The 72,089-nt window shown below is 44.7% G+C and overlaps 1 protein-coding gene across 1 annotated transcript; it reads left to right on the top strand.

The window, feature by feature from the left end:
• The first annotated feature begins 22,137 nt into the window (after positions 1–22,137).
• On the top strand, positions 22,138–69,132 carry LOC147683845 (uncharacterized). The gene is made up of 8 exons (XM_086942579.1): positions 22,138–22,182; positions 22,706–22,789; positions 53,955–54,050; positions 56,472–56,564; positions 58,994–59,086; positions 61,736–61,831; positions 65,668–65,751; positions 68,989–69,132. The coding sequence occupies exons 1-8, from the start codon at positions 22,138–22,140 to the stop codon at positions 69,130–69,132; spliced, it is 735 nt and encodes a 244-aa protein (XP_086798705.1).
• Positions 69,133–72,089: the final 2,957 nt, after the last annotated feature.

The following is a 72,089-nucleotide window of genomic DNA, read 5'->3' as shown; positions in this document are numbered from 1 at the left end:
ACCCCAAATATTCAGATCATGTTTTAAAAGATCGCCATCGCTATGCTGGTGGGAGGGGGGGCACGCACAGTGCCTCCATGCTCATGACGAGCTCAGCACGTCATGAGGCACAGTGCTTGTGTGATTATGACGAGCTGAGCTCGTCGCGGCCACACCCGTTTGTGTGGAACGCTCAGCACAACAGGGGAATTATCCCCCCGTGTGAGCGTTCCACGGCTCATGACTAGCTGAGCTCGTCATGAGCACACGAGCACCGTACCCCATGACGAGCTGAGCTCGTCATGAGCATCGAAGGAGTTAACGAGGGAGCGGACCTTAATGACCGGTATAACAGAGCTACTGCGGGCTATAAGACTATTAGAACATTGTGCCCCATGAGGGCAGAATGTTCTAATAAAAAACGCAAAGGCCTGTCGGAGCCCAAGGGAGTTGAAATCCCCCTAGGCTCCAAAGCCTATGTTTCACAGCTCTAGTTTTGAACGTTCTACAGCTAACAGCGCGCATGACTGCTGCTGTTAGCTGAAGAACATTCATAGCAAGAGCTGTGAAAGGGGGCTGAAGTCCATGGTTTTCCCTGACTTGTCTGAAGTATTTTTTGTAGTTCCACCAAGCCAAGAGACCCAGGAGCTGAGCAGCATTCACCCCTCACTCCTTCTGAGGCCCTAGTGACAATGAGCTACAGGAGGAGGGAAAGGGTGAAGCCTGCGTGTGACCTGCTGCACGGCTTCTGCCCTTTGCTTTCTTCTGTCTAAATAATATATTTCCAAGAAGCAGGGGAAAGAGAAAGGGAGAGACTATGTATTAGGACTTTGAAATGTTGAGAGCAACAGGCCTATACTAGTTCATATAGTCCACTTCTGCTTCATTGTCTTTAATGGAGCTCTCAATATTTCACTGTTCAAATCCTACATAGAGAGTACATGGGACTGCCTCAGAACTACAGGTCGTGGGAATTACTCAGGACCAGAGCCAAAGAATAATATGACAACACTGGGCCTGTGATCAGCAAATATATCATGGGGTATTCATAGAGAATACATATTCTGTGATCTTTCTAGAGAATGTAGGACCAGGGGTTTCCATAGAGAATGTGAGACCAGAGCTTTCCATAGAGACTACACTGACTGTCATCTGTGTATAGAATACAGGAGCTGTATTCTTTATCCAGAATTCATGGCTGGGATCTCCATAAAATTCATAGTGTGGGGTTTCCACATGGCCAGGAACCTCATTCCTGAGATCTGTCCATACGTTGTAAGTGGGGCACATAATAAGGAATTAGCTCTGGAATCTGCATAGGGCTCTCACAGGGGAGATAGAGGGACTGAGATTCACTTTTGTGGGTATTGCACACAGAATGGGATATCTAAAAACGAATAAAAGACTTTGGTTCTCTTTGAAAATGCAGCTGCGGGGTTCACTACAACATTACTGTGGAACAGAAGAGGAAACCGAAGGCCTAGACTATAAGGAATGCAAATCCTCAGTCACTGATGTAGTAGACCGGGCCTGGCATCTTCAAACGAATGCAGCACATGGGCTGTACAAACATTTTAGTAGGGCAGGAAGTGTAAATGAACTATGGCTGGAGGATCATTTTTTTGCCTCGCGCACCATTTGTTTGACATCCGTGACAGCAGGGCCACATGTTTCCATTCCTTGGCTTTTCCTTCAAAATCATCATCGCAGGGTCTTTTATTTCAATTGGGTGCCCTGCAAGAAAGGAAGACTACATCTCCTAGGTTCCACTGACGTTTTAAAGGAAATCTTTGAGCTTGAGCAGTGGTGTCATGCTGATATTGAGTCTTTTGACAACTCACTTTAGGCTCCCCCATGAGTTGCACCTCCAAGAGCCCAACAGGTTGTCAACCCTCAACAAGGGCTCAATTCACACTTTTTGCCTTACCTGAGTATAACTTAAGTATGGAAGAAAGCCATTTGTACTTCAAAATTTCACAACTTAGTCAGTTGCCAGCCTGTTGGATTTCAGCTTTTTTAAGTTCAGACTCTGGGGCGGCAAAGGAAATTGCATATAGGTTGCTCTGCAAAGTGTAGGTGACACCCACAAATATGAATTTAAAAATATTCTGTATGTGGTTTTGCACCTTGGGAACACATGTGTAACTTCTTAGTTAAAAGGAGGAACTATCTTTCCAGGTTAAGAATGACAAGGGCAAAAACCCTATAAAGGAAATTCCACAGAAGTAAATTCTGTGTTGTAGATGTACTTCTGGAAACCTAAAAATTAAAAGCTCATGGAAAACCCTTGGGATTTGTGAAAATTCACAAAAAGTTGGAAATCCATTCCAAAGATAAGAAGAAATATACTAGATTTAAAAGAAAAACTAGTAGGCGATTGGAAATTAGGTCCCTATATGAATGGATTTGCCCGCTACTTAATATCACATTCCTGATCATTACCTTCTGTTTAATATTTCAGATGCCAAGGAAGACTTCATTTGCAAACTTCAAAACGAAATCAAGGTACGTGAGGCAATTTCTAACAACCTAATGTGAATGATGCCCTAAAGAACAAGCGTAAATGTACTTTTGGTAGCAATATCATTCTATATCGAGTTCACAAACCGTTGCAGCCTTTCCTCTTTGCAAGGTTGAGATGTTCTAGTTGGCTATATTTATAAACTTTGTTACACAGTGTTACTGCATATTTATAACCTATTTTACAGAGTTTACTCTTTAGTTGTACTGATGTTTCGATTGCAAGTATTGGACAGTACAAAAAAGTTGTTTTTCCTCGTATTCTAGATTTAATAACAGTTGTTTATATTTATTATGTAATTCTTATAATAATATTTAGTGGCACAACTCCTAAAGCCATCTACTTTGGTGTTACTTATCACAAACAATTAAAGTGATAGGTTATCACTTTTAGGAGCTCGAAGGTCTTGGACCATCCCCCAAAAATGTTTTAATATGAAGAGAAAACCTTTTTACTCAATTTCTTTAAGCTTATGAGCATGTTGACATTTACTTCTTTTTTAACTAATTAAAGTTTCTATGGAGGTTACTTCACTTGGTTGTATTCAACATACATATATCTTACCATGGTGCCTCATTGATTGCGATCAATACATTTTGGAGGTTTTTCAGTGAAGGACCAAAATAGTGTGGCACAAAACTTGTAGCACAAGAATATTGTGTCAAGATATCCTAAAGTAAAACATAAAGGGTCACAGAATATATAAGGGAAGAACATTGTTTTTTTAGGTCTATAATGTTGTTTATTTAACATAATTGTAATAATGAATGTTTTTAAAATTAATTCAATCTATATTATTTTTAGGAATTATTATAATAATGTTTTATTCATTTCTTTTGAATAGTTGAATAGTTTCAATGCGTAGTTTTTTTTACATTTAATGAATATTTTATTTAGTAGCAGTTGGTGGGTTTATAGCTGATTAGAGTGGAAATAAATTAAAATATATATATTTTATTTGTATGTGTTAATTAACGAATTGGGAATAATTATGTAAAGTTTTTAATTTATTAAATGCTATTTTGAACTATTTTAATTATTTTAGAATAGTTTCAAATTTTTAAAGTGCAATTTGAATTTCTTTAACATTAATTAGTCATTTTTAATTTAGCAGTCAGTTTTTGGGTTTGTCTGGTATTAGTGCAGGGAATATAAATATAAATTATTGGTTTTAGTTTGTTTTATGTTCATTTTAGTTGTTAAACAATTATGTTAATTATTTAATTGATTCATTGTTATTGGTGTGTAAATAGTAAATGTAACCTCTTCAAAGTCCAACACTATCCTTGTTTTGCTTACACTGGAACATGATTATTGAATTTCACCCCTTCAAAGTCCAATATTGTCCCTACTGTTACTAGGATGGAATGGGGATAGTAAACCTAACCCCTCTATAGCCCAACACTTTCTCAGCTTTTTTTATATGACTAGGGTTTAATATTTTCATTTCTTAATGTATTTAAATGTTCTTTTAAAAAAAGGTTTACCTCTACCCAACAAATAACTCCCAATTCATCTTCACTTCCCTTTACCGATTCTGTCAGACTCACCTCCCTTTACCCATATCCACTGCTGAACCCTAAGTCACCCTCCCCTCCCTCTCCTCTACCCTCCCCAAAACCCTCAAGTCACCCTTACCTTCCTGTAACTCTACCCACCAAACCCTAAAGTCACCCTCACCTCACCTCCCTTTACCTCTACCCATCCCTGAACCCACAAGTCCCCCTCACCAGTCACCCTCTGTTCGCTTTACCTCTACCCATGCCTGAACCCTCAAGTCACCGTCACCCCCATACCTCCATCCACGAGGCCTCAAGTCACCCTCTCCTTCCATTACCTCTACCCACACCATAACCCTCAAGTCACCTTCAACTCCTTTACCTATGCTCACCCCATAACCCACAAGTCACCCTCACATACCTTTACCAGCCCTGAGCACTCGAGTCACCCATAACCCTTAAGTCACCCTCACATCCCTTTACCTTTAACCACTCATTATCATCACGTCATCCTCTCTTCCCTTTACCCCTACCTAAACATCAAGTCACCCTCATTTCCTTTATCTCTTCCCAGCCATATGCCCTCGAGTCCCCTTAACCTCCATTTAGGTCTACCTACCCCATACTCCTCAATTCACCCTAACCTCCCTTTACCTCTACTCAACCATAAACTCTCAAGTCATCCTCTACTCCATTTACCTTTACCTACCTATGAGAACTCAAGTTACCCTCATCTAATAATCTTACCTTTACCAATATGTGCCCACTAGGCAGCCCCACCTTCCTTTACCTCTACTCACCCCTGGGCACCCAAGACACCCTCCCATTACCCCTACCACCCCTGAACCCTCAAGACACCTTTATCTCCATTTACCTTTATCCACCCATGAGCCCTCAAGTCACCTTCTCCTTGCTTTACCTCTATGCACCCCTGAGCACTGCATTCACCTCATTTCCATGTACCTCTTCCCACCACAAAGCCATCAAGTCACCCTAACCACCCTTTACCTCTACCCACTCCTGAGCACTCAAGCCACCCTCACCTCCCTTTATCTCTACCCACCCCATAATCCTCAGGTTACCATTATCTCCGTTTACCTTTTCCACCAAACCCTAAAGTCACCATCACCTCCCTTTCCTCTACCTATTCTATCAACTCTTAAGCCCTCAAGTCACCCTCACCAGTCACCCTCACCTCCCTTTACCTCTGCCCACTCCTGAGCCCTCAACTCAAGCTCATATTCCTTTACCTCGACCCAGCCCTGAACCCTTAACTCACATTTACCTCCCTTAACCTATATCCCTTGCTGAGGACTCCAGCCACCCTTACCTCCCTTTACCTTTACCCACCCATGAGCCCTTGTCACCCTCACCTCACTTTACCTCTATCCACACCTGAGCACTCCAGTCATCTCACCTCCCTTTACCTCTATCCACGTCCCATAACCCTCAAATTACACTCGCTTTTTTCTTACCTCTACCCCAAACCCTAAAGGTACCCTCACCTCAGTTTTCCTCTACCCACTCCTGAAATTTCAAATCACCCTCACCAGTCACCCTCACCTCCCTTTACCTCTGCCCACTCCCGAGCCCTCAACTCCAGCTTATATTCCTTTACCTCGACCCAGCCCAGAACCCTTAACTCACATTTACCTCCCTTAACCTATATCCCTTGCTGAGCACTCCAGCCACCCTCACCTCCTTTTACCTTTACCCACCCATGAGCCCTCGTCACTCTCACCTCACTTTACCTCTATCCACACCTGAGCACTCCAGTCATCTCATCTCCCTTTACCTCTATCCACGTCCCATAACCCTCAAGTTACACTCGCCTTTTTCTTACCTCTACCCCAAACCCTAAAGGTACCCTCACCTCAGTTTTCCTCTACCCACTCCTGAACTTTCAAATCACTCTCACCAGTCACCCTCACCTCCCTTTTCCTCTCCTGAACCCGCCAGTCACTCTCAAATCCCTTTTTCTTCTACCTTGCCCTGCGCCCTCAGCTCACCTTCATCTCCCTTTACCTTTATTCACTCGTGAGCACTCCTATTACCTCTACCCACACCATGCCCCTCAAGTCACCCTCACCACCCTTTACCTCTACATTGTTTTTTTTTTTATGCCCTTCAGTATGACAGTTTGCTGACACTATACTTTAGGTCTCACCTGAAACAGCATGTGTGCTATCACTTGCGAAACATTTTGTTTACTTACAGGGGTCTTGGACCCTGTCCATTTTTACCATTAGCTAGCTTAATCATCACTCTTATTTCCTTGGTTTTGCTTGGTCAGTGAGTGCTGGCTTCACTTCCTCTTCATGTGCTTGTCCCTGCCCTGGAGCAAGGCCCAGTGCTGCTTCCTTTGTTCAGTGTCCTTCCTCTGCTCACCGCTTTCAGAGGAACTTTTTTTACCCTTTTACTAGCACTCCCTCCCGCACTGTGAATTGCCCTTCCCTCCACCTGTCTCCTGCTTTGTTGCTTGTCCATCCCTACCCCCTTCATTGTTTGACGCCTCCTGTCCCACCACAAAAAAGCACTCAAAAGTCACACCAACATGTCAAGATGCTACAAAGATACAGACGCCGCTGTGCTCCCTTCTCTGTCTAGCCTTTTTGGCGCTGTCCTTATGTGTGGCCAACATGGCGAACTTCAGCTCAGATATAAGATATTTGAACACTTTTTTTGTGAAGGCAGAGAATAATCCCGTACTAGGAAAATTAAATCACTGCCCTCGCGGTCAGCACCGGGCAAATCATAGCATTTTTTTTTTGTTTTTTTATGTTCAGCTATGCAACACAGCAGCCATACTACAGAATAACATGGCTAAAAAAAATTGACAAAGTCAAAAAGTGACACCTATTGACTTTGCCAATGCTTGTTGGTGGTATTCTGTTCCACAATATTTTGATATTTCAGATACAAAGTATGCAAACTACTTGTTTGTAGACAAATTTGAAGCTGAGGGTGAATTTAAATAATTCCAAAGAGTTTATCTTTTTTAGAATTGGTTTTTTTTAACGATATTTAAATAACTAACACCTTGTTGAAAATACCACAAGCAGGTAACAACATGTAGTAGAACAGTGCATGTGACACTAGGTCTCTGTGGTGGAAAGTTGTGTTGCAGTTTTCTGTTTATCAATGTATTGGGCCAATTATGTAAGATATTTATAGGAAAAAAAGATATCTGTACAAATTATACAGTTTTCAGTATCCTAAGGGGTGTTGAGAAACAATAAGAAAAAGGTAAGACTGAAAGAGGCATCAGATGAAAATATAAACCTAGTGCATACAGTTAGGAGCACCGGGGAATCAAACCTTGGTAAGAGTGGGTGATAATCCCGCTTTTTAATTCCCAGCGTAATATGACCAGGAGGCAGATAGAGAACCTATTAGAGCTGCTCAGTTGTAGTATAAATATAAGGATTAACAGTTGTTTTGGATCAGTTGTCATACAATAGGAACATTTTTCATGCTCTTCTTGCCACATAGTGGCTGCCATTAAGTACGGGGTTAGGGGGAGGGCGATCAGCTGGGAGGCGGGAGCGATACACTGGGGGTAGAAGGGCCGGGGGGCAGCGGCGGCAGGGGTGCGAAGCAGAGGCAACAATAGAAACAGGAAAAGGAAAAGAGAAAAGAGGCAAAGGAAAAGAGAAAGAGAAAAGAGGCAAAGGAAAAGAGAAAAGTGGCAAAAGAGAACAAAGCGGGAATAGCAGCAGGGCAGGATGTTCTTCCACTAGACCTCCAGGATTGAGGCACAGGCAATTTGCGATTCCCTAAATACAATCACAATTTAAGTAATCGCTATGTTAGCGATTACTTAAATTGTCATTTTTGCATTTGGGATGTGCAAAAATACCGGTAGCAAAGAGGCAGATTCTGCGAATCTGCCCGTTTGCCACAGTTTTTTCGGTTGATGCATGGGGCCCTTAGTCCGTGGCGCACCCAGAGATGACAAACTGACACCAATAATTTATTCTGAGTATAGCTAGAAAACTGCTTAAAGGTTCTTTCTCAGACTTTGTACCTGAGCCCCTGAGGACAGAGGTTCAAGATATGGAGAAGAGCTCTACCTCAGCAGCTTACTTACCTACACTTCACAGATTATCGGTCCTAGCACTTAATATCAAACCTTAAAGAGCTCTTTACAGGCCTCAGACTGACATCAGACAATAGACTATCAGGAAGGTAAGGGTGACTTGAGGGTTTTGGGGAGGGTAGAGGAGAGGGAGGAGAGGGTCGCTTGAGGGTTCAGTGGTGGGTTAAGGTAGAGGGAGACGAGGGTGACTTAGGGTTCAGCAGTGGGTATGGGTAAATGGAGGTGAGTCTGACTGACCCCTAAATGCCCCTCATCCCCTGAAATATTTACTAATGCCTGAACCCAAAAAACCCTTACTAATTTAAAAAAAAAGAGGGCGGCTTTCTCCTTTGTAGAAAAGCCCTTCTTGGGTGGAATAGGGGAACCTTAATAAAGAAAATAGTGCTCACAGACTAGATGAAATAGACCATGTAAGAACACAAGTAAAAAGTCCAGTCCTCTTGGAAGGTTACAAATTCAGACAAGGCGGTACCAAGGAGGGACTACTAAGCTATTCATGAATCAAAAGCAATAATTTAGAAAGGACAGTAACAGGAGCCAATTAAAAACATGGGCGGGAAATGGGCAGAGCTTCAAGTCCAAACCTGAATACAGCATGCCTTGCATAGCAGCGCATGCGCTGCCCAGGCTCGACCTAAAAAGGGTGAAACCGAAATACTCAGAAGGAGTGACAAACACATCAAATCAGTAGGAGGGTACTTAAATAGACAAAGCCATCCAATCCAGAGTGCACATACAGCCCACTCTAAGAAACATATATTTCTATATAATTTGATTGCTATGATGTCTGCAACAGACATCTAATCTGTCTGTATCAAGACTATAAAAAGTGTATTCTTTGCTTTTACATTTCATTAATATGGTAGCTTATGTTTCCCAAATTGTCCAGAGAACATGACCTTATCACTCATATTGTAATTAATACACTCCAAAAATAAATCTTTGGCGGAGGTCTAGCAGCATCTAGGAATCTGGTACTAACTCAAACATGGACATGTGGAAATCCTTTACATATGTGTTACTATCTCTTTATATGTTATGTACTCTGTCTGCCGTTGCTCGCCTAAGCCTGTTGTCTACACATGAAGGAATGGAGCCTGGTTTCTACCTGCTTGTGACTGTTCATTCCTTCCTCTATCTCCACAGGACGAGCAGGAGAAAATGGCTGAAAAGCTTAAAGAAAAGGAAAAAGAGCAAAAAGCTGTTCAATGCAAACGGATCACACTGGAAAAAACATTGTGAGTCACAGGACATTATGTATTATTTAATTCAGTGACCCCATGGTTTACTTGCTATCCTCTGTACCTCTTCACCAATCCTTCACTGTCCAACTGTCCATCACTCATTCCTCTTCCCCATCCTTCTCCACCCATGTGCCAGTGTGTGCACCCTACTCAGTATGCCACATTGTCCAGTCCTTGTAACCTTTTACACTGTGCTGTATTTATACCATTTCATGGGATATGTATCAGTTCCTTAGTCAATACACCTATCCAGCTCCACTTTTTAATATTGGATGTCCCTTTCTGTGCACATGTGCCCTTTTCACATGCATTTAAGCACACAATACATCCTGCCCATGTAGCCAACCCTGTCTTCTTTTTTCCTTTACTGCCCTGCTGTCAAGTAAATCTTTCCATCTTTCACTGCCTATGTCACTGTCTATATGTCCATTTTTCCTCTTGTATACTCCATTTGACATTTATTGTCACCTTTATATATCTCCTGTTGCCCAAATGCAATTCAGGCAAGTAATTTGTTCACTACACAGGTGATGTTGCCCTTTTCTGTTTCCCATGTGCTAGCCTTTTCTTTATTTAAACTGGTCAAAATCTTCAATGACTATGTCAACCCCTGGACCCTCCTCCCATTTGTCACTGCCTACCTTTCAGCTGCAATCTCCTTTCCCTATTCTTCACTGCCAGTGTGCCAGGTACTGCACTCTACACCCATCTCCCAGGTGCCACTTGTACCCTTTCAATAGGAATGACAATGGTGCCAGTTTCCATCACATTAATCTATCGAGAATCATCTGCATGGCAGTCCCTATCCCCTTTCCGCATTCTTGTCACCTTTATCCATTCTTTACCACCAAGACACCAGAGCCTCTTTTATCCACAAACAGGACCTGCCTCCAAGCAGAGTACGCAAAGTGCGTTGAAAATTATGCTCTCACTGAGAAGAACATGACCCTGAGAAACTTAAAGATGGAATCAACCATTCTCAACCTCCGGGAGGATCTGGCCAAAACTGCCAAGGAACGAGATGACCAGCTATACAAGAAGGAAACTCTTGTTCAAGAGGTAGGATCAGCTGAAGCAGGTGTGAGAGAATATGTGTGTGTGTGTGCATAAGTGTCTGTGTGTGAGTGTGTGTTTGTGTGAGTGTAGAATCAACTATTTACCCCCAACCCTGGTAGACACACGGGCCATACGCCAGGAATTAAATCAGGTCCAGTGGCATAACATAATCCCCGCAGTCCTCGATGTGTGAAGGGGGACAAGCTCCAGGGGGCCCCCTATGCAAACGTGGAAAGTGGTGGGCAGGGTTTTAAGTGGGGAGGGTCTGTGGGGGTCTGAGCACCCCCAGTTTTTTTGGGGGGGCCTCGAAGGGGGTCTCTATTTTCAGGCCTCAAAGGTCAAAGGTGCTAGGGGGCTCTATTTTCAGGCCTCAAAGGTCAAAGGTCGGGTGACCAAACATTGCGTTTTTTGTTGGTGTTTCGGGTGAGCATGCGAGCGCACTGCTTAAGGCATGACGTCATTGTAGCAGGAAGGGAAATCCTTCGAAGAGAGACACTTTCTCTCAGGATTTCCCTTCTCTTTGAACACGCAGCGCCACCTACGTCATTGTGCCAGCCATCGGCACAACAGCTGGTTAGAACCGGCACAACCCTGCTTTTACGGCCTGAAGCAAGATTTCTCCAGCAACCAGTGTGCCTTAAAGAAAGCTAGGGATGATGGTCTACAACAGAATCCAACAGCAGTGAAAAGGAAACTTACCTTTGTGACCCCTCCCCAGCCCTACCAGCACCGTCGGGAACCCTGCCTCTGCATCAGAGCTGCCTTGTTTTTTTATTCTCCTTCCCCGCAGCTATCTCATACCGCCGCAAAGCGCCATTCATAAATGCCCCACCCTAGTCCAATAACAGGTAGTGAGGGTCCTAGTACCCTGCAGAGAGAAGGGTAGCCAGAGCAGGCAGCTTCTTCTAGTGTATCACTCTCATGCATGGGGCTCTGTTCCTCTCTGTAACATGTTAAATAGCCTTGCCCTGTTTTTACGTCTTCTGTTAGTCTTATTAACCTGTTTGTCTGGCACGTTACCCTGTTTGTAGTTTGTAGCGTGTACTTTTGAAACTTCCCTTTAACGGGTCTTGTTCCATATTCATAATGTCATACTACTGTTGCTGATCTGTTCTTTATCTTTCTGGGGTAGTCATATGTTTGGCTGAGAAGTTTTGTATTCATTTTAGAACATTTATCTTCAACTTCCTTTGTTGGCTTTGATGTTTTTTTACCATCCCTTTCATTGGCCTTGTTACTCTGTCTTTCTGATATAGTCTGGTATATATATCTTTTTATCAATGCATGGGCTTCTTGCTTTTGCCTTTTGCCCTTACTGGAAATGCTGACTTGCATTTCTGGGTTATTGTTCTAATTGATCTTGTTTCCCTGCCTTGCTGGTGCATCTCCCTCGAAGTGTCTTGTTGTTTGCACGTGTACTTTGCTGATCTACTGGGACTGTGTCTGTGGTCTTCTGAGAATTATACCTGCTGCTTTTGCCTTTCACAGCAAATCAAAATCCTGAAAGCGCTGGAAGCAGACAGGGAAGACATGAAAGCCGAACTTGAGCTCTACCAGGTATGGAGGCTCATTAATGCTGCTGCTAAGAACAGGATATTCCGATCCCAGTAAATATGTGTCGCGTTGAACAAGGGTTACATCTTTCTCACACATCTAGCTAGCCAAAAGCAAAGATACATAAGATCAAGGTCATGGCACCACTTTCCATGACCTGCAGAGGGAAAAAACCTTTATCATTTCCTCGTGCAGCTTCTTATTCCCCTTCCTAAAGGAACAACCATTCTCTGGTAGACGCATTGGTTTTGCCACTTACCTGCACAAGGGAGAGAATAAACACTGGCTACCTATGACCGGCAGGTAATTATGTGTCACTGTTTGTATGGGTCTTCCAAGCTTCCAGTAACATATACTATGGGCTAGATGTAGGTGGGCTAATACCGGTCGGTAACGGCCGAAAATCGGTACATTTGCCGTTACCAACCGGTATTTAGCCCTTTGAGATGTAGGAGGCTGGATTTAAGCATTCGGTTATTTACTGATTCCTTAATTTAAAGAATCGGTAAATTACCGAATCCTTAAATCTTATGTAGGGAGCACTCAAGTGAGTGCATTTTTGGTTTAAGGATTCGTTATTTACCACCAACTTGTAGTTGGTGGTAAATAACGAATACCTTTTAAAAAGCAAATTTGTGCGTTTTTAAAAGTGCCATGTGGCAGATATACATGCCCTTAGGGCATGTATGTGCGCCACATCTGCACACATGCACCATTCAGGGGTGCAACAAGGTGTCAATGTGACACCCTGGCAACCTTGAATATGTTCCCCCTATTACCGATTCGGTATTTACCGAATCGGTAATAGTGAATGAATGGGAAGGTGATTCCTTATTACCGAATCGGTATTACCGATTCGGTAATAAGGAATCTTACTGAATCGGTAACATTTACCGAATTATTTCCTGCATCACAATTACCGATTCTTAAATACCGAATCGGTAAAATTCTGTATTTAAGAATCTGTAATTTGTGATGACCTACATCTAGCCCATAATTTCCTCCATCTGGTTTGATGGTGCCAGAAAGCCACCCTATTGGTTAATATGATAATAAAGGCCTCCCCATGGCTGCTTATATGCCATACTCTCATCCCAAATCTAGCCTCTGAAACAAATGTGTCCCCAGTGCAACATCATATTGTCTACACGCGTCACCAGTATATGTAAAATGATGTGGATGGCTTGATTTTGGCAATACATACATCCCTCACTTGACATAAACAATGAAGTCCCCTTTCAGTGTGACTGTAGTGGCACTTCAGCTTTCGGGAATCAGGCTCCGTACAGGGTTGATTCGTACTTTGGTCCATGACTTCCAGATTCACAAGGGTGTCTCCACCTAGTCTGGTGAGTAGACTAGAAACAAAATGAGGGAAGCATGATCATGTGAGTCAAAAGAGGGTGCAATATCCTCACAGGTCTGTTAGTATCCAAGTGTTTCTCTGTTCCCTGAGGAGGAGCCACAAAGTATATCTTACCTTTGCATCAGATTTCAAGGAACCTCATCCCAGGAACCCTGCCTAACCTACCCTCAGCCACTCAGGTTAACAACCCTACACTGGTGACATCCCCTCTCTTCACCCGGTTACTGTCTTGCTATTGACGAGTCCTCTCCATCTCCAGCAAACATAGAAGTTGTTGAGATGAACATGAATTAGGTGGGCCCTTCCAGAGGCACAAGGTTGCCTACTACTGATCCATCCAGCTCTTGAGCCTCCAAGGGTCCAGTCAATCTCTAGAGAATCATTCCCTTACTGAATTAATGATGTCACTTTTTGCCAGGAGGATGCCAACTGATGATAAATAATGTTATCACCTGCTACCACCATCCAGTTTCTGGGGTGCAGGGCTGAAGTATTGCACTGTGGGCACAGTGCTTGACTTCTCACACTCTTACAAATCTGAAACGTGATCTTCCTCTCCTCTGCATGCATCCACCAATCACATTAGGCCATGCACATGCTGTGGATACACCATCTCTCACGCAAGGCCTCTATGTCTTTTTCCTTGGACATCCCATCACCGCTGTGGCCCGAAAAATAGTACACTACACTTGCAGAAAGAAACCTGGCATCCAAACAACTAATATTTGCTAGGTGCAAGGCCCCTAGTTACCAGTTGATTGGCTGGCATTTTATAAGCAATACTGCTTACTTAGCATCATTGAACGTTGCTTCCTCTTCCCTTTTTCTGCACCACTCTTCCCATGAAGACATTGATCCTAATGGTAACTCTGTATAGCTGCGTACATCCCTTGCACAATACTATCAACTTGGTGAAAGGTTCTGTGTTCCGCTGCCTTTTCAGTGCGCCATCCAGTTGTGCCAGTCATTTAAACATGGCACACCTAGAGGTGAAAAGCACTAATGCCTTTCCCCGGAGCTACTCAACTCTACAGTTTAAAGGGTTCGGAGTTCTAAAGGAGAAGGCCCTTCATTCTTGTGGCAGGCAATTGTGCCATGCAATGCTAAAGGAAAGCAATATTGAGTCTTATCAATGAAATTCTCCAGACTGCTTCACATTGAGTTATCCTGTCCTAGAGGGAGTGGGTTGTGTGCCATTGTCATTCTTAACATCCTTCCAGTGCTAGAAGTGAAGGGTCATTCTTCTTGTGAGTTACTAGAGTTAGGCATTCATAGACCTTGTTAGGCACACCAATGTAGTCTGCAGTCAGAGGCAGAGGCTATAAACAGCATCTAAAGGATGAACTGGTATTAATGAAACAGCATGAAGTGCAGTGCTGCTATTCCATGTGCCATGCATCAAGGGGCATTGTAAAACCATCAGATGAAAGAAAGCAATACTTGTTCTTGTTCTTCATAGTTCAGAAAGAGAGGGTACAAGTCTTGTTTTCCCTTGAGAAGTAGACCTGGGTAGTTGATGAGAAGCCATTCTCCTCACAGATCCACTAAGAAGGAGAGGTGCCACTCGGATTCATCCTGGTGACACACCAAAAACAAAAAGGAAATCATCGTCCAAGTACCAGTCCAGGTTAAGCCTGGAAAAGCTCTGGTTGTAGGAATTTTTGAAGGCACCCAAGTAGTCCTTTTTCATGTTGAATGATGCTGTGCCATTTCTAGAGAACATGGAGGTTCGGTTTCTACTTTATCTCTCTACTAGTAATGCTCAGTATACTAGTAATGCTCAGTATGAAGACTTATGTCTATTTGCGCTTCAGATGTTGAAAGAAGCCAGCCTACAGCAGCTGAAGCTGAACCTGCCCCCGCTCATGGCTCCGGCGTACTCTCTTGTAGATGCATCCTCTGCCTTTATCGTGGTACTCAGCTTTGCCTCCATTCCGGGTTGTTGTTTTCGGAACTTTTGCCCTTTGCAGTACTCCTGTGCCTTAAAATGCTCTCTTGCATTCACTCGCCATTGTCGACTCTACTTCTTGCTAAAATAAAGAATCCACCAGCCGACTGGTGACCGAGCCACTGCTGATGTATGCACATGATCTGGGGCCCTCTAGCTTGCAAACCTCTGGTTTCCTGCTTGCCTGTAGGATGCATCCTGGACAGCCTGCTGACACAATGTTGTGTAACAGAGGTCTGCTGGGTTTTTCAAAATGGCGGACCAGGACTCCAGGTTGTCGGAGTGCTGCACAGAAAAAGTCAAAGACAATGTATGATTCTTGAACTTGATAGAAGAAAGTAAGACTAACAACAAAACGTTTAACAGTGAAAAACAACTAATTGAGAGGGGTGCTCTCCGTATTGATGCATTCGCATTCCCAGCAAAATATCGATGCCATGATAAAAAGAGTCTTCCGAAATATAGACAAGAACTAGGTACAAAATGTGAGTGGCCCTCCAAAAAAACAGTGGGGTAAGGGAGGCTGACCTAAAAAGTCAATCCTTTTATTATATCGGCTTTATCACTTATTCCCTCCCTCACAGTGGTCACTTGAGTGACAAGTACACGGCAGGGTCTATTAAAATATGCAAGATTTCATATGCAGCAACTAACCGCTTATCCGGAAACCTCCATGCCTAGGACCTGTGAACTTCTTTCTGCGATAGCCCATTTTAAGACCTCCTTAAGCTATTCCATCTATGTTCGCAGATACCTTTCCAGGTAGTTTACAATAAATATCTTTCTAATGCATTATTTATTTAGCCATCAGCATGCCCAATGACATGAAATGATACATTTTACACATACCCTATTTCTGGTCAGCCCAGTTCCCAGTGGATACTATTTGGGCTCCTTCTGGAGCTTCTAGATGAGAATTTCTCTAAAACTTCCCTACTCTGATATCCTGAAAGGTCAAACGTCAAGGAGTGGCCAGATAGCATAGAATTATCCCACTTCAATGAGGAAAATGTTGGAAATCTACCAGTTTTGCTCTCATCCATCTTATGGCGTGTTGTACATCACACAACCTCTGCATGCATATACAGATAAGTGGTCGCGGGCTTCATGCATGTGGCATGGCACTGCCCAGAAGTATTCTCCTTCTGGAGGAAGGTCACACTAGAACTTGGGAATATAATAGGTATGACATTGGAGATGGACCCATTCCTGGCGATACTAGGCTATAGTAAAATGATTAGAAAAGCTAAGACCGCAAATTGCGATCTATCAGTATGCTACTGGCAAAAAGCCGTGTGGCAATGAGATGGGAAAGAGGCCCAACCCTGACCCTAAATGCTTGGCACAGCGAAATGTTATACTGTAATACTCACTCAGAGGCATATAATGAAATACTCCCGCTTCGGAATAGGCAAAAGAACATCTGAGAAACCTATCAGACATATTTATTTGGCAAACAAACAGAAGAACTGGAGGACCTAGAGAAACCTCCGCTCCACCGCCTTCGCCCTCGCTGGAACCCCGTGCATATGCAGAGCCAGAATGGATGGAAGAGCCAGCTCCTACATTGCAGAAAAGACCGGGAATGAACTTGCGTGCAACATCAGACGTTCCCGCACTCTGCACGCTTTCAGGAAGAACCTCAAGAACCTTTGGGTGAATCGAGTTGCCCAACCTCCACCTAACGCCTTGACACCCTCACGGTTGAGTAGCACACTTCACAAGTCCCTGATTGTTTGCGGTAGAAGCCTCCCCCCATGAAGGCTGCACAGGGCATAGTGAAGCAGCTGAATCATTAGAGTATTCACACTAGAAGGACATGAGATGAGACATTAATGTGATAATTATAATTGTATAAATAGAATCTGCAGTCAGACAGGAGAAGATCTGTGTAGAATGTTACATGTATGTTATGTATTGGAAGACAGAACTGTTAAACGTTGAGGCAACTGCATGAAAATGAATGTAACTGGAAGACTCAATATGCTGGTCATATGTCTTAACTATTGTGACTGACATGACTTGTATACGTAAAGTTGTAATGTAATCCAGTCAACAGATGTAGCTACTACATTTCACTAATCAATTTCTTTTTTTAAAACATGTATAAATGGTCCCTTACCTGTTACGTCTTTACTGTGGGATCATGCTGAGCTCCTTGGTAGCAGGTGAAGTTCAGAATTTCACTTGTAATCTCCCCTGACACCCGTTGTTCTAACTCCATTCAAAACTATTCCAGCTTTCTGTAGCTCAGAAATCATCTTGCTCACTTGCCTGGATAAAGTTGTCCTCAGCTCATTGTACTCTGGCTGGTGTGGAAAGGTACACCATTTCTTACGAACAGTCGCTTTCTATACTTACAACACTAAAAAAAGCATACCATCTCGTAGAGCCTAAAAACCCTTCACCTTTGTAGACTCCCTCAACCTCTTTTCTCCCCTTGTTCTCTACAATCTGCCAGGGGGATGTGCTGTGTTGTCCTGTATGACCCGCTAGATGTTCCCATATGTGTAAGTCCCATGCCCTTTTTCCATCATTCTTATTTCCAAATTGGGTTCAACATGCAAAAAAGATGGTGAAGCCTCCCTTTTTCTTTGCTTCGAGACATCAAATGTTCTGCACTCTTGTGTTTGTCCTCTGAGCAACCAGGTGCTAATGCGGGGTGCATGGAATCAGTCTTGCACCATCCTAGGTTCATGCAATATGCAAACGTGCAGTTCCTACTGATTAGTGGAATCTACACAGCGGTGTCACAGCTGCAAACTCCTCAACACTAAAGATGAAGTCTCTCTAGTGCTGCTGGTAAGGCCCAGATTATCAAGGGGACAAGCTCTTTCCTGGTTCCTATTGATGTGAACTTGCAGACCTTGAGGCAAATTATCAGATTTATCCTAAAGGTGAAAAGGTTTGCAATCTCTTGCCAAACCTGGTAGGCTTACAGTGCACGTGGTGTAAAACCATTCTCTAGGGTGGTGGGAGACCCTGAGGACATATGTCAAACTGTTCTTTCTAATACTGTCTGATGTGTTGCGTCTGCTTTGCAGGTTGATCTGAATGTCATGAAGTGCGCTCTTAAGGCAGAGACGGAGAGGAACAGAATTCTTGAGAATCAGCTCGCAACACTGAAACAAGAGCAGGTACATTGGCTGGCCCGGTAGTGATTTTACTGGTACTGCAAATAAGTTGGATAGGTTTTTCATTAACCTCATTAGTGGGTTGTTCTGCAACACTACCATAAGGGCAGAAGGAGCTTGAAAACTTTTGGCAAGCATAACAACCATGTTTATACAGTCAACAAATGATTCTTACCACCTTGTAGGATAGGATAGTAGAGCAGCTGTTGCCTAGGTGAGGAGAAAGTTTGTTCTAAGTGTTTTCCAAAATATATAGAATCTTCAGTTTTTCTTACCATATTTAATTTCAGTAATGTTCAGAGATTTACTTCCCCTGAGCAAATGTTTCATTTGGTTGTTCACCATTCCAAGACCGCTTGTTGTACGGTTCATACTCTCTCAGTAAGACTGTGCATGTTTGGACAACATAAATGTTAAAACTACGCTAGACTAAGTCCACACACACAATTAGGATATGCTGGCCTGAGTTCTGGCTAGCTCACAGTGCACCATCTGTACCCCGAAAGTAGCGAGGTGACAGGTGGTATGTGCAACCTCAGAACATGACAACCCTGACTCCCCAAGGAATTCTTTGAAACAGACCTAAAGCTCTTTCATTTGGTAACTTGCGCTTGCCCAAAGGGAGACACAAGAAATACAGAAATTAGCATTTCAATTATTTATTGAAGCATTATGATTCTTGTGTAAAATACGTGTGTTCTGTTACCCCTGAACATTCTGTACTATGTAAGAATGTTAATTTTGGAGACCTTAGTATGTCCCAAGCCAGTACCTCAGCTAAGCGAGCGAGAACCCCACCCTCGAACCGGTCAAGGACCAAGTACGACCAGTTTGTCTGTATGAAACTGTCTTCATCTGATTGACATCGGAGGCATATTGGGGAAGCAATCAACTCCACGGTCCATAGTCTGTGTCAGGTGTAGTAAGCTCTGTGAAGGTATTTAAATTGGATGAGACATAGTCGAGAGGAAATTGCAGCACTGTGCGGTGATCGTAGGGCTTCGGTCCAATCGTCTTCGTCCAGTGGTCTAATATCGGTATCCCAGGCGACCCTGAGAGCATCTAAGGTTGTTGGGCTATTAGTAACTAGAGTTTGATATATCTTGGATATTGTATGTTCCTCGAGATCCCCCATGAGTAGTTTGCCTTCAAGACGGCTGAATTTTGGGAGGGTAGGAAATTTCTTAATGTATTGGTGAAGGGCGTGTCGCAGTCCAGAAACTGACATAATTGCGTATTGGGCATATGGAATTTTTTGGGGAGGTCTCTAAATGATTTAAGGACCTTTCCTTTCATAACACCCCCTAATGTGGTCCCAACTGCAGAGCCCCTGTAAATCAGCTAATTGCGGAAGCAGGCGATTTTGCCAAAGAGGGTTCATTTGTGTTAGACATCCCCCCATCCGATTCTACATAGGGTTTGTCGCCATTTTAGTATTACCACACGTGTAGCGGGTGGAAGATCTTTGGGGTCAGTCTTATTGTATAGGAGCCTGCTGACACCATGTTATGTAACAAAGGTCTGCAGAGTTTTTCTAAATGGCGGGCCAGGCCTCCAGGTTGTCGGTGTGCTGCACAGAAAAAGTCAAAGACAATGTATGATTCTTGAACTTGATAGAAGAAAGTAAGACTAACCACAAAACGTTTAACGGTGAAAAACAACTAATTGAGAGGGGTCCTCTCCGTATTGATGCGTTCGCATGCCCAACAAAATATTGATGTCATGATTAAGAGTCTTTCGAACTATAGACAAAAATAAGGTAAAAAATGTGAATGGCACTCCAAGAAACAGTGGGTAAAGGAGGCTGACCTAAAAAGGCAATCCTTTCATTATATAGGCTTTTTCACGTATTCCCTCAGTCACAGTGGTCACTTGAGTGACAAGTACACAACAGAGTCTACTAAAATATGCAAGAGTTCATATGCAGCAACTAACCGCTTGTCCGGAAACCTCCATGCCCAGAACCTGTAAACCTCTTTCTGCGATAGCCGATTTTAAAACCTCCTTAAGCTATTCCCTCTATGTTCACCCTTACCTAACCAGGTAGCTTACAATAGATATCCTTTTAATGCATTAAAATCGTTTATTTAGCCATCAGCAAACCCAATGGTATGAAATGATACATTTTACACATTTTTGGTCGGCACAGTTCCCAGTGGATACTATTTCGTCTTCTTCTGGAGCTTCTAGATGATAATTTCTCTCAACTTCCTGACTCTGATCTCCTGAAAGCTCAAAGGTCAAGGAGTGGCCAGATAACAGAGTTCTCCCACTTATATGATGAAAATGTTGGAAATCTACCAGTTTTGCTCTCATACATCTTATAACGCGTTGCACATCACACAAGCTCTGCATACATATACAGATTCAACTAGCATAAGTGGTCGCGGGCTTCATGCATTTGGCATGGCACTGTCCGGAAGTATTCTCCTTCTGGGGGAAGGTCACACTAGAACTTTGAAATATAGTGGGTATGTCATTGAAGATGGAGCCATTCCCTGCGCTGCTAAGTTATAGAAAAATGATAAAAAAGGCAAAGACTGCAAATTGAGATCTATCAGTATGCTACTGGCAAAACGCCGTTTGGCAATGAGATGGGCAAGAGGCCCTACCCTGACCCTAAATGCTTGGCACAGCAACATGTTATACTGTAATACTCACTGAGAGGGTTAGAACGAACTACTCCCGCTTCAGAATAGACAAAAGAACATCTGGGAAACTTATCAGGCATGTTTAGTGGGCAAACCAATAGGAGAGCAGGAGGACCTACAGAAACCTCTGCTCCGCCGACCACACCCTTGCCGAAACCCCGTGCATATACAGAGCCAGAACGGATGGAAAAGCCAGCTCATACATCACACCAAAGACTTGGAACTAACTCCCGCCCAACATCAGACGTTCCCCCACTCTGCACACTTTCAGGAAGAACCTCAAGACCTGGCTCTTCGGGTGAATCGGAGCTGCCCCCCCCCCGCTTCCCAACGCATTGAGACCCTCACGGTTGAGTAGCACACTTCACAAATCGCTGATGGATTGAGGTAGAAGTCTCCCCCCGAGAAGGGTGCACAGGGCATAGTGAAGCAGCGGACTCATTAGAGCATACACACTAGAGGGACATGAGATGAGACGTTAATGTGATAATTATAATTGTATAAAGATCTGTGTAGAATGTTACATTTATGTAATGTATTGGAAGACAGAATTGTTAAACGTTGAGGTAACTGCATGAAAATAAATGTAACTAGCAGACTTAAGATGCTGGTCATATGTCTTAATTACTGTGAATGTACATGACATGTGTTATGCAAAGTTGTAATGTAATCCAGACAACAGATGTAGCTTCTACATTTCACTAATAAAATAAAAATTAAAAAAACTAGCATAAATGGTGCCTTACCTGTTACGTCTTTAGTGTAGGGTCATGCTGAGCTCCTTGCTAGCAGGTGAAGTTCAGTATTTCACATCCAACCTCCCTGACACCCGTTGTTGTGACTCCATCTAAAACTATTCCTGCTTTCTGTAGCTCAGAAATCATCTTGCTCACTTGCCTGGGTAAAGTTGTCCTCAGTTCATTGTACTCTGGCTGGTGTGGAAAGGTACACCATTTCTTACGAACAGTCGCTTTTCATACTTACAACACTAAAAAAGCAAACCATCTCGGAGAGCCTAAAAACTCTTCGGCTTTATAGTGCCCTCAGCCTCTCTTTTCTCCTTGTTATTTACAATCTGCCAGGGAGATGTGCTGTGTTGTCCTGTATGACCTTCTAGATGTTCCCATATGTGTAAGTCTCATGCCCCTTTTTCATCATTCTTATTTCGAAAGTGTGTTCAACATGCAAAAAAGACGCTGAAGCCTCCCTCTTTCTTTGCTTCGAGACATCAAATGTTCTGCACTCTTGTGTTTGTCCTCTGAGCAACCAGGTGCTAGCGCGGGTGCATGGAATCAGTCTGGCACCATCCTAAGTTCATGCAATTTGCAAACGTGCAGTTCCTACTGATTAGTGGAACCTACACAGTGGTGTCACAGCTGAAAACTCCTCAGCTCTAAAAATGAAGACTCTAGTGCTACTGAAAAGGCCCAGAGTATCCAGGGGACAAGCTATTTACTAGTTCCTATTGACTTGCCTTTGCAGACCTTGAGGCGAGTGATCGGATTTAAGTCCTAAAGGTGAAAAAGTTTGCCAAACCTGGTAGGCTTACAGTGCACGTGGTGTAAAACCATTCTCTAGGGTGGTGGGAGACCCTGAGGACATATGTCAAACTGTTCTTTCTAATACTGTCTGATGTGTTGCGTCTGCTTTGCAGGTTGATCTGAAGGTGGATCTGGAGGCAGAGAAGGAGAGGAACTGTTACCTGGAGAATCAGGTTGCATCACAGAAACAAGATAAGGTACATTGGCTGGCCCGGTAATAATTTTACTGGTACTGCAAACAAGTTGGATAGGATTTTTATTAACCTCATTAGTTAGTTGTTCTGCAACACTAACAGCTATCAGAGTGGAAGCTGTTTGAGAACTTTTGTAAAAGCAAACAAACAACTTTGGCAAGCATAACAATAATGTTTATACTGTCAACAAATGATTTTTACCACCTTTTTGGATAGGATAGTAGAGCAGCCGTTGCCTAGGTGTGGAGAAAGTTTGTTCCAAGTGTTTTTCCAAAATATATAGAATCTTCAGTCTTTCTTACCATATTTATTTCAGAAAATGTTCAGAGATTTACTTCCCCTGAGGAAATGTTTCATGTGGCTGATCACCATTCAAATACCTCTTGTTGTTTGGTTCCTACTCTCTCAGTAAGACAGTGCATGTTTGGACACTATAAATTTAAAACTACGTGAGACTGACTCCATACACACAATCAGGATATGTTGGCCTGAGTCCTGGGTAGCTCACAGTGCTCCATCTGTACCCCCAAAGTAGCAAGATAACAGGTGGTATGTGCAACCTCAGAACATGACAACCCTGACTCCCCAAGGAAATCTTGGAAGCAGATCTAAAGCCCTTTTATTTGGTAAGCTGTGCATGCCCAACAAGAGACACAAGAAATACAGAAATTAGCATTTCAATTATTTATTGAAGCATTACGATTCTTGGGTAAAATATGTGTGCTGCCTTTATCAATCGAAGGAAACAGGGGGGGGGGGGGGGGGGGGGGGTTCAGCCTTCCACAGCCTGGCTATATCTCGCTTAGCAACAGTAAGACCATAGAACAGTAATTATCTTTTGTTTCTGTTACCCCCTGAACATTCTGTACTATGTAAGAATGTTAATTTTGGAGACCTTAGTATGTCCCAAGCCAGTACCTCAGCTAAGCAAGCGAGAACCCCACCCTCGAACCGGTCAATGACCAAATACGACCAGTTTGTCTGTATGAAACTGTCTTCATCCGATTGACATCGGAGGCATATTGGGGAAGCAATCAACTCCACAGGCCATAGTCTGTGTCAGGTGTAGTAAGCTCTGTGAAGGTATTTAAATTGTATGAGACATAGTCGAGAGGAAATTGCAGCACTGTGTGGTGATCGTAGGGCTTCGGTCCAATCGTCTTCGTCCAGTGGTCTAATATCGGTATCCCAGGCGACCCTGAGAGCATCTAAGGTTGTTGGGCTATTAGTAACTAGAGTTTGATATATCTTGGATATTGTATGTTCCTCGAGATCCCCCATGAGTAGTTTGCCTTCAAGACGGCTAAATTTTGGGAGGGTAGTAAATTTGTTAATGTATTGGTGAAGGGCGTGTCGCAGTTCCAGAAACTGACAAAATTGGGTATTGGGCAAATGGAATTTTTTTGGGAGGTCTCTTAATGATTTAAGGACCTTTCCTTTCATAACACCCCCTAAAGTGGGTACAACTGCAGAGGCCCTGTAAATCAGCTAATTAAGGAAGCAGGCAATTTTGCCAAAAAGGGTTCATTTTTGTTAGACATCCCCCCCATCCGATTCTACATACGGTTTGTCGCCATTTTAGGATTACCACACGAGTAGCGGGTGGAAGATCTTTGGGGTCAGTCTTATTGTATAGGAGCCTGCTGACACCATGTTGTGTAACAAAGGTCTGCAGGGTTTTTCTAAATGGCGGGCCAGGCCTCCAGGTTGTCGGAGTGCTGCACAGAAAAAGTCAAAGACAATGTATGATTCTTGAACTTGATAGAAGAAAGTAAGACTAACAACAAAACGTTTAACAGTGAAAAACAACTAATTGAGAGGGGTGCTCTCCGTATTGATGCGTTCGCATGCCCAAAAAAATATTGATGTCATGATTAAGAGTCTTTCGAACTATAGACAAAAATTAGGTAAAAAATGTGAATGGCACTCCAAGAAACAGTGGGTAAAGGAGGCTGACCTAAAAAGGCAATCCTTTCATTATATAGGCTTTTTCACTTATTCCCTCAGTCACAATGGTCACTTGAGTGACAAGTACACAAAAGAGTCTACTAAAATATGCAAGAGTTCATATGCAGCAACTAACCGCTTGTCCGGAAACCTCCATACCCAGAACCTGTAAACTTCTTTCTGCGATAGCCCATTTTAAAACCTCCTTAAGCTATTCCCTCTATGTTCACCCCTACCTATCCAAGTAGCTTACAATAGATATCCTTTTAATGCATTAAAATCGTTTATTTAGCCATCAGCAAACCCAATGGTATGAAATGATACATTTTACACATTTTTGGTCGGCACAGTTCCCAGTGGATACTATTTCGTCTTCTTCTGGAGCTTCTAGATGATAATTTCTCTCAACTTCCTGACTCTGATCTCCTGAAAGCTCAAAGGTCAAGGAGTGGCCAGATAACAGAGTTCTCCCACTTATATGATGAAAATGTTGGAAATCTACCAGTTTTGCTCTCATACATCTTATAACGCGTTGCACATCACACAAGCTCTGCATACATATACTGATTGAACTAGCATAAGTGGTCACGGGCTTCATGCATTTGGCATGGCACTGTCCGGAAGTATTCTCCTTCTGGGGGAAGGTCACACTAGAACTTTGAAATATAGTGGGTATGTCATTGAAGATGGAGCCATTCCCTGCGCTGCTAAGTTATAGAAAAATGATAAGAAAGGCAAAGACTGCAAATTGAGATCTATCAGTATGCTACTGGCAAAACACCGTTTGCAATGAGATGGGCAAGAGGCCCAACCCTGACCCTAAATGCTTGGCACAGCAACATGTTATACTGTAATACTCACTGAGAGGGTTAGAACGAACTACTCCCGCTTCTGAATAGACAAAAGAACATCTGGGAAACTTATCAGGCATGTTTAGTGGGCAAACCACCAGGAGAACTGGAGGACCTACAGAAACCTCTGCTCCGGCGACCACAACCTTGACGAAACCCCGTGGATATACAGAGCCAGAACGGATGGAAAAGCCAGTTCCTACATCACAGCAAAGACTTGGAACTAACTCCCGCTCAACATCAGACGTTCCCCCACTCTGTACACCTTCAGGAAGAACGTCAAGACCTGGCTCTTCGGGTGAATCGGAGCTGCCCAACCTCCAACACCCCCCCTTCCCAGCGCCTTGAGACTCTCACGGTTGAGTAGCACACTTCACAAATCGCTGATGGATTGAGGTAGAAGTCTCCCCCCGAGAAGGGTGCACAGGGCATAGTGAAGCAGCGGACTCATTAGAGCAAACACACTAGAGGGACATGAGATGAGACGTTAATGTGATAAATATAATTGTATAAATAGAATCAGCAGTCGGACAGAAAAAGATCTGTGTAGAATGTTACATTTATGTAATGTATTGGAAGACAGAATTGTTAAACGTTGAGGTAACTGCATGAAAATAAATGTAACTAGCAGACTTAAGATGCTGGTCATATTTCTTAATTACTGTGAATGTACATGACATGTGTTATGCAAAGTTGTAATGTAATCCAGTCAACAGATGTAGCTTCTACATTTCACTAATAAAAAAATAAATAAATAAACTAGCATAAATGGTGCTTTACCTGCTACCTCTTTAGTGTAGGGTCATGCTGAGCTCCTTGCTAGCAGGTGAAGTTCAGTATTTCACATCCAACCTCCCTGACACCAAATGTTGTGACTACATGCAAAACTATTCCTGCTTTCTGTAGCTCAGAAATCATCTTGCTCACTTGCCTGGGTAAAGGTGTCCTCAGTTCATTGTACTCTGGCTGGTGTGAAAAGGTACACCATTTCTTACGAACAGTCGCTTTTCATACTTACAACACTAAAAAAGCATACCATCTTGTAGAGCCTAAAAACTCTTCGGCTTTATAGAGCCCTAAACCTCTCTTTTCTCCTTGTTATCTACAATCTGCCAGGGGGATGTGCTCTGTTGTCCTGTATGACCTTCTAAATGTTCCCATATGAGTAAGTCCCATGCTCCTTTTCCATCATTCTTATTTCCAAAGTGTGTTCAACATGCAAAAAAGACGCTGAAGCCTCCCTTTTTCTTTGCTTCGAGACATCAAATGTTCTGCTCCCTTGTGTTTGTCCTCTGAGCAACCAGGTACTAGCGCGGGTGCATGGAATCAGTCTGGCACCATCCTAAGTTCATGCAATTTGCAAACGTGCAGTTCCTACTGATTAGTGGAACCTACACAGCGGTGTCACAGCTGCAAACTCCTCAACTCTAAAAATGAAGACTCTCTAGTGCTACTGAAAAGGCCCAGAGTATCCAGGGACAAGCTCTTTCCTAGTTCCTATTGACTTGCCCTTGCAGACCTTGAGGCGGGTGATCGGATTTAAGTCCTAAAGGTGAAAAAGTTTGCAATCTCTTGCCAAACCTGGTAGGCTTACAGTGCACGTGGTGTAAAACCATTCTCTAGGGTGGTGGGAGACCCTGAGGACATATGTCAAACTGTTCTTTCTAATACTGTCTGTGTTGCTTCTGCTTTGCAGGTTGATCTGAAGGCCGATCTGGAGGCAGAGAAGGAGAGGAACTGTTACCTGGAGGGACAGCTTGCATCTCAGAAACAAGATAAGGTACATTGGCTGGCCCGGTAATAATTTTACTGGTACTGCAAACAAGTTGGATAGGATTTTTATTAACCTCATTAGTTAGTTGTTCTGCAACACTAACAGCTATCAGAGTGGAAGCCGTTTGAGAACTTTTGTAAAAGCAAACAAACAACTTTGGCAAGCATAACAATAATGTTTATACTGTCAACAAATGATTTTTACCACCTTTTTGGATAGGATAGTAGAGCAGCCGTTGCCTAGGTGTGGAGAAAGTTTGTTCCAAGTGTTTTTCCAAAATATATAGAATCTTCAGTCTTTCTTACCATATTTATTTCAGAAAATGTTCAGAGATTTACTTCCCCTGAGGAAATGTTTCATGTGGCTGATCACCATTCAAAGACCTCTTGTTGTTTGGTTCATACTCTCTCAGTAAGACAGTGCATGTTTGGAAACTATAAATTTAAAACTACGTGAGACTGAGTCCATACACACAATCAGGATATGTTGGCCTGAGTCCTGGGTAGCTCACAGTGCTCCATCTGTACCCCCAAAGTGGCAAGGTAACAGGTGGTATGTGCAACCTCAGAACATGACAACCCCGACTCCCCAAGGACATCTTGGAAGCAGATCTAAAGCCCTTTCATTTGGTAACTTGTGCATGCCCAACGGGAGACACAAGAAATACAGAAATTAGCATTTCAATTATTTATTGAAGCATTACGATTCTTGGGTAAAATATGTGTGCTGCCTTTATCAATCGAAGGAAACAGGGGTGGGGGGGGGGGGGTTCAGCCTTCCACAGCCTGGCTATATCTCGCTTAGCAACAGTAAGACCATAGAACAGTAATTATCTTTTGTTTCTGTTACCCCCTGAACATTCTGTACTATGTAAGAATGTTAATTTTGGAGACCTTAGTATGTCCCAAGCCAGTATCTCAGCTAAGCAAGCGAGAACCCCACCCTCGAACCGGTCAATGACCAAATACGACCAGTTTGTCTGTATGAAACTGTCTTCATCTGATTGACATCGGAGGCATATTGGGGAAGCAATCAACTCCACGGTCCATAGTCTGTGTCAGGTGTAGTAAGCTCTGTGAAGGTATTTAAATTGTATGAGACATAGTTGAGAGGAAATTGCAGCACTGTGTGGTGATCGTAGGGCTTCGGTCCAATCGTCTTCATCCAGTGGTCTAATATCGGTATCCCAGGCGACCCTGAGAGCATCTAAGGTTGTTGGGCTATTAGTAACTAGAGTTTGATATATCTTGGATATTGTATGTTCCTCGAGATCCCCCATGAGTAGTTTGCCTTCAAGACGGCTAAATTTTGGGAGGGTAGTAAATTTGTTAATGTATTGGTGAAGGGCGTGTCGCAGTTCCAGAAACTGACAAAATTGGGTATTGGGCAAATGGAATTTTTTTTGGAGGTCTCTTAATGATTTAAGGACCTTTCCTTTCATAACACCCCCTAAAGTGGGTACAACTGCAGAGGCCCTGTAAATCAGCTAATTAAGGAAGCAGGCGATTTTGCCAAAAAGGGTTCATTTGTGTTAGACATCCCCCCCATCCGATTCTACATACGGTTTGTCGCCATTTTAGGATTACCACACGAGTAGCGGGTGGAAGATCTTTGGGGTCAGTCTTATTGTATAGGAGCCTGCTGACACCATGTTGTGTAACAAAGGTCTGCAGGGTTTTTCTAAATGGCGGGCCAGGCCTCCAGGTTGTCGGAGTGCTGCACAGAAAAAGTCAAAGACAATGTATGATTCTTGAACTTGATAGAAGAAAGTAAGACTAACAACAAAACTTTTAACAGTGAAAAACAACTAATTGAGAGGGGTGCTCTCCGTATTGATGCGTTCGCATGCCCAACAAAATATTGATGTCATGATTAAGAGTCTTTCGAACTATAGACAAAAATTTGGTAAAAAATGTGAATGGCACTCCAAGAAACAGTGGGTAAAGGAGGCTGACCTAAAAAGGCAATCCTTTCATTATATAGGCTTTTTCACTTATTCCCTCAGTCACAATGGTCACTTGAGTGACAAGTACACAAAAGAGTCTACTAAAATATGCAAGAGTTCATATGCAGCAACTGACCGCTTGTCCGGAAACCTCCATACCCAGAACCTGTAAACTTCTTTCTGCGATAGCCCATTTTAAAACCTCCTTAAGCTATTCCCTCTATGTTCACCCCTACCTATCCAGGTAGCTTACAATAGATATCCTTTTAATGCATTAAAATCGTTTGTTTAGCCATCAGCAAACCCAATGGTATGAAATGATACATTTTACACATTTTTGGTCGGCACAGTTCCCAGTGGATACTATTTCGTCTTCTTCTGGAGCTTCTAGATGATAATTTCTCTCAACTTCCTGACTCTGATCTCCTGAAAGCTCAAAGGTCAAGGAGTGGCCAGATAACAGAGTTCTCCCACTTATATGATGAAAATGTTGGAAATCTACCAGTTTTGCTCTCATACATCTTATAACGCGTTGCACATCACACAAGCTCTGCATACATATACTGATTGAACTAGCATAAGTGGTCGCAGGCTTCATGCATTTGGCATGGCACTGTCCGGAAGTATTCTCCTTCTGGGGGAAAGTCACACTAGAACTTGGAAATATAGTGGGTATGTCATTGAAGATGGAGCCATTCCTTGCGCTACTAAGTTATAGAAAAATTATAAGAAATGCAAAGACTGCAAATTGAGATCTATCAGTATGCTACTGGCAAAACGCCGTTTGGCAATGAGATGGGCAAGAGGCCCAACCCTGACCCTAAATGCTTGGCACAGCAACATGTTATACTGTAATACTCACTGAGAGGGTTAGAACGAACTACTCCCGCTTCTGAATAGACAAAAGAACATCTGGGAAACTTATCAGGCATGTTTAGTGGGCAAACCAACAGGAGAACTGGAGGATCTACAGAAACCTCTGCTCCGGCGACCACAACCTTGACGAAACCCCGTGGATATACAGAGCCAGAACGGATGGAAAAGCCAGTTCCTACATCACAGCAAAGACTTGGAACTAACTCCCGCTCAACATCAGACGTTCCCCCACTCTGTGCACCTTCAGGAAGAAAGTCAAGACCTGGCTCTTCGGGTGAATCGGAGCTGCCCAACCTCCGACACCCCCCCCCCCCCCCCCGCCCCCCCTTCCCAGCGCCTTGAGACCCTCACGGTTGAGTAGCACACTTCACAAATCGCTGATGGATTGAGGTAGAAGTCTCCCCCCGAGAAGGGTGCACAGGGCATAGTGAAGCAGCGGACTCATTAGAGCAAACACACTAGAGGGACATGAGATGAGACGTTAATGTGATAATTATAATTGTATAAATAGAATCAGCAGTCGGACAGAAAAAGATCTGTGTAGAATGTTACATGTATGTAATGTATTGGAAGACAGAGTTGTTAAACGTTGAGGTAACTGCATGAAAATAAATGTAACTAGCAGACTTAAGATGCTGGTCATATGTCTTAATTACTGTGAATGTACATGACATGTGTTATGCAAAGTTGTAATGTAATCCAGTCAACAGATGTAGCTTCTACATTTCACTAATAAAAAAATAAATAAATAAACTAGTATAAATGGTGCCTGTCTTTAGTGTAGGGTCATGCTGAGCTCCTTGCTAGAGCAGTTGAAGGTCAGTATTTCACATCCAACCTCCCTGACACCAGTTGTTGTGACTACATGCAAAACTATTCCTGCTTTCTGTAGCTCAGAAATAATCTTGCTCACTTGCCTGGGTAAAGTTTTCCTCAGTTCATTGTAATCTGGCTGGTGTGAAAAGGTACAACATTTCTTACGAACAGTCGCTTTTCATACTTACAACACTAAAAAAGCATACCATCTCGTAGAGCCTAAAAACTCTTCGGCTTTATGGAGCCCTAAACCTCTCTTTTCTCCTTGTTATCTACAATCTGCCAGGGGGATGTGCTGTGTTGTCCTGTATGACCTTCTAGATGTTCCCATATGTGCATGTCTCATGCCATTTTTCCATCATTCTTCGTTCCAAAGTGTGTTCAACATGCAAAAAAGACGCTGAAGCCTCCCTTTTTCTTTGCTTCGAGACATCAAATGTTCTGCACTCTTGTGTTTGTCCTCTGAGCAACCAGGTGCTAATGCGCGGGTGCATGGAATCAGTCTGGCACCATCCTAAGTTCATGCAATTTGCAAACGTGCAGTTCCTATTGATTAGTGGAACCTACACATCGGTGTCACAGCTGCAAACTCCTCAGCTCTAAAAATGAAGACTAGTGCTACTGAAAAGGCCCAGAGTATCCAGGGGACAAGCTATTTCCTAGTTCCTATTGACTTGCCTTTGCAGACCTTGAGGCGAGTGATCGGATTTAAGTCCTAAAGGTGAAAAAGTTTGCAATCTCTTGCCAAACCTGGTAGGCTTAGAGTGCACATGGTGTAAAACCATTCTCTAGGGTGGTGGGAGACCCTGAGGACATATGTCAAACTGTTCTTTCTAATACTGTCTGATGTGTTGCGTCTGCTTTGCAGGTTGATCTGAAGGCCGATCTGGAGGCAGAGAAGGAGAGGAACTGTTACCTGGAGGGACAGCTTGCATTACAGAAACAAGATAAGGTACATTGGCTGGCCCGGTAATAATTTTACTGGTACTGCAAACAAGTTGGATAGGATTTTTATTAACCTCATTAGTTAGTTGTTCTGCAACACTAACAGCTATCAGAGTGGAAGCCGTTTGAGAACTTTTGTAAAAGCAAACAAACAACTTTGGCAAGCATAACAATAATGTTCATACTGTCAACAAATGATTTTGACCACCTTTTTGGATAGGATAGTAGAGCAGCCGTTGCCTAGGTGTGGAGAAAGTTTGTTCCAAGTATTTTTCCAAAATATATAGAATCTTCAGTCTTTCTTACCATATTTATTTCAGAAAATGTTCAGAGATTTACTTCCCCTGAGGAAATGTTTCATGTGGCTGATCACCATTCAAAGACCTCTTGTTGTTTGGATCATACTCTCTCAGTAAGACAGTGCATGTTTGGAAACTATAAATTTAAAACTACGTGAGACTGAGTCCATACACACAATCAGGATATGTTGGCCTGAGTCCTGGGTAGCTCACAGTGCTCCATCTGTACCCCCAAAGTAGCAAGGTAACAGGTGGTATGTGCAACCTCAGAACATGACAACCCTGACTCCCCAAGGAAATCTTGGAAGCAGATCTAAAGCCCTTTCATTTGGTAACTTGTGCATGCCCAACGGGAGACACAAGAAATACAGAAATTAGCATTTCAATTATTTATTGAAGCATTACGATTCTTGGGTAAAATATGTGTGCTGCCTTTATCAATCGAAGGAAACAGGGGGGGGGGGGGTTCAGCCTTCCACAGCCTGGCTATATCTCGCTTAGCAACAGTAAGACCATAGAACAGTAATTATCTTTTGTTTGTTACCCCTGAACATTCTGTACTATGTAAGAATGTTAATTTTGGAGACCTTAGTATGTCCCAAGTCAGTACCTCAGCTAAGCAAGCGAGAACCCCACCCTCGAACCGGTCAATGACCAAATACAACCAGTTTGTCTGTATGAAACTGTCTTCATCTGATTGACATCGGAGGCATATTGGGGAAGTAATCAACTCCACGGTCCATAGTCTGTGTCAGGTGTAGTAAGCTCTGTGAAGGTATTTAAATTGTATGAGACATAGTCGAGAGGATATTGCAGCACTGTGTGGTGATCGTAGGGCTTCGGTCCAATCGTCTTCGTCCAGTGGTCTAATATCGGTATCCCAGGCGACCCTGAGAGCATCTAAGGTTGTTGGGCTATTAGTAACTAGAGTTTGATATATCTTGGATATTGTATGTTCCTCGAGATCCCCCATGAGTAGTTTGCCTTCAAGACGGCTAAATTTTGGGAGGGTAGTAAATTTGTTAATGTATTGGTGAAGGGCGTGTCGCAGTTCCAGAAACTGACAAAATTGGGTATTGGGCAAATGGAATTTTTTTTGGAGGTCTCTTAATGATTTAAGGACCTTTCCTTTCATAACAACCCCTAATGTGGTCCCAACTGCAGAGAAACTGTAAATCAGCTAATTGCGGAAGCAGGCGATTTTGCCAAAAAGGGTTCATTTGTGTTAGACATCCCCCCCATCCGATTCTACATACGGTTTGTCGCCATTTTAGGATTACCACAAGAGTAGCGGGTGGAAGATCTTTGGGGTCAGTCTTATTGTATAGGAGCCTGCTGACACCATGTTGTGTAACAAAGGTCTGCAGGGTTTTTCTAAATGGCGGGCCAGGCCTCCAGGTTGTCGGAGTGCTGCACAGAAAAAGTCAAAGACAATGTATGATTCTTGAACTTGATAGAAGAAAGTAAGACTAACAACAAAACGTTTAACAGTGAAAAACAACTAATTGAGAGGGGTGCTCTCCGTATTGATGCGTTCGCATGCCCAACAAAATATTGATGCCATGATTAAGAGTCTTTCGAACTATAGACAAAAATTAGGTAAAAAATGTGAATGGAACTCCAAGAAACAGTGGGTAAAGGAGGCTGACCTAAAAAGGCAATCCTTTCATTATATAGGCTTTTTCACTTATTCCCTCAGTCACATTGGTCACTTGAGTGACAAGTACACAAAAGAGTCTACTAAAATATGCAAGAGTTCATATGCAGCAACTAACCGCTTGTCCGGAAACCTCCATGCCCAGAACCTGTAAACTTCTTTCTGCGTTAGCCCATTTTAAAACCTCCTTAAGCTATTCCCTCTATGTTCACCCCTACCTATCCAGGTAGCTTACAATAGATATCCTTTTAATGCATTAAAATCGTTTATTTAGACATCAGCAAACCCAATGGTATGAAATGATACATTTTACACATTTTTGGTCGGCACAGTTCCCAGTGGATACTATTTCGTCTTCTTCTGGAGCTTCTAGATGATAATTTCTCTCAACTTCCTGACTCTGATCTCCTGAAAGCTCAAAGGTCAAGGAGTGGCCAGATAACAGAGTTCTCCCACTTCTATGATGAAAATGTTGGAAATCTACCAGTTTTGCTCTCATACATCTTATAACGCGTTGCACATCACACAAGCTCTGCATACATATACTGATTGAACTAGCATAAGTGGTCGCAGGCTTCATGCATTTGGCATGGCACTGTCCGGAAGTATTCTCCTTCTGGGGGAAAGTCACACTAGAACTTGGAAATATAGTGGGTATGTCATTGAAGATGGAGCCATTCCTTGCGCTACTAAGTTATAGAAAAATCACAAGAAATGCAAAGACTGCAAATTGAGATCTATCAGTATGCTACTGGCAAAACGCCGTTTGGCAATGAGATGGGCAAGAGGCCCAACCCTGACCCTAAATGCTTGGCACAGCAACATGTTATACTGTAATACTCACTGAGAGGGTTAGAACAAACTACTCCCGCTTCTGAATAGACAAAAGAACATCTGGGAAACTTATCAGGCATGTTTAGTGGGCAAACCAACAGGAGAACTGGAGGACCTACAGAAACCTCTGCTCCGGCGACCACAACCTTGACGAAACCCCGTGGATATACAGAGCCAGAACGGATGGAAAAGCCAGTTCCTACATCACAGCAAAGACTTGGAACTAACTCCCGCTCAACATCAGACGTTCCCCCACTCTGTACACCTTCAGGAAGAACGTCAAGACCTGGCTCTTCGGGTGAATCGGAGCTGCCCAAACTCCGACACCCCCCCCCCCACCCCCCCCCCCCCTTCCCAGCGCCTTGAGACCCTCACGGTTGAGTAGCACACTTCACAAATCGCTGATGGATTGAGGTAGAAGTCTCCCCCCGAGGAGGGTGCACAGGGCATAGTGAAGCAGCGGACTCATTAGAGCAAACACACTAGAGGGACATGAGATGAGACGTTAATGTGATAATTATAATTGTATAAATAGAATCAGCAGTCGGACAGAAAAAGATCTGTGTAGAATGTTACATTTATGTAATGTATTGGAAGACAGAATTGTTAAACGTTGAGGTGACTGCATGAAAATAAATGTAACTAGCAGACTTAAGATGCTGTTCATATGTCTTAATTACTGTGAATGTACATGACATGTGTTATGCAAAGTTGTAATGTAATCCAGTCAACAGATGTAGCTTCTACATTTCACTAATAAAAAAATAAACTAGCATAAATGGTGCCTTACCTGTTACGTCTTTAGTGTAGGGTCATGCTGAGCTCCTTGCTAGCAGGTGAGGTTCAGTATTTCACATCCAACCTCCCTGACACCAAATGTTGTGACTACATGCAAAAGTATTCCAGCTTTCTGTAGCTCAGAAATCATCTTGCTCACTTGCCTGGGTAAAGTTGACCTCAGTTCATTGTACTCAGGCTGGTGTGAAAAGGTACACCATTTCTTACGAACAGTCGCTTTTCATACTTACAACACTAAAAAAGCATACCATCTCGTAGAGCCTAAAAACTCTTCGGCTTTATGGAGCCCTAAACCTCTCTTTTCTCCTTGTTATCTACAATCTGCCAGGGGGATGTGCTCTGTTGTCCTGTATGACTTTCTAAATGTTCCCATATGTGTACGTCCCATGCTCCTTTTCAATCATTCTTATTTCCAAAGTGTGTTCAACATGCAAAAAAGACGCTGAAGCCTCCCTTTTTCTTTGCTTCGAGACATCAAATGTTCTGCCCTCTTGTGTTTGTCCTCTGAGCAACCAGGTGCTAATGCGCGGGTGCATGGAATCAGTCTGGCACCATCCTAAGTTCATGCAATTTGCAATCACGCAGTTCCTATTGATTAGTGGAACCTACACATCGGTGTCACAGCTGCAAACTCCTCAGCTCTAAAAATGAAGACTCTCTAGTGCTGCTGAAAAGGCCCAGAGTATCCAGGGGACAAGCTATTTCCTAGTTCCTATTGACTTGCCCTTGCAGACCTTGAGGCGAGTGATCGGATTTAAGTCCTAAAGGTGAAAAAGTTTGCAATCTCTTGCCAAACCTGGTAGGCTTACAGTGCACGTGGTGTAAAACCATTCTCTAGGGTGGTGGGAGACCCTAAGGACATATGTCAAACTGTTCTTTCTAATACTGTCTGATGTGTTGCGTCTGCTTTGCAGGTTGATCTGAAGGCGGATCTGGAGGCAGAGAAGGAGAGGAACTGTTACCTGGAGGTTGATCTGAAGGCGGATCTGGAGGCAGAGAAGGAGAGGAACTGTTACCTAGAGGGACAGCTTGCAGCACAGAAACAAGATAAGGTACATTGGCTGGCCCGGTAATAATTTTACTGGTACTGCAAACAAGTTGGATAGGATTTTTATTAACCTCATTAGTTAGTTGTTCTGCAACACTAACAGCTATCAGAGTGGAAGCCGTTTGAGAACTTTTGTAAAAGCAAACAAACAACTTTGGCAAGCATAACAATAATGTTTATACTGTCAACAAATGATTTTTACCACCTTTTTGGATAGGATAGTAGAGCAGCCGTTGCCTAGGTGTGGAGAAAGTTTGTTCCAAGTGTTTTTCCAAAATATATAGAATCTTCAGTCTTTCTTACCATATTTATTTCAGAAAATGTTCAGAGATTTACTTCCCCTGAGGAAATGTTTCATGTGGCTGATCACCATTCAAATACCTCTTGTTGTTTGGTTCCTACTCTCTCAGTAAGACAGTGCATGTTTGGAAACTATAAATTTAAAACTACGTGAGACTGAGTCCATACACACAATCAGGATATGTTGGCCTTAGTCCTGGGTAGCTCACAGTGCTCCATCTGTACCCCCAAAGTAGCAAGGTAACAGGTGGTATGTGCAACCTCAGAACATGACAACCCTGACTCCCCAAGGAAATCTTGGAAGCAGATCTAAAGCCCTTTTATTTGGTAACTTGTGCATGCCCAACGGGAGACACAAGAAATACAGAAATTAGCATTTCAATTATTTATTGAAGCATTACGATTCTTGGGTAAAATATGTGTGCTGCCTTTATCAATCGAAGGAAACAGGGGTGGGGGGGGGGGTTCAGCCTTCCACAGCCTGGCTATATCTCGCTTAGCAACAGTAAGACCATAGAACAGTAATTATCTTTTGTTTCTGTTACCCCCTGAACATTCTGTACTATGTAAGAATGTTAATTTTGGAGACCTTAGTATGTCCCAAGCCAGTACCTCAGCTAAGCAAGCGAGAACCCCACCCTCGAACCTGTCAAGGACCAAATACGACCAGTTTGTCTGTATGAAACTGTCTTCATCTGATTGACATCGGAGGCATATTGGGGAAGCAATCAACTCCACGGTCCATAGTCTGTGTCAGGTGTAGTAAGCTCCGTGAAGGTATTTAAATTGTATGAGACATAGTCGAGAGGAAATTGCAGCACTGTGTGGTGATCGTAGGGCTTCGGTCCAATCATTTTTGTCCAGTGGTCTAATATCGGTATCCCAGGCGACCCTGAGAGCATCTAAGGTTGTTGGGCTATTAGTAACTAGAGTTTGATATATCTTGGATATTGTATGTTCCTCGAGATCCCCCATGAGTAGTTTGCCTTCAAGATGGCTAAATTTTGGGAGGGTAGTAAATTTGTTAATGTATTGGTGAAGGGCGTGTCGCAGTTCCAGAAACTGACAAAATTGGGTATTGGGCAAATGGAATTTTTTTTGGAGGTCTCTTAATAATTTAAGGACCTTTCCTTTCATAACACCCCCTAAAGTGGGTACAACTGCAGAGGCCCTGTAAATCAGCTAATTAAGGAAGCAGGCGATTTTGCCAAAAAGGGTTCATTTGTGTTAGACATCCCCCCCATCCGATTCTACATAGGGTTTGTCGCCATTTTAGGATTACCACACGTGTAGCGGGTGGAAGATCTTTGGGGTCAGTCTTATTGTATAGGAGCCTGCTGACACCATGTGATGTAACAAAGGTCTGCAGGGTTTTTCTAAATGGCAGGCCAGGCCTCCAGGTTGTCGGAGTGCTGCACAGAAAAAGTCAAAGACAATGTATGATTCTTGAACTTGATAGAAGAAAGTAAGACTAACAACAAAACGTTTAACAGTGAAAAACAACTAATTGAGAGGGGTGCTCTCTGTATTGATGCGTTCGCATGCTTAACAAAATATTGATGCCATGATTAAGAGTCTTTCGAACTATAGACAAAAATTAGGTAAAAAATGTGAATGGCACTCCAAGAAACAGTGGGTAAAGGAGGCTGACCTAAAAAGGCAATCCTTTCATTATATAGGCTTTTTCACTTATTCCCTCAGTCACAATGGTCACTTGAGTGACAAGTACACAAAAGAGTCTACTAAAATATGCAAGAGTTCATATGCAGCAACTAACCGCTTGTCCGGAAACCTCCATGCCCAGAACCTGTAAACTTCTTTCTGCGATAGCCCATTTTAAAACCTCCTTAAGCTACTCCCTCTATGTTCACCCCTACCTATCCAGGTAGCTTACAATAGATATCCTTTTAATGCATTAAAATCGTTTATTTAGCCCTCAGCAAACCCAATGGTATGAAATGATACATTTTTCACATTTTTGGTCGGCACAGTTCCCAGTGGATACTATTTCGTCTTCTTCTGGAGCTTCTAGATGATAATTTCTCTCAACTTCCTGACTCTGATCTCCTGAAAGCTCAAAGGTCAAGGAGTGGCCAGATAACAGAGTTCTCCCACTTCTATGATGAAAATGTTGGAAATCTACCAGTTTTGCTCTCATACATCTTATAACGCGTTGCACATCACACAAGCTCTGCAAACATATACTGATTGAACTAGCATAAGTGGTCGCAGGCTTCATGCATTTGGCATGGCACTGTCCGGAAGTATTTTCCTTCTGGGGGAAAGTCACACTAGAACTTGGAAATATAGTGCGTATGTCATTGAAGATGGAGCCATTCCTTGCGCTACTAAGTTATAGAAAAATGATAAGAAATGCAAAGACTGCAAATTGAGATCTATCAGTATGCTACTGGCAAAACGCCGTTTGGCAATGAGATGGGCAAGAGGCCCAACCCTGACCCTAAATGCTTGGCACAGCAACATGTTATACTGTAATACTCACTGAGAGGGTTAGAACGAACTACTCCCGCTTCTGAATAGACAAAAGAACATCTGGGAAACTTATCAGGCATGTTTAGTGGGCAAACCAACAGGAGAACTGGAGGACCTACAGAAACCTCTGCTCCGCCGACCACAACCTTGACGAAAACCCGTGCATATACAGAGCCAGAACGGATGGAAAAGCCAGTTCCTACATCACAGCAAAGACTTGGAACTAACTCCCGCCCAACATCAGACGTTCCCCCACTCTGTACACCTTCAGGAAGAACGTCAAGACCTGGCTCTTCGGGTGAATCGGAGCTGCCCAACCTAACCTCCGACACCCCCCCCCCCCCCCTTCACAGCGCCTTGAGACCCTCACGGTTGAGTAGCACACTTCACAAATCGCTGATGGATTGAGGTAGAAGTATCCCCCCGAGAAGGGTGCACAGGGCATAGTGAAGCAGCGGACTCATTAGAGCATACACACTAGAGATGAGACGTTAATGCAATACTTAAAATTGTATAAATAGAATTAGCAGTCGGACAGAAAAAGATCTGTGTAGAATGTTACATGAACTTGATAGAAGAAAGTAAGACTAACCACAAAACGTTTAACAGTGAAAAACAACTAATTGAGAGGGGTCCTCTCCGTATTGATGCGTTCGCATGCCCAACAAAATATTGATGCCATGATTAAGAGTCTTTCGAACTATAGACAAAAATTAGGTAAAAAATTTGAATGGTACTCCAAGAAACAGTGGGTAAAGGAGGCTGACCTAAAAAGGCAATCCTTTCATTATATAGGCTTTTTCACGTATTCCCTCAGTCGCAGTGGTCACTTGTGAAGTACACAACAGAGTCTACTAAAATATGCAAGAGTTCATATGCAGCGACTAACCGCTTGCCCGGAAACCTCCATGCCCAGAACCTGTAAACCTCTTTCTGCGATAGCCGATTTTAAAACCTCCTTAAGCTATTCCCTCTATGTTCACCCTTACCTAACCAGGTAGCTTACAATAGATATCCTTTTAATGCATTAAAATCGTTTATTTAGCCATCAGCAAACCCAATGGTATGAAATGATACATTTTACACATTTTTGGTCGGCACAGTTCCCAGTGGATACTATTTCGTCTTCTTCTGGAGCTTCTAGATGATAATTTCTCTCAACTTCCTGACTCTGATCTCCTGAAAGCTCAAAGGTCAAGGAGTGGCCAGATAACAGAGTTCTCCCACTTCTATGATGAAAATGTTGGAAATCTACCAGTTTTGCTCTCATATATCTTATAACGCGTTGCACATCACACAAGCTCTGCATACATATACAGATTCAACTAGCATAAGTGGTCGCGGGCTTCATGCATTTGGCACGGCACTGTCCGGAAGTATTCTCCTTCTGGGGGAAGGTCACACTAGAACTTTGAAATATAGTGGGTATGTCATTGAAGATGGAGCCATTCCTTGCGCTACTAAGTTATAGAAAAATGATAAGAAAGGCAAAGACTGCAAATTGAGATCTATCAGTATGCTACTGGCAAAACGCCGTTTGGCAATGAGATGGGCAAGAGGCCCAACCCTGACCCTAAATGCTTGGCACAGCAACATGTTATACTGTAATACTCACTGAGAGGGTTAGAACGAACTACTCCCGCTTCAGAATAGACAAAAGAACATCTGGGAAACTTATCAGGCATGTTTAGTGGGCAAACCAATAGGAGAACTGGAGGACCTACAGAAACCTGTGCTCCGCCGACCACACCCTTGCCGAAACCCCATGCATATACAGAGCCAGAACGGATGGAAAAGCCAGCTCATACATCACACCAAAGACTTGGAACTAACTCCCGCCCAACATCAGACGTTCCCCCACTCTGCACACTTTCAGGAAGAACCTCAAGACCTGGCTCTTCGGGTGAATCGGAGCTGCCCAACCCCCAACACCCCCCCCCCCCCTTCCCAGCACCTTGAGACCCTCACGGTTGAGTAGCACACTTCCCAAATCGCTGATGGATTGAGGTAGAAGTCTCCCCCCGAGAGGGGTGCACAGGGCATAGTGAAGCAGCGGTCTCATTAGAGCATACACACTAGAGGGACATGAGTCGAGACGTTAATGTGATAATTATAATTGTATAAATAGAATCAGCAGTCGGACAGAAAAAGATCTGTGTAGAATGTTACATTTATGTAATGTATTGGAAGACAGAATTGTTAATCGTTGAGGTAACTGCATGAAAATAAATGTAACTAGCAGACTTAAGATGCTGGTCATATGTCTTAATTACTGTGAATGTACATGACATGTGTTATGCAAAGTTGTAATGTAATCCAGTCAACAGATGTAGCTTCTACATTTCACTAATAAAAAAAGAAATAAATAAACTAGCATAAATGGTGCCTTACCTGTTACGTCTTTAGTGTAGGGTCATGCTGAGCTCCTTGCTAGCAGGTGAGGTTCAGTATTTCACATCCAATCTCCCTGACACCAGTTGTTGTGACTACATGCAAAAGTATTCCAGCTTTCTGTAGCTCAGAAATAATCTTGCTCACTTGCCTGGGTAAAGTTTTCCTCAGTTCATTGTACTCTGGCTGGTGTGAAAAGGTACACCATTTCTTACGAACAGTCGCTTTTCATACTTACAACACTAAAAAAGCATACCATCTTGTAGAGCCGAAAAACTCTTCGGCTTTATAGCACCCTCAACCTCTCTTTTCTCCTTGTTATCTACAATCTGCCAGGGGTATGTGCTGTGTTGTCCTGTATGACCTTCTAGATGTTCCCATATGTGTAAGTCCCATGCCCCTTTTCCATCATTCTTATTTCCAAAGTGTGTTCAACATGCAAAAAAGACGCTAAAGCCTCCCTTTTTCGTTGCTCAGAGACATCAAATGTTCTGCTCCCTTGTGTTTGTCCTCTGAGCAACCAGGTGCTAGTGCGGGTGCATGGAATCAGTCTGGCACCATCCTGGGTTCATGCAATTTGCAAACGTGCAGTTCCTACTGATTAGTGGAACCTACACAGCGGTGTCACAGCTGCAAACTCCTCAGCTCTAAAAATGAAGACTCTCTAGTGCTACTGAAAAGGCCCAGAGTATCCAGGGGACAAGCTCTTTCCTAGTTCCTATTGACTTGCCCTTGCAGACCTTGAGGCGGGTGATCGGATTTAAGTCCTAAAGGTGAAAAAGTTTGCAATCTCTTGCCAAACCTGGTAGGCTTACAGTGCACGTGGTGTAAAACCATTCTCTAGGGTGGTGGGAGACCCTGAGGACATATGTCAAACTGTTCTTTCTAATACTGTCTGATGTGTTGCTTCTGCTTTGCAGGTTGATCTGAATGCCATGAAGGACGCTCTGGAGGCAGAGAAGGAGAGGAACTGTTACCTGGAGGGACAGCTTGCATCTCAGAAACAAGATAAGGTACATTGGCTGGCCCGGTAATAATTTTACTGGTACTGCAAACAAGTTGGATAGGATTTTTATTAACCTCATTAGTTAGTTGTCCTGCAACACTAACAGCTATCAGAGTGGAAGCCGTTTGAGAACTTTTGTAAAAGCAAACAAACAACTTTGGCAAGCATAACAATAATGTTTATACTGTCAACAAATGATTTTTACCACCTTTTTGGATAGGATAGTAGAGCAGCCGTTGCCTAGGTGTGGAGAAAGTTTGTTCCAAGTGTTTTTCCAAAATATATAGAATCTTCAGTCTTTCTTACCATATTTATTTCAGAAAATGTTCGTAGATTTACTCCCCCTGAGGAAATGTTTCATGTGGCTGATCACCATTCAAAGAACTCGTTGTTTGGTTCATACTCTCTCAGTAAGACAGTGCATGTTTGGAAACTATAAATTTAAAACTACGTGAGACTGAGTCCATACACACAATCAGGATATGTTGGCCTGAGTCCTGGGTAGCTCACAGTGCTCCATCTGTACCCTCAAAGTAGCAAGGTAACAGGTGGTATGTGCAACCTCAGAACATGACAACCCTGACTCCCCAAGGACATCTTGGAAGCAGACCTAAAGCCCTTTCATTTGGTAACTTGTGCATGCCCAACGGGAGACACAAGAAATACAGAAATTAGCATTTCAATTATTTATTGAAGCCTTATGATTCTTGGGTAAAATATGTGTGCTGCCTTTATCAATCGAAGGAAACAGGGGGGGGGGGGGTTCAGCCTTCCACAGCCTGGCTATATCTCGCTTAGCAACAGTAAGACCATAGAACAGTAATTATCGTTTGTTTCTGTTACCCCCTGAACATTCTGTACTATGTAAGAATGTTAATTTTGGAGACCTTGGTATGTCCCAAGCCAGTACCTCAGCTAAGCAAGCGAGAACCCCACCCTCGAACCGGTCAAGGACCAAATACGACCAGTTTGTCTGTATGAAACTGTCTTCATCTGATTGACATCGGAGGCATATTGGGGAAGCAATCAACTCCACGGTCCATAGTCTGTGTCAGGTGTAGTAAGCTCTGTGAAGGTATTTAAATTGGATGAGACATAGTCGAGAGGAAATTGCAGCACTGTGTGGTGATCGTAGGGCTTCCGTCCAATCGTCTTCGTCCAGTGGTCTAATATCGGTATCCCAGGCGACCCTGAGAGCATCTAAGGTTGTTGGGCTATTAGTAACTAGAGTTTGATACATCTTGGATATTGTATGTTCCTCGAGATCCCCCATGAGTAGTTTGCCTTCAAGACGGCGAAATTTTGGGAGGGTAGTAAATTTGTTAATGTATTGGTGAAGGGCGTGTCGCAGTTCCAGAAACTGACAAAATTGGGTATTGGGCAAATGGAATTTTTTTTGGAGGTCTCTTAATGATTTAAGGACCTTTCCTTTCATAACACCCCCTAAAGTGGGTAAAACTGCAGAGGCCCTGTAAATCAGCTAATTAAGGAAGCAGGCGATTTTGCCAAAAAGGGTTCATTTGTGTTAGACATCCCCCCCATCCGATTCTACATAGGGTTTGTCGCCATTTTAGGATTACCATACGTGTAGCGAGTGGAAGATCTTTGGGGTCAGTCTTATTGTATAGGAGCCTGCTGACACCATGTTGTGTAACAAAGGTCTGCAGGGTTTTTCTAAATGGCGGGCCAGGCCTCCAGGTTGTCGGAGTGCTGCACAGAAAAAGTCAAAGACAATGTATGATTCTTGAACTTGATAGAAGAAAGTAAGACTAACAACAAAACGTTTAACAGTGAAAAACAACTAATTGAGAGGGGTCCTCTCCGTATTGATGCGTTCGCATGCCCAACAAAATATTGATGCCATGATTAAGAGTCTTTTGAACTATAGACATAAATTAGGTAAAAAAATGTGAATGGGGCGTGGCTAAGATGGCAGCTCGGTAAGACGTGTCTCGCAGAGGCTCCCCGGGCTCGACCCCCCTGCCAGGGAACCTTGCGGACCTTCGCCCTCACCGAGCCGGCCAACTGCAGCGGGCAAGAACCGGGAAGCAGTGCGACACCGGAGGAACCGGCGGCGAGGCTCGAAGCTGCCGCGGACCGCCGATGCGAGGAGCTGCCTGACTGCGTGGGGCTAGTGCGGGCGGCAGCGACCTGTGTGCAGGGGCCGAGCGGCCCGGAGAGGCCCCAAGCGACACCTGGGGCCGGCGAGTGGAAGAGTCGGGGGTCCCGACAGCGACTCCGGAGCCCCGGAGGTATCACCCGGCATCACCAGGCGGCGACCGGCGCAGACAGAGGAGTGGCAACAAGGCGCCGGGCCCGCCGGCCCCAGAATCTACGCGAGGCCCCGGCGTGGGCCTAGTTGAGGTGAGCGCAGAGGGCCGGAGACGCTTGCCAGCGCGACTGAGGGAGAGCGGCGCTACGGCCAAGGGGCGGGTCGGCCCTGGCACGGCGCTACTGGCGCGGGCCGTGAACTGGTGGGGACCCCCCACGGTGTCTGCGGTGGCCGGGGAGAGCAGGCCTGCAACAGTAGTCCACGGCCTAACGGCCTGAGAGGAGCCAGGTCCGTCGGCCGACGGGACACAACACGGGGCCCAGGCGCGGGCCCAGCCGAGGAAGCACGGCCCAGCTGTGCAGCGGGCCGGTGGGGCATATCGACCCCGGGCAGTAGAGGAGCTCGGCGCCCTTGCGAAGGAGGTGTGCGGCGCCCAGAAGGCGGCCGGGACGCAATCCCCCACCTACGCCTGGCTGAAGCGCGCCTGGGGCCTAGGGAGGCCTGAAGTGCGGAAGGCCCTGGAAAGGGGAGCACCGAGCGTGGGGCCTGCAGCCCGGGGATACCGGGCGGGAACCAGCCCTATACCTCGAGCGAGGGACAGCAGCCGGGTCGAGGCCCGTGGTCTAGGGAAGAGGCCCCTGGGACACGATACCAGCCTTTTCAGACTACGGCCAGAGCGCATCGGAGCACCCTGCCGAATCACACGGAGTCCTGACCAGGCTAGGGCCCACGGCTGGGATAGCCATGTCGAACCGGAAAGGGAACCGCAACATCTCGGAGATGCTGGTCAAGGGACCCCCTAAGCCCGAGAAAAGCCCGGACAAACCGGCGACGAGACTCCCCCCCGGGGGGAAAGATCTGCCAGAGGGCGAGGCGCCAGCGACCAAGGCGTTCATGGAATCCCTCTTCGCCTCCCTAAAAGACGATATTCAAACGTTCCGACAGGAAATGACCGGGGAGCACAAGGAACTCCGGCGGGACGTCGACGAACTGGGGGAGAGAGTAGCGGCCAACGAGCTCTCGGGCCAGGCCCGCAGTGAGGAAATAGAACTCCTTCGGCAGGAGATCACCCGTCTTCATGATCAGCAGATGGATCTCCAGACCCACGCGGAGGATCTGGAGAACCGCTCCAGACGCAATAACATTCGAGTCCGAAATGTGCCGCTCAAGGCGGAGGGGGACGACATGGCGGGATACCTGCAGGCGCTCTTCCGGATGGTGCTGGGGGAAGGAGAGGACTTCGCGGTTCGAATTGACAGAGCCCACCGTGTGGGCCCGGCCCGCCGGACCCAGGGCCCCCCACCGGACATTTTGGCCTTTCTGCCGGACTATCCCTTGAAGGAGCGCATCCTGAGGGAGGCTCGTCACAAGCAACCCCTTCGCTTCCAAGATCACAATGTGGAACTTTTTCAAGACTTGGCTGCATCCACCCTACAAAAGAGGAGGGCGTTTAGGGTCGCCACTACTTTCCTGCGTAAAGAGGGGGTCCCGTATTCCTGGGGACACCCGTTCCGCCTGGTCTTTAAGTGGAATGGCACCCTCCACCAGTTGCGTTCCCTGCGAGACACGTGTGAGGTGCTAGGCATCCCCTATGAGGACCCACAACAGGACGACATGGCAGACCGACAGTCCTCTGGGGCCGGGACGGGCTCCCCCGGGAGGTCGGGGGACGGATGGCAGACTGTGCGGCGGAACAGACAGCGGAAGAAGCCTCTCAAGCCCGATCCGGACACGGTGGCCTTGGAACAAGCTGCAGCAATCCAGGAAGTATCCAAAGACACGGGCGCTGGCCCCTAAATGGATTTTGGTGAAGGTCGACATCAGATAAGTTTTGGCTCCTGGATGGGGGGGGGGGGGGCCGTGAGCCGCCACTGCCACACACCCACTCATTGACTCATTTACCACAGGCCTAGACTGTCTCATGATTCGCCTGGGACAATGTTCACCAGTTGGGGGGGGAGGGGTGCAGGGGACTGTTGGGGGGGGAGCTGGGGCTTGGGAGGAGGGGAGGGGGGGAGCTCGGTTTGTTCACTATCAAGTGGTGTTTGGTACTAGGGGTTGGGCTGGTTGGAGGTCTAGGGCACGGCAGAAGGGACGCACGCGCACTCATGGCTGCTGACACCATACGTATCCTCTCACTCAATGTCAAGGGACTCAATAATCCCGTCAAAAGAAGGGCAGTCATCTCCTTCCTTGAGCGCTCGGAGGCTGAAATATGTCTGTTACAGGAAACGCACCTCTTGGCGAAAGATTGGCACCGCATGAAGGCTAGGGCCTTCCCCCACCAATTCTACTCCGCGACTGGCGAAAAGAAAGCGGGTGTCGCTATACTCGTGGCCAGGCACTTCAAAGGGCGGGTTGGGAATAAAGTGGCCGAAATCAGGGGCAGGCTCCTAGCACATACGATACATGTAGGCACCTCCTCCTTCACACTGGGCTCCATTTATGCACCCAACACCAAACAAGAGGTTTTCTTGAAAGGTGCGCTGTCTGAAGCGCTCTCGGGAGATTTGCGACTGGTACTAGTGGGGGGGGACTTGAACCTGGTCATGGACAATGAGAAGGATAGGTCTGGGAAGAGGTTTGGGGACTCCGGAGCGCTGTCAGTGACAGGGAAGCAGTGGTTAGGGGACAGAGGGCTCACTGACATCTGGCGGGACAAACATCAAACTGCTCCGGGATACACCTTCTACTCTCATGTGCATCACACATATGCCAGACTAGACCACTTCCTGGGCTCGAATGACATACTTCCCATGGTTCAGGACATTGACACTACGCCGGCGGCACTTTCAGATCACAACGCGGTGACCCTCCAAATGACCGTCCCGCGTACTCCTCCACATAGGGGCAAGTGGCGACTCAGGGAAAATATACTGGCACGCAAGGGAGTTGTGCAGCAACTGTCCCAAAGCATCACCACTTATCTAGACCAAAACGACACGGGAGAGGTGACCCAGGCGACACTGTGGGGGGCGCTGAAGGCGGTCATCAGGGGCGAAATCATGGCGATCACCGCGGCGGAAAATAGGGAGCGAAAGGATCGGAGACGGGACTTGGAGACACAGGTGCTAGAACTGGAGCGGGTCCACAGCCGGACGGGAGCCCCCCGGATTTGGTGCAAGCTGAAAGCGGTCAGGGCGCAGCTGGCGAGTCTAGATCTGGACAGGGCGGAATATGCGGCACTCCGCCTCCGTCACACGTATTACGTGGGGGGAGACAAGACGGGCCGCCTGCTGGCCAGCAAACTCAAGGCCAAAACCGTCCGTTCGCAGATCCCTGTGATTCGAGGTGACGATGGTGGCGAGGTCCGAGAGGATGACCACATAGCGGAGGCATTCCGGACTTTCTATGAGCAGCTGTATGCCGCCGATCAAACCATGGGGGAGGAGGAGGGGAAGACCTACCTGGAGTCTATGGAGGTCACTGCTCTTAACGATGTGAACTCCACAGCGCTAGATGCTCCCTTCCGCCTGGAGGAGGTCATAACGGCCATTGCCCGTCTTAAACCCCTGAAGGCTCCGGGCCCGGACGGCTTCTCCGCGGGCTTTTATAAAACCTTCTGCCCCATCCTGGCGCCAGTCCTTACAAGGCTATTCAACTCATTCGAGGGCCGGGGCTCAATCCCGAGGGAGATGTTGGAGGCAGAAGTCGTGGTCCTTCCAAAACCGGGCAAAGACCCCTCACGCTGCGCAGCGTATAGGCCGATCTCGCTCCTCAACGTGGACCTTAAGCTCTTCACGGGCATCCTGGCCTCCCGGCTGGGCCAGTGCCTACCGGGCGTTATCGACCCTGACCAGGCGGGCTTTGTCCCCTCCAGGCAATGCGCGGATAATACAAAGCGCATTATGCATGTCATAGACAAAGCATAGGCCAATGCCTCAGACGCAGCACTGCTCTCGGTGGACGCCGAGAAGGCGTTCGATAGGGTGGACTGGAGGTTCCTGGAACAGACACTGGTCAAATTCGGAGTGGGGCCGCGATTCCGCTCCTGGGTGGCGGGATGCTACGCGTCCCCGAGGGCGACCATCAAAGTCAACGGGGTCAGCTCTAAGCCGTTCGACATCCAGAGAGGCACGCGGCAGGGCTGCCCACTCTCGCCGCTCCTGTTCGCCCTTTATATCGAGCCATTTGCCCAGCGGGTACGGGACAACCGAGCCATAGCCGGGATCAAGTTTGGAGGAGTGGAGCAAACCATCAGCCTCTACGCGGACGACATTCTGGTGGCGGTGGATAACCCTCGGGTCTCTCTGCCGGCCTTCCTATCGGAAATGACCGCGTTTGGGGCAGTGTCGGGCTTCAAAATGAATGTCCAGAAGTCTGTCGTCCTGCCGCTAGGTAGCAACACCCGACCAGCTAACAGGGCTTCGCTGCACGTAGGGGGGCTTGAGGTCAGCACCACCGTGCAGTACCTGGGGATAGACCTGACGCCGTCAACCGTTTAAACGGTCGACCTTAACTATTCCAAGCTGCTGTCGCGAGTCCAGGGGGACATCGCGAGGTGGAAGCAACAGCCGCTTTCATGGCTGGGCCGGGTGGCGGCCATAAAAATGTCCCTGTTGCCCAAGATCCTTTATGTATTCCAGACCATCCCGGTCACTCCCCCATTGGGGATGTTGAAGAAACTACAAGATGCCCTGCATCACTATGTATGGGCGTATAAAAGGTCCAGACTGCGGCGTGACCTGGCCACAAGGACGACAGCGGAGGGGGGTCTGGGGGTTCCGGATCTCAAGCGCTACTTCCAAGCGGCTCAGCTTAGATTCCTCCTGGAGTGGTCCCGACCGACCTCGGAGAAGCACTGGTTGTTCCAGGACAGGGCCATGGCGGGCCTGGCCCTCTGGAAGGTCCCCTACCTGGCGCGCCCAGACAGACCACCGTACCTCAAAAGATCCCCCATCACCAGGACCCTCTTGCAAGTGTGGGATGCCACCGCGGTCCCAAGGGGCCTGACGACCTTTCCCTCCCCCATGACGCCTCTGCTGGATAATCCGGCGTTCCCCCCTGGCAGCTCCGCGAGCTCATTCCCACAGTGGCGACAATCCGAGTGTCGCTCAGCGGGCCAGCTCTTCGATACGGAGGGCTTCATGACATGGAATGCCGTGACAGCACACTATTCACTGGATAAGCCACTCCGTTACCAGTACTTCCAGCTTAGGCACTGGCTGACGCACGCCGATGTGGCGCCTTTGGTTGGACGCCCCCTCACCCCCTATGAGCGTTGGATAGTGACCAAAACATCGGACACAAGGTCCATCACGGAATTATATCAGATGCTGTCCCCTCCCCCCCCTTCGGAGAAATCTGCTGGGCAGAGGCGCTGGGAGAGGGAACTGGGGCGCGCTCTTTCAGCTAAAGAATGGCGAGAAGTATACCACCGTGCTCATCACACGGCCAGGAATACCGCTAGCAGGGAGGCGGCGGTCAAGATCGCCTACTACTGGCACTTGACCCCTGAGCGTCTACACCAAGGGAATCCGAGCAAAGACCCTAAATGTTGGAGAGGGTGCGGGCACACGGGGACCATGCTACACATCATGTGGGACTGTACCGAGGTACGGGAATATTGGACGGCGGTACTCAAGGACATAGACACTCACTTTGACACCGACATTCCACGATTCCCAGCATACGCTGTTCTCGGACTGCCGAACGACCTGACGTTCCCCCTCAAATCCATGAGGGGAAAACAGATGGGACTGGCAATGGGGGCAGCGACGCAGCACATCTTGTCACTCTGGGGGTCCACTAGGCAGCCCACACACACGGGGTGGTTACATCGGTTATGGTACATCATGGGAATGGAAAGGATACAGGCCTCGCTTACTCAGTCCTCCGAAACCTTCAGAGCAACCTGGCGTCCACTCATCTCTCTACTTTCCCAGGAATTTACGGAGCTCACATGCCCGAGGTATCTCCGGGTCCTGAAATTGGCGGAGGGGTTTAGTGATGAAGGGACCAGGGCGGAACACAAAGTCTAGCCTCTACACAGTACAACCAACATCGGCGCTACAAGGAACACACCGGGCGGGAGGAGGGAGGTTGGGGGTCTTGGGGGTAGTTGAAGGGGTAGGATACAGTTGGGGTGGGGTGGGAGGGAGGGCTTGTTTGGGAGTTGGTGGAAAAGAGTTCGGATGGCCGCAGGGGGGCATGCCCCTCCGCCAAGATAGCATACCCGGGCGCCCGGACTTGCCTCACCTCATGGACACTCAGAGGGGTGCGCTGCTGGGCCGGGGACGGGCGCCACGAAATCGCTTTTTGTTTCTTCATATATTGTATGTATACCATTGCTTTGTGGAACTCAATAAAAATATATTTGATCAAAAAATGTGAATGGCACTCCAAGAAACAGTGGGTAAAGGAGGCTGACCTAAAAAGGCAATCCTTTCATTATATAGGCTTTTTCACTTATTCCCTCAGTCACAATGGTCACTTGAGTGACAAGTACACAACAGAGTCTACTAAAATATGCAAGAGTTCATATGCAGCAACTAACAGCTTGTCCGGAAACCTCCATGCCCAGAACCTGTAAACTTCTTTCTGCGATAGCCCATTTTAAAACCTCCTTAAGCTATTCCCTCTATGTTCACCCCTACCTATCCAGGTAGCTTACAATAGATATCCTTTTAATGCATTAAAATCGTTTATTTAGCCATCAGCAAACCCAATGGTATGAAATGATACATTTTACACATTTTTGGTCGGCACAGTTCCCAATGGATACTATTTCGTCTTCTTCTGGAGCTTCTAGATGATAATTTCTCTCAACTTCCTGACTCTGATCTCCTGAAAGCTCAAAGGTCAAGGAGTGGCCAGATAACAGAGTTCTCCCACTTCTATGATGAAAATGTTGGAAATCTACCAGTTTTGCTCTCATACATCTTATAACGCGTTGCACATCACACAATCTCTGCATACATATACAGATTGAACTAGCATAAGTGGTCGCGGGCTTCATGCATTTGGCATGGCACTGTCCGGAAGTATTCTCCTTCTGGGGGAAGGTCACACTAGAACTTGGAAATATAGTGGGTATGTCATTGAAGATGGAGCCATTCCTTGCGCTACTAAGTTATAGAAAAATGATAAGAAAGGCAAAGACTGTAAATTGAGATCTATCAGTATGCTACTGGCAAAACGCCGTTTGGCAATGAGATGGGCAAGAGGCCTAACCCTGACCCTAAATGCTTGGGACAGCAACATGTTATACTGTAATACTCACTGAGAGCGTTAGAACGAACTACTCCCGCTTCAGAATAGACAAAAGAACATCTGGGAAACTTATCAGGCATGTTTAGTGGGCAAACCAATAGGAGAACTGGAGGACCTACAGAAACCTCTGCTCCGCCGACCACACCCTTGCCGGAACCCCGTGCATATACAGAGCCAGAACGGATGGAAAAGCCAGCTCATACATCACACCAAAGACTTGGAACTAACTCCCGCCCAACATCAGACGTTCCCCCACTCTGCACATTTTCAGGAAGAACCTCAAGACCTGGCTCTTCGGGTGAATCGGAGCTGCCCAACCTCCAACAACCCCCCCCCCCCTTCCCAGTGCCTTGAGACCCTCACGGTTGAGTAGCACACTTCACAAATCGCTGATGGATTGAGGTAGAAGTCTCCCCCCCGAGAAGGGTGCACAGGGCATAGTGAAGCAGCGGACTCATTAGAGCATACACACTAGAGGGACATGAGATGAGACGTTAATGTGATAATTATAATTGTATAAATAGAATTAGCAGTCGGACAGAAAAAGATCTGTGTAGAATGTTACATTTATGTTATGTATTGGAAGACAGAACTGTTAAACGTTGAGGTAACTGCATGAAAATAAATGTAACCAGCAGACTTAAGATGCTGGTCATGTCTTAATCACTGTGAATGTACATGACATGTGTTATGCAAAGTTGTAATGTAATCCAGTCAACAGATGTAGCTTCTACATTTCACTAATAAAAAAATAAATAAATAAACTAGCATAAATGGTGCCTTACCTGTTACGTCTTTAGTGTAGGGTCATGCTGAGCTCCTTGCTAGCAGGTGAGGTTCAGTATTTCACATCCAACCTCCCTGACACCAGTTGTTGTGACTACATGCAAAACTATTCCAGCTTTCTGTAGCTCAGAAATAATCTTGCTCACTTGCCTGGGTAAAGTTGTCCTCAGTTCATTGTACTCTGGCTGGTGTGAAAAGGTACACCATTTCTTACGAACAGTCGCTTTTCATACTTACAACACTAAAAAAGCATACCATCTCGTAGAGCCTAAAAACTCTTCGGCTTTATAGAGCCCTCAACCTCTCTTTTCTCCCCTTGTTCTCTACAATCTGCCAGGGGTATGTGGTGTGTTGTCCTGTATGACCTTCTAGATGTTCCCATATGTGTACGTCCCATGCCCCTTTTCCATCATTCTTATTTCCAAAGTGTGTTCAACATGCAAAAAAGACGCTGAAGCCTCCCTTTTTCGTTGCTTCGAGACATCAAATGTTCTGCACTCTTGTGTTTGTCCTCTGAGCAAACAGGTGCTAGTGCGGGGTAATTTGGAATCAGTCTGGCACCATCCTAAGTTCATGCAATTTGCAAACGTGCAGTTCCTACTGATTAGTGGAACCTACACATCGGTGTCACAGCTGCAAACTCCTCAGCTCTAAAAATGAAGACTAGTGCTACTGAAAAGGCCCAGAGTATCCAGGGACAAGCTCTTTCCTAGTTCCTATTGACTTGCCCTTGCAGACCTTGAGGCGAGTGATCAGATTTAAGTTCTAAGGGTGAAAAAGTTTGCAATCTCTTGCCAAACCTGGTAGGCTTAAAGTGCACGTGGTGTAAAACCATTCTCTAGGGTGGTGGGAGACCCTGAGGACATATGTCAAACTGTTCTTTCTAATACTGTCTGATGTGTTGCTTCTACTTTGCAGGTTGATCTGAATGCCATGAAGGCCGCTCTTACGGCAGAGAAGGAGAGGAACTGTTATCTGGAGGATCAGGTTGCTTCACTGGAACAAGAAGAGCAGGTACATTGGCCCGGTAGTGATTGTACAGGTACTGCAAAGAAGTTGGATAGGTTTTTGATTAACCTCATTAGTTAGTTGTTCAGGAACACTACCAGCTATAAGGCAGCTATAAGGACGGTTTGAGAACTTCTGTAAAAGCAAACAAAAACCTTTGGCAAGCATAACAACAATGTTTATACTGTCAACAATGGATTCTTACCACCTGATAGGATTGGATAGTAGAGCAGCCGTTGCCTAGGTGTGGAGAAAGTTTGTTCTAAGTGTTTTCCAAAATATATATAATCTTCAGTTTTTCTTACCATATTTAATTTCAGTAATGTTCAGAGATTTCCCCTGAGCAAATGTTTAATTTGGCTGTTCATCATTCTAAGACCTCTTGTTGTTTAGTTCATACTCTCTCAGTAAGACTGTGCATGTTTGGACAACATAAATGTTAAGACTATGCAAGACTAAGTCCACGCACACAATCAGGATATGTTGGCCTGAGTCCTGGCTAGCTCACAGTGCACTATTTGTACCTCCAAATTAGCAAAGTGACAGGTGGTATGTGCAACCTCAGAACATGACAACCCGACTCCCCAAGGAATTCTTTGTAATAGGCCAAAAACACTTTCATTTGGTAACTTGTGCATGACCAAAGGGAGACACGAGAAATACAGTAATTAGCATTTCAATTATTTATTGAAGCATTATGATTCTTGTATAAAATACGTGTGCTGCCATTATCAAGCGAAGGAAACAGAGGGGGGTTTCAGCATTCCAAAAAGATAGACAAAAGAACATCTGGGAAACTTATCAGGCATATTTAGTGGGCAAACAAACAGGAGAACTGGAGGACCTAGAGAAACCTCCGCTCCACCGACCTCGCTCTCTCTTAAACCCGTGCATATGCAGAGCCAGAATAGGTAGAAGAGCCAACTCCTACATTGCAGCAAAGACTTGGAACACACTCTTGCTCAACATCAGACGTTCCCCCACCCTGCACACTTTCAGGAAGAACCTCAAGACCTGGCTCTTCAGGCGAATTGGAGCTGCTCGACCTCCTCCCTCACTCACTCCACCCCAGCACCTTGAGACCCTCACGGGTGAGTAGCAAACTTCACAAGTCCCTGATTGATTGCGCTAGAGGTCTCCCCCGTGAAGGGTGCACAGGGCATAGTGAAGCTGCGGACTCATTAGTGTATACACACTAGAGGGACATGAGATTAGACATTAATATGATAATTACAATGATATAATAGAATCAGCAGTCGGACAGAGTACGATCTGTGTAGAATGTTATATGTATGTTATGTATTGGAAGACAGAATTGTTAAACGTTGAGGCAACTGCATGAAAATGAATGTAACTTGAAGACTTGATGCTGGTCGTAAGTTTTAATTACTGTGAATGCACATGACATGTATACGCAAAGTTGTAATGTAATCCAGTCAATAGATGTAGCTACTACATTTCACTAATGAAAAAATGAAATAAATAACTAGCCTAAATGGTGCTTTACCTGCTACCTCTTTAGTGTAGGGTCATGCTGAGCTCCTTGCTAGCAGGTGAAGTTCAGAATTTCACTTCCAATCTTCCCTGACACCCGTTGTTGTGACTCCATCCAAAACTATTCCTGCTTTCTGTAGCTCAGAAATCATCTTGCTCACTTGCCTGGGTAAAGTTGTCCTCAGTTCATTGTACTCTGGCTGGTGTGAAAAGGTACACCATTTCTTAAGAACAGTCGCTTTTCATACTTACAACACTAAAAAAGCATACCATCTCGTAGAGCCTAAAAACCCTTCAGCTTTATAGAAGTCCTCAACCTCTCTTTTCTCCTTGTTATCTACAATCTGCCAGGGGGATGTGCTGTGTTTTCCTGTATGACCCTCTAGATGTTCCCATATGTGCATGTCTCATGCCATTTTTCCATCATTCTTCGTTCCAAAGTGTGTTCAACATGCAAAAAAGACGCTGAAGCCTCCCTTTTCTTTGCTTCGAGACATCATATATTCTGCACTCTTGTGTTTGTCCTCTGAGCAACCAGGTGCTAGCGCGGGTGCATGGAATCAGTCTGGCACCATCCTAAGTTCATGCCATTTGCAACCGTGCAGTTCCTACTGATTAGTGGAACCTACACAGCGGTGTCACAGCTGCAAACTCCTCAGCTCTAAAAATGAAGAGACTCAAGTGCTGCTGAAAAGGCCCAGAGTATCCAGGGACAAGCTATTTCCTAGTTCCTATTGACTTGCCCTTGCAGACCTTGAGGCGAGTGATCAGATTTAAGTCCTAAAGGTGAAAAGGTTTGCAATCTCTTGCCAAACCTGGTAGGCTTAAAGTGCACGTGGTGTAAAACCATTCTCTAGGGTGGTGGGAGACCCTGAGGACATATGTCAAACTGTTCTTTCTAATACTGTCTGATGTGTTGCGTCTGCTTTGCAGGTTGATATGAATGCCATGAAGTGCGCTCTTAAGGCAGAGAGGGAGAGGAGTCGAAACCTTGAGGATCACATTGCATCCCTGGAACAAGAGCAGGTACATTGGCTGGCCCGTTAGTGATTGTACAGGTACTGCAAAGAAGTTGGATAGGTTTTTGATTAACCTCATTAGTTAGTTGTTCTGGAACACTACCAGCTATAAGGACAGTTTGAGAACTTCTGTAAAAGCAAACAAAAACCTTTGGCAAGCATGGCAACAATGTTTATACTGTCAACAAATGATTCTTACCACCTTTTAGGATAGGATAGTAGAGCAGCCGTTGCCTAGGTGTGGAGAAAGTGTGTTCAAAGTGTTTTCCAAAATATATAGAATCTTCAGTTTTTCTTACCATATTTAATTTCAGTAATGTTCAGAGATTTACTTCCCCTGAGCAAATGTTTCATTTGGCTGTTCACCATTCTAAGACCTCTTGTTGTACGGTTCATACTCTCTCAGTAAGACTTGGCATGTTTGGACAACTTAAATGTTAAAACTACGCAAGACTGAGTCCACACACACAATCAGGATATGTTGGCCTGAGTCCTCGCTAGCTCACAGTGCACCATCTGTACCCCCAAAGTAGCAAGGTGACAGGTGGTATGTGCAACCTCAGAACATGACAACCCCGACTCCCCAAGGAAATCTTGGAAGCAGATCTAAAGCCCTTTCATTTGGTAATTTGTGCATGCCCAACGGGAGACACAAGAAATACAGAAATTAGCATTTCAATTATTTATTGAAGCATTATGATCTTGTGTAAAATACGTGTGCTGCCATTATCAATCGAAGAAATCAGAAGGGGGGTTCAGCATTCCAAAAAGATAGACAAAAGAACATCTGGGAAACTTATCAGGCATATTTAGTGGGCAAACAAACAGGAGAACTGGAGGACCTAGAGAAACCTCCGCTCCACCGACCTCGCTCTCGCTTAAACCCCGCTCATATGCAGAGCCAGAACAGGTAGAAGAGCCAACTCCTACATTGCAGCAAAGACCTGGAACACACTCTTGCTCAACATCAGACGTTCCCCCACTCTGCACACTTTCAGGAAGAACCTCAAGACCTGGCTCTTCGGGTGAAATGGAGCTGCTCGACCTTCTCCCTCTCCCCCTCTCCCCCTCCCCCCCAGCGCCTTGAGACCCTCACGGGTGAGTAGCACACTTCACAAGTCCCTGATTGATTGCGGTAGAAGTCTCCCCCGTGATGGGTGCACAGGGCATAGTGAAACTGCGGACTCATTAGAGTATACACACAAGAGGGACATGAGATTAGACATCAATAAGATCATTACAATGATATAAATAGCATCAGCAGTCGGACAGAGTACGATCTGTGTAGAATTTTACATGTATGTTATGTATTGGAAACAGAATTGTTAAACGTTGAGGCAACTGCATGAAAATGAATGTAACTGGAAGACTCAAGATGCTGGTCATATGTCTTAACTATTATGACTGACATGACATGTATACGCAAAGTTGTAATGTAATCCAGTCAACAGATGTAGCTACTACATTTCACTAACGAAAAGTATAAAAAAATAACTACCATAAATGGTGCCTTACCTGTTATGTCTTTAGTGTAGGGTCATGCTGAGCTCCTTGCTAGCAGGTTAAGTTCAGAATTTCACTTCCAATCTTCCCTGCCACCCGTTGTTGTGACTCCATCTAAAACTATTCCTGCTTTCTGTAGCTCAGAAATAATCTTGCTCACTTGCCTGGGTAAAGTTTTCCTCAGTTCATTGTACTCTGGCTGGTGTGAAAAAGTACAACATTTCTTACGAACAGTCGCTTTTCATACTTACAACACTAAAAAAGCATACCATCTCGTAGAGCCTAAAAACTCTTCGGCTTTATAGATGCCCTCAACCTCTTTTCTCCCCTTGTTATCTACAATCTGCCAGGGGGGTGTACTGTGTTGTCCTGTATGACCCCCTAGAGGTTCCCATATGTGTAATTCACATGCCCCTTTTCCATCATTCTTATTTCCAAAGTGTGTTCAACATGCAAAAAAGACGCTGAAGCCTCCCTTTTTCGTTGCTCAGAGACATCAAATGTTCTGCTCCCTTGTGTTTGTCCTCTGAGCAACCAGGTGCTAGTGCGGGTGCATGGAATCAGTCTGGCACCATCCTAAGTTCATGCAATTTGCAAACGTGCAGTTCCTATTGATTAGTGGAACCTACACATCGGTGTCACAGCTGCAAACTCCTCAGCTCTAAAAATGAAGACTCTCTAGTGCTACTGAAAAGGCCCAGAGTATCCAGGGACAAGCTCTTTCCTAGTTCCTATTGACTTGCCCTTGCAGACATTGAGGCGAGTGATCGGATTTAAGTCCTAAAGGTGAAAAGGTTTGCAATCTCTTGCCAAACCTGGTAGGCTTAAAGTGCACGTGGTGTAAAACCATTCTCTAGGGTGGTGGGAGACCCTGAGGACATATGTCAAACTGTTCTTTCTAATACTGTCTGATGTGTTGCTTCTGCTTTGCAGGTTGATATTAAAGCCATGAACTGCGCTCTGCAGGCAGAGACGGAGAGGAACAAGAATCTGACGGATCAGGTTTCATCACTGAAACAAGAGCAGGTACATTGGCTGGCCCGGTAGTGATTGTACAGGTGCTGCAAAGAAGTTAGATTTAGATAGATTTTTGATTAACCTCATTAGTTAGTTGTTCTGCAACACTAGCAGCTATAAGGGCCGTTTGAGAACGTTTGTAAAAGCAAAAAAACGTTTGGCAAGCATAACAACAATGTTTATGCTGTCAACAAATGATTCTTACCACCTTGTAGGGTAGGATTGTAGAGCAGCCATTGCCTAGGTGTGGAGAAAGTTTGTTCCAAGTGTTTTCCAAAATATATAGAATCCTCAGTTTTTCTTACCATATTTAATTTCAGAAAATGTTCAGAGATTTACTTCCCCTGAGCAAATGTTTCATTTGGATGTTCATCATTCTAAGACCTCTTGTTGTTTGGTTCATACTCTCTCAGTAAGACTTGGCATGTTTGGACAACATAAATGTTAAAACTACGCGAGACTGAGTCCACACACACAATCAGGATATGTTGGCCGGAGTCCTGGCTCGCTCACAGTGCACCAACTGTACCCCCAAAGTAGCACGGTAACAGGTGGTATGTGTAACCTCAGAACATGACAACCCGACTCCCCAAGGAATTCATGGAAACAGACCTAAAGCCTTTTCATTTAGTAACTTGTGCACGCCCAAATGGAGACACATGAAATTCAGGAATTAGCATCTCAATTTTTTATTGAAGCATTACGATTCTTGTGTAAAATAAATGTGCTTCCATTATCAATGGAAGGAAACAGTAGGTTTCAGCTTAGCATGGCTATATCTCGCTTAGCGACAGTAAGACCTTAGAACAGTAGGTGTGTTTTGTACCTGTTACCACCTAAACTTTCTGTACTAAGTAAGAATGTTAACTGTGGAGACTCCAGTTGTTTCAAGCCAGTACCTCGCCTAAGCAAGCGATAACCCCTCCCCAGAACCGGTCAAGGACCAAGCAGGACCAGTTTGTATGTATGAAAGTGCCTTTGTCTGATTGACATCGGAGGCATATTGGGGAAGCAATCAACCCCACGGCTCATAGTCCGTGTCGGGTGTTGTAAGCTCTGTGGAGGTATTTCAATTGGATGAGACGAAGTTGAGAAGTAATTGTGGCACCGTGTGGTGATCGTAGGGCTTCGGTCCAGTCGTCCTCATCCAGTGGTCTAATATCGGTATCCCAGGCGACCCTGAGAGCATCTAAGATTGTTGGGCTATTCGTAACTAGGTTTGATATATCATGGATATCTTATGTTCCTCGAGATCTCCCATGAGTAGTTTGCCTTTGAGAGGGCTGAATTCTGGGAGGGTAGTAAAAGTTTTAATGTATGCGTGAATGGCGTGTTGCAGTTGCAGAAACTGAAAGAATTGGGTATGGGGCATATGGATTTCTTTTTGGAGGTCTCCAAATTACTTAAGGACCGTTCCTTTCATAACACCCCTTAATGTTGAGGCGCCAATGCGGTCCCAACTGCGGAGGGCCTGTAAATCAGCTAATTGGGGAAGCAGGAGATTTTGCCAAAGAGGGGTCTTTTATGTTAGACATCCCCTCCTTCTGATTCTACGTAGGATTTGTCGCCATGTTAGGATTACCACGAGTGTAGCAGGGGAAGATCTTTAGGGTCTGTCTTATTGTATATGAGCGAGAGAACGGTGGGCCCCCCTTCATCCACTGCTCAAGTCGATACGCAGGATCTTTTCTAGGGCCATACCACCAGTCATTCAGAACCTGTAGATGCTTTGCGGCATGATAAGCTTATATGTTAGCAGCGGCAATGCCCCCACAGTAAGTAGACTGCGTAAATTTACGTAGGGCTACTCTGGCAGCGCCACCCCCAGCAGTGCGTTAATTTGGTGAAACCATATCATAGGGATAGGATACGGATGGTAAGTGGTTCAATAATTTGGGTAGGGAGACCATTTTAAGTATGGGCGAGCATCCATATAGGGATAAGGGGAGTGCTGACCAATTTTTAATTTCAACTTTAACCTTTTCTGTTGTTTCCTCTGAGTTGCGTTTCCAGGACAAACTTTGGATGTCCAATATGTAGACTCCCAGATATGTGAACCCCTGTGATACTATAGTGAGTTCCTCAGTTCATCGACCATTCCCCAATGACCCCTGCAGCGGCCAAAGCAGCGATTTAGAAGAGTTCATATAGAGACCGGAGGTCTCACTAAAAATACGCATGATCTGTAGTATTCTGGGCCCTGCTCAATGGGGGTCTGTTAGGAAGAATAACAGATCATCTGCACAGAGCGCAATACGATCAGAAATTTTGGGGGTCCATTCAAAACTACTGTATTATGTATCTATACGTACCCAGGCCGCCAGGGACTTTATGGCGAGGGCGGAGGGGAGAGGGGGCATCCCTGTTTGGTTCCCCGCTGTATGGGAAAATGTGGAGATGTGGCCCTGGCGACCCAGCCGATGCATTAGGGCAGTGTACAATAGTCGAATCAGGGCTATAAATTGGGGGCCCATATTCAGGTGTCTTAGTAATATGAACATATAGGTCCAACTGACTGAATCTAATGCCTTGTCCATAACAACGAGTAGTAGATGTGAGGACATTCTCCTTGGGCAGTGTTTAGGTCATGAGGGTAGACGCCAGTGTGTGCTTGCAAACATATCTGATTCGGTCCTGCTTATTGCTTCTGCTTTGCAGTTTCATCTGGATGATATGATTACCACCATGCAGCAGCAGCTGGATGAAAAGAGGTGTCTGGAAGATCATCAGCTTGCTTCAGTCGAGCGTCAGAAGGTACAGTGATGTCCAGGAAGAGATTATACATGTGTTGCAGAGCAGTGGGATGGGCAGTTTAATAACTGCAGTAGGAGTTCTGTTATGCCGGACAACTGCGACTGAATGGTCATTTATTGGGTGTTTCAAATGTTGAGGGTATGAACAGATGCTGTTTAAAACAGTTGTAAATGAAAGAACCTTCTTTCAGGTGTGGGAAGCATATGTTAGACAAATAATCTTCAAGACCCATCCTTGGCTAATTAGGGCCTGATTTAAATATTTAGCGGACAGAGTTACTCCGTCACAGATCCTATGGGATTTCTATTTCAGCGGACAGGATAGCCGTCACCGTTGTGTGGCTGGTACTGGCCTTCTGCTCCAACATTCCAATGTTTGTGTTTATGTTTCTCCCTTTTCTTTTTTGGAATGTTCTTTTGGCATCATAGCCCTTCTACCTTGGGCTATACCTGTTGGTTAAAGACCCTCTGTCTCATTATAGGCTATCACCTGTCGCTCTGACCTGTAACTCGAGTTCAGGGCGTTTAACGACTGGTATGGAGCTCAGCAGTGGGCTATAATGCTGTAATAGAGCACTGGAATGTTGATAGCTCCAGTGAGGATCAAGTAACTGCTCTTGGACAGTAATGGCACTAAATACCTTATGCTCTTGCTACAGCATTAAAATACCTGCCTTTCTCTTTCTCCTTGTTTATTATAGAATAGTCTACTCCAGTGAGTAGAATGTTCTAATAGAATTAGAAATCTTCTTTCTCATTCTAAATCAGTTGTTAAAAGCCCTCTCCCTTGCTATAAACCCTCGCCTTTGCCCAGCTCCTATAGCTCAAGGACAGGGCCGTTAATCAATATTATAGCCCTTGGCAGCAGGCTGTAATGCCATTTTAGTATTTCTGGCCAAGACAACAACCTATTGATCTTTCTGCAGTGTACCACCAATCAAGTAGTAGTTACTCATAGCTCAGTTTGTGTCCTGGTGGCCATGCAATTTGCGAGCCTATGCAGAATTGTGGCAGTGAAGTCCCCAGTGAGAACCTGTAGTTATCTAGTAATCAACAGATCACTATACTTTTTTTTATGAAATTCAATAAGAAATCCATTTGCACCTGGGTCCTTCAATGTTTTTCAAGTTGTCAGTGGTCCATCTCAGATCAGCTGCCTCAGAAGGTTCTACTTATGCTCAAGTCTCCAGAGGTGTCTTTCACTTCCATCCTCAGCAAGAGGTATGTCTGCTGTCTGTGGTCTCAGGCAGAACTACTGGGTACACAGCTTTTTTTGGTACTAAATAAATCCCTTATTAATTCCACTCCAAGTCAATGTTTGCCTTCATCTAATCATCTGTGAAAACATTAGTTTCATCCCATCTTTCCCATGTCACAGCTTTTTTTAACCATTTGTCAAGTTTGCCTACTGTATTTTAATTCATGGAACCAAGTTTCCTAACCCCTGGCTTCAGCTATTTCCTCCTGGAGAACAGGTTCTGAAGCAACTCCATGGTTTAAGTCCTGCGGGCCAGTGCTAGCTTAAGTCCTGTAAAAACAGTTGCCTTCTGGTACCAACACAAATGGCCTAATAAATGCCCTTGTTGCTACGGAAGGGCATTCCATAAATCGTACACTATTATTCGACTACTTCTCCTGAAATTGTTGCACCTGCTTGTCCTTCAGGGGGTCCGTGACCTGCCTACACTCCTTTAGCAATGTTCAATGAGCCTCACAGGTAGTGACCAGACAGACTGTGGGACGTTAATTTCAGTCCTTTCCTGAACATCAGATCCAACCAACTCTTGAAATCACAGGCTATATTCAGGGATATAAGATACTCCCAACCATAACTAGGTTATGTGCACCACACGGAATTCACCTCTCTCGTCTTACACAATCAAACAGCTGCAATCAAACAACACAAGCTAAACATACATATATACATCTATGCACTGCCAGCAACCCCACAACACCTCAGGTAGAGCAAGCACCAAAGAAACTATACAGACTACACAAGGTGCAAAACCATTGTACCCTCTCAATAGAAACTTTCTACCAGAACATCTTCCAGTGCCACTACATCTTTACCTAGCAGATGCACACAACAACATTCAAAAGGAATTTAAGCTTAACAACCCCTAATGCAAGCATAAAGGCATTCAACAAAACACAAGGAAAGCTATAAACAACCATTCCTTTGGAGAAAGCGAAGGATTCACCAGCATCTTACAGTCATAACAGAGATCCCTTTTAACCTAATTGTTCTATGCCATCAATATTACTTCCCTTAAGCAAGGACTATAAATAAAATAGCAGGCAATTCTGCAACACAAACAGCAAAAGAGCAGGTACACTTTCCACCGCAAGCAGCAACTAAGTAAAGCCAATCTGCATTTTTCAACTTGTCCAAAGATAACATGTATACTTGCAGCCCTAAATACAGATATAGTGTTCTCTACAAAGTTTAAAGATAAGAGGTAGTCTTTTAACCACGAGGATAGCAGTTTAAAACATTATTGTGTGCAGGTATCATTGGATCCATTGGATGGGATAATCTTGGATGTGCCATTGCCATGTTCTGCACTTACACACAGGAGCTGAACAGAGATGTGCCCCCATTATTCAGGAAATTCTGCTGCTTATAGCATGGACTGCTTTATGAGCCTAGCCATAGAAAACATGTTTTCCACTGCATTTTCTGCTTATTTATGGGCATAAGGCATTTGCCTCATAGGCCGCTTTCTGCCGTATATTTTGCTGATTTCAACCCAAATTTTTTTTGTTTTAACTTGTACAAGAAACACAACAGTCAAGGCGCAACTAATTGGCAGACACTCTGCAAATGTTAGGTAACCACCTTTCAGATATGGATTGTTCTATTAAGGTGTGAGCAAGTGCTTCAGTGACCAACAGAATGATAGTAGTGCCTCCGGGTAAGAAAAAACACTGGGTCTGTCTTCCATTCTTCCTCCAGTACGTGAGCCGTTGTTGATGCAAACATAGTTCAACCCCAATATGGGACGTGGACGTCCAAGGTTCTATAAAGAGTGAATGCTTGACGGAAAGACCGAATGGCTTCCAGTTTTCCTAGTGGGTTGTAACCAGATTCTGTCAAAAGGGTAGCCGGGTCTTGCTCCAGTCAATTAAGGTGAGCGTTGAGCGAGACTTCATCCAAACCTTCAGGGCTTCTCTGGTGGGTCTGCTTATAACACTCTCCTTTTATTTTGGACTGAGTTGAGCTGAGCTTTCCTGTGGTCCAGTCAGCAGTGAGGAATGCTGCCAATGGACACATTTGTTTCTTTTTAGTCCAGCTCTAGCATACAAAAGCTAAAATGATGAAGTTTTTCAGCAAATAGAGATATACCGCCTACGTGCAGAAGTGTGGCTCACTGGTTAGAGGAGGCAGACCTGGAAGCAGAGGTCAGCCCGGGACCAGGGTTCAATTCCCGGCTCGGCGGGGTCTTGAGTCCTAAAATGTCCATGAACTCGACAATTCTCGCTCCGGTGCCTACTCCATTCACGGGTTCACACTCTGCGACTCTGGGCAATAGCTTGCTTAATCTCCACAACGGCCCCTCGCGGCGGGATGCCTGGCTTTTACCTTGTGGATACTCTGCCGGTGTTATCTCACAGGGGAATACCAGGACGAGTTCCCTAAGCAAGCGCTTAGAGACCGGTTGGTGATTTGCGCTATATAAATTCCTGTACATTTACATTTACATTTACGTTAGGCCCTGTCACCAGACTGCCTTGGTGCTATTGGAGTCTTAGGTACGTTCAGCATGGAGACATGTACTCAGGTCTGATGTAAAGCAAGTTGACAGCTCTGTAATAACATATCTTTTACCTTTGCAGAATACTCACAGGCTGATGGAGGAGACCATCTCCGATTTATCATCCAAGATACATGAGCTGGCCATTGAGAAGGAGGAGCTTGAGGTACGTGCGCTGTAGAGTTCTGTATTCTCCACCTCTGGGATTCCTTGGTTGTGCTGGTCCAAGCACCGCTTCTCACCACCCCATGTTTGGGGCTTTGGGTCTCAACTGGATTGAAGCCGTGTGCTCTGTATGTTGTAGAGTGGAAGAGAAATATGTGTGGCAGCTAGGTATTGGTTCATTGTCCTGGTACATGAGGGTTGGGCAGTGCACTCTTTTTGGAATAAGAAGCTAGCAGTAGCTTTTTTCATGTGGAAATAGGTAGGCCTGGTCAGTACTTTTCATCACCGCATGGAATAATGGGCATCAGTCCAGTAAGACTTGTTTAATCCAATGCCTACAAAAGAAAAAGGAAAATAACGAGTCTACCATTTGTGACTGTCCAGGATTAGAGGCAACCACTGTGGGTGCATGAATTGCACAAACTAATAACTATCCAATACAGTAAATACATTGGTGTGTATTTGCATACATTAATGCTATTTTAAAGATATCAAGCCTTAGTGCTGTGAACACGCAGTAGCAGTAGTAGAAGTGGGACCTCAACCTCTCAGGCAGAAGGCCATGCTACCATTTGTAAGGAAGGCAGCATTTATGCTTCATTACTCTGACTGACCCAAATAAAACAGGTCTCAACTCTGGTTTTGCTATATCTAGACACCCTTCTCCAAGGCAGGTTGGTGAAGGTATGTGCTCAGAAACATATCAGATCAACAGGGGGATGTTGAATGGGTGAACATCTGCCCCAAAACTGCCTGTGGTCTGAAAACATAGACACTCAGGTGTTACAACCAACCAGCTTCCAGGGTATGTATAGAGATAGGGAAATTTGGTTAGTCCCATTCTCACTTCCTTTTTCTTGATGTGGAGACCAGCATAGCCTTTGACACACAGCGGTTAGGTTCAACCCAGCCCATTACAAATAGCTTCTTGAGCTCACATTCTGATGTTTAGTGGATAATCCCAACATTTACCCTAAGGCACATGCCTGCAAAACTGAAATAAAAATAAAAGAATGTCAGTAGTACACTGCCCCTCTCCACCCTGTTCTAACAAGTCTGCCCTCATATAATGTTTACTAGGAAATTGCTAGATCCTTGCCATCAATGGTCTCAAAGTCTTTGCCTGTGTCTGAAGAGCCCTTCCTATGAAGGTGGAGTTTTCTTACACACTTTTATGAGTATCTAAAGTGGTCACATTAGTGAATCATTGTTATTGTTAAGTAGTTTTCCATTGTAAATTATTGTCAACCACAGCTGGGCAGTATCCGGCCTACTCAGGTCCAAGTGTGTGGGTCCTAGCAGGAAAAATGTCTGTGGTAGTATTCGGATTTTATGTTGTTCAGAAACAAACCTTCATATTACTGTACATTTTTCTTTAGAATTGATTTTATGGACTAACCTTTACGCTCCACCTCAGCAGTTCTTACTGAGTTCCACAGACACGTAAGGCTAAGTGACGCCTACCCAGGGTGTCCAAGGCCTTTTAGAAAATTAAATATTATGTTAAGACAAATAACATATGTACTTGTTAAAGCACAGATCTAAAACTGAACATTTTAAAATGCTCGGTAAATGAGAAGGAGTTTGAAATTGGGGGTTATAAATCAAGTGCCCATTCATAAAGGTAAGTTTTCATTTGTAGATGTACTCACTTATACATTATACCTGTACCTAAGCGAAAGTCTCCACCTTTTTGCTATTCACCAGTTTTGAGTGGAGAGTTACACCTAAATATAGACTTAAGAGTCTCCACAACTAGATTTGCGAGTGCAAGTTTACAATTATAAACTGTCCAACTGTTTGTGAAGATCTGTCACCAAGAAGACCTGGCTGTATGGCCTTTAGTCTGCTGTGTTTCTGGTTTCCTCTACAGATCTATATAGCGCCGGGACACTGAGTAGCCATGCGCTCTATAAGTCATCCCCATAACATAACATAACATAACAAGACGTAGATCTCCTGATAGGACAATATGAGGAAATGTAATAAAGTTTATTAAAAAAAATTAAAAACATTTAAGTTAATGTAATGGAAAATAAAAAATTTAAATAATTTTGAACAAATAGAGATGTGGGACTACTTAAAGAAAAAAATTCCCCACTGTACTTCGGAAAAGTAACTTTTAGTAGTAGTAGTAGTATTAGTAGTAAGAGAGAGAGAGAGAGAGATTTCACTAGCTATGTTTTTTTTAAATTGCATTATGTAGTATGTGAAGTAACACAGATAGAATACTACTTTACGTGCTCCAAAAAGCCTTAAGCTGATATCCTTATCTTGGTTCATGGGAGCAGCACAATAACAGCATACATAATCTAGTACTGATGATTTGTGACCTCCATTGAAGCACTGGTATGCTCCAACATTCATTAGGAACAAAAAAGACAAAGCAATATGATAGAGTCTAGCATATTGCTTCATCTTTTAGAAATAAAACCAACATTTGTCTAGAATTTAGATGTATTTCTTCTGCTTTTATTTACGAATTAAATAACATATTATATAATGTTTTTATGTGTTTGATCTACACTTGTTTCTGTATTTTGTGGGGTATTTTTTAGCTTCAAATTGCAATATTTGCATCAGTCCCTGCCTTCCAGTAATAATTCATTGTGCACGCAGAAGTCAAAAGGTTAGCAACCGGGGCTCCAGCTAATGGATTTTAAATCCTGTGCCTTGGATCTGGAATCAAGCTATCCTGGCTGAAGATGGCTGATAGCCAGAAACCGGTCCTAGGATGCTTGATTCCGGTCCAGGGAAGGCATGGCTTGGCAGTTTGGGCTGGAGTGTTACCATGAGGCACAGGGTCAAGGCTGATTTGCATATGGCCATGTCTGAACTGGGGTGGTGTGGAGTGCAAAAAAACGATGGATTTAGGCCCAGATCTCTGTACTGGGGTGAATGCATGGCATTGTTCTGCATTCTGTCCCTCAACTGTTGGTTTTGCATTTGATCTGGAATCAAGCATGGCTCATGCAATGTCTTTGTATTTTTCTGTATTTGGAATGAATAGACATGCATGTACCTCTTCGGAACTACTTGTGTTAAAAGTGGTTCTACATTCAGCTTTTGTGATATTAGGTTGTTTCTCTGGCTTCTTCCTTACTAATTCTCCCAGCTGCATATGATCAACTACCTCCTTGGGTATTCTTTGCCCCTGTTGCCTACCCTGTCATGATGTGCTCTCCATTAATGTGAGCTCCTTCTTCTCATTGTAATCTCTACATATGCTACTCTCTAGATCAAAGAAAAGAGACATGAATCAGAACTACAGTCCTTCATGGAAACTCGCTGTGAAAATAAGCAGTTGCGGAAGGTAGTCCTAATTATGGAGAAAAAGATGAATAAGGTGAGACATGAACGGCCATCTTTGAATGTGCTTTAAATGTTTACAATGCCTTAAAGAAATTTAGTGATAAACAAGAAAAGGAAAGCTAAAGATGTGTACATGTTCGTTCCATAAAACGAATGAAAACAGAGACCAAACCTTGACCACGTTTGGGTCAAGAAAGATAAAAGTGATAAAAAGGCGATTCTAAAGATAGGTCAGGATTCGTGGCAGACATAAGGGAAAATTACAACCAACAGAGTGGCAGGTTCTAATTAAAATTTCTGAATGACATGGTATCAAGAATACTACGAGTGTGAAACGAGAAATCAAGTTCAATAAAAATTATTTGACTGTGATTTAGACTCCAGGGCGATCACTGTCTGCCCTGCATAGCCTTCCCTTTTGGTCCCCAGACATCTAAAATGCAAAAAAGTTTCCACTGAACTGGGTTAGGAAGTATACATCCACCAAAGGACAATAAACACTGACAATAGCTCTCTAGGAGAACATATTCTATATTTCTGAACCCAACACTAGTAAAAGAAACACAATGGTAAATGCCAAATCAAATAATCATCCATGAAAGTACAAAGCCGAGCACGATTTACAGCCCCAATGCAGACAGCCTTACCGCATGGACAGGGTCAGATTGGTAACGCGGGCACTCGGGCAATGCCTGAGGGGCTGGTGTCCAGTTCCAGCTGTGGGCTGCTTTTTTAAGCACTCCGGGGGGGGGGTCGATTTGGGTGGTTTCTGTATTGTTCGGATACTGCCAGCGGCCCAGTGGGTGCCTGAGTGGCCTTTCTTGGAGGCACATGGGCGTCCATTACCTCCCTTTTATCAATGGCAAGAGGTGTCACTCCCTTTGTCTCACTGGGCCAGCCCATTAATATATGCACATTGAGTGGGGGCAGGGGCCCGATCAGAAGTGGCCTCACTTGTTTTATGTGTGTTTCACCAGTGTAAACGAATCCGTGCACTCTCACCCCCCTCTTTTTTTAAACAAAATTTAGTCAAATCAGTGTTTTGCGGAAAGACAATATGCAAATGTGGGCCAGGTTTTTTTTTTAACGTGCCCGGGCTGATTTTTAATCCCAATCCAACCCTGCACATCGAGCACATGTCGGGTCCAAGAAAGTCAAGGTCTGGTTCTAGGATGGAGTGCAAACAACATCCTTCCCTCTCTTTTCAAGTACTGTGTCGCTGATAGCAAATTTAAAGAGTCTTCTAAGGATGGTCATATTTAGGACAAACCTGGGCGTGGCATTGTCTCCACCCAGGCCTCGCTCCTCACCCCCAGCTACCTCACTATTTACCTACCAAGACCACCAATGGTTATTCTTTATAATTATAGGAGTGGAAAGGCTATTGCAGGAGAATGACAGAGTGATAGTGTGCATCATAAAGGCAGTGCATGTAGCTAAATGCTATTGTCCCTATACTACTTTAAGGAAACCAGAAAGAAAGACCACTGGTCCCTGGGGCATTCCTGCAATTTCAGCTACACTGCTTAGCCTCTGGCACAGAGGGCCCAAGGCACCATAGTAATCCTACGGATTTCCATAGGGCATTAGAATGTGGGGTTGCCAGCATTGTATTTTATCAGGTTCATCCATGGTGGCACCCTTCCTCCCCATAAAACCATATGCAAATCTGGTGCCAAGAGCACACACCAGATTCTTACATAGCTGGTATTTGGCAGGCTGCTTCAAAATATACCACAATCTCATTGGTGGAACCCCCGCCTCCTCCTGGCCTTGTAAATGGAAGGTGGAAGATCACTCGAAGAAGTCAGTTTTCTCCTTCAACCAAGATTTCAAGAGAGGTCAAGATGTCTAGGTTGGCACCACCAAAGCCTATTTGGCCACCTGGAGAAATGGAACAGGGGAGTTCTGATCTTGTACTGAAGTTTTCTAATGCTAATGGGAGGACTTCTTAGATCTCTCCTCCCCAGTTGAGAGGCCTAGGGCAATTTGAATATTGCACCCTCTTGCCACATACACTGGTCAGGTAGAAGATTTGATTTGTGTAAACTGAAGCTGCCTACGTGGCAAACAACAGTACTAGCTGCCTTTACCTTGGTGAGAAAGCAAAAGACACACAATCAAGCTTATAGTTAATATCATTGACTCAGTTAATGCCCTGTGAATTGGCCTTCCCTGTGGCAGATTGGCGCCACTGAAAACAACACTGCATGCAGCTGCGCAAGACAAGCACACCAGGTGGTGACGGGCAGCTAAAGCTGAAAAATGCCCCCTTCACCATGGGAGAAAAGTCGATGGGCGTGGGTGGCACTGTTTTTTTTTATTTGCCAATACTAAATCTTTTCAGTGCTAGAGATGTCCACTGGGCCGGCGGTCATCTCAGAATTTGGCAGATGGGGAGTACTTTACTCCGCCACACTGATGGAGTACACACCTGTCCGCCCCACTCTAAATCAGGCTGATAGTGTTAGTGGGCTACCCAGTCTCTCCTTGTGTTGGTTGTCAGTAAGTGCCTTGTGTCTTTTGGTATACTTATGCTCCAGAAAAACACAAATACCTTAAGCAGAACTAGATCAAAACAATATTTTACCTGCTCAATGGTTGCAAGCTCCAACCTCAGATCTAGGCACATTTGAACAAACATGGGTTCTCACATTCCCTTTCATCCTCTGCCAAGTCCATAGTCCCTTGCTTAATAATGATACTGTTACAGCCTTCCATTCAATGCGGAAAGTCCAATGTGAAAATTAATATTAGTGTACTAGGGCCAGATGTAACTAAGGGCCATATGTATGAAGGCAATTTTGCGATCGCAAATGCCAAAATTTGCCGAATTTCGGCATTTGCGATCGCAAAACAGCAGTGTCATATGTATAACACAAAAGTACCCCTCGCAAAATAAGGAATCTGAAATTTTGCGATTCCCTATTTTGAAATTGCATTTAAGGAATCGCAAATTGTGATTTCTTAAATGCAATGCAAGGAGCACAGAAAAAGTGCAATTTGGACTTAAGGAATCGCAAATTA

This window comes from Lissotriton vulgaris, chromosome 11 (assembly GCF_964263255.1).
Source record: "Lissotriton vulgaris chromosome 11, aLisVul1.2, whole genome shotgun sequence".
NCBI lineage: Eukaryota > Metazoa > Chordata > Amphibia > Caudata > Salamandridae > Lissotriton > Lissotriton vulgaris.
This window is presented reverse-complemented; position numbering and strand designations above follow the sequence as displayed.

What these genes read in the sequence shown, in the direction of transcription:
- LOC147683845 (XM_086942579.1), top strand. Translation starts at nt 22,138, where the DNA reads ATGTGCTGTGTTGTCCTGTATGACCTTCTAGATGTTCCCATATGT. An exon ending in CATCCCTGGAACAAGAGCAG is followed by an intron (nt 56,565 to 58,993) that starts GTACATTGGCTG and finishes TCTGCTTTGCAG; the next exon opens with GTTGATATTAAAGCCATGAA. An exon ending in CTTCAGTCGAGCGTCAGAAG is followed by an intron (nt 61,832 to 65,667) that starts GTACAGTGATGT and finishes TTACCTTTGCAG; the next exon opens with AATACTCACAGGCTGATGGA.